Below are 72,089 nucleotides of genomic sequence, written 5' to 3'. Positions count from 1 at the left end.
ATTTAAATGACGTGCGCAAGCTTCAGAAAGTGGTTAAGGGCATGAAAATCACCGATGACGAAGGTGATAAGCATATTGATTGTGACATCTGTACACAGGGCAAAATGTGTCAATTTCGAAACCGTGAGCCAGACCAAAGGGCAAAGGGGTCATTAGAATTTGTGCATTGCGATTTAGCTGGACCTATTGAGCCGGAAAGCCGCGGTGGTTATAAATACGCTTTATCGTTCGTAGACGATTACACGGGTATTATCATGGTGTATTTCTTAAAGCAAAAAAGCGATACTGTTGAGGCAACCGAAAAGTTCCTAGCCGATATTGCTCCTTTTGGTAAAGTCAAACGAATTAGGAGCGACAATGGAACTGAATTTACAAGTCAGTTCTTCAAATCTTTGTTGCGTAAGAATGCCATTAAGCATGAGACTAGTGCTCCTTATTCCCCACACCAAAACGGGACGGTAGAGCGCGCATGGAGAAGTTTATTCAGCATGGCAAGATGCCTATTAATCGAAGCAAAATTACCCAAAATGTTGTGGACATATGCCGTATTAGCATCGGCATATATTAGGAACAGATGTTTTAATGCAAGGTTAGGAAAAACTCCATATGAAGCCCTCACGGGGAAGCAACCAAACCTGAGTAATATGCATGTTTTCGGCACTACTTGTTATGCATATGTACAGAATGCAAAGAAATTAGATGCACGCAGCCAAAAGGGTATATTCCTGGGATACGACAGAGGAAGTCCAGCGTACTTAGTGTTTTACCCGGAAACAAACAAATTAGAAAAGGTCAGATGTGTAAAATTCATGGATAAGCTTGATCAAGTTACCACTGACCAGGAGGAATTTCATGGGAACCAGTTGAAATAGATAAAGAGGAAACCACAGTGCATGAACCGGTAAAGGAAACAGTGGGAGAAAGTAGCAATGAAAACCAAGCAAGGTACCCGACACGAGCTAGGAATAAGCCAAGTTATTTAAGCGAGTATGTTGTAGATGACGTAAGTTACTCTGTAGATTATTGCTACAAGATAGTAAACGTGCCTGAAATTCCAGTGAATTACCAGCAGGCGGTAAAATCGCCCGAGGCTAGTAAATGGCAAAAAGCTATGCATGATGAGCTTAGTGCATTGGAAGATAATAATACATATGAATTAGTCCCAACCCCAAGCGACCGTCAATAGTGGGAGGAAAATGGGTTTATGCAATTAAAACTGATCAAAACGGTGATAAAACTCATAAGGCGCGATATGTAGCTAAAGGTTACTCTCAAGTTGCAGAGATTGATTATCACGAAACCTTCTCACCCACTGCACGCATGAGCTCAATCCGAACGTTGATACAACGCGCTGTTCAAAATGACATGACCATTCATCAAATGGACGTTAGGACTGCATATTTAAATGCGCCAATTGATTGTGAAATTTATATCGAACAACCAGAAGGTTTTGAGAAGCGCGGCGAAAATGGAGAAAATTTAGTGTGCAAATTAAATAAGTCTTTGTATGGGCTAAAACAAAGTGGGAGGAATTGGAACAACATGTTGCATGAATACCTGGAAAATGAGAAATTCGTTCAATCACACGCTGATGCATGTGTATATGTGCGAGAAATCGATGCTAAAAGGTGCATAATAATAATTGTTTGGGTTGATGACACTGACCTAGAGTTGTTGACAAGTGTAAAAGAATCGCTGAGTAACAGGTTTAAGATGAAAGACCTCGGCAAGCTGGCATGGTTCTTAGGGACTCAGTTTAAATGCGACGAAGCATGTATCGAAATGAATCAAACTCGATATATCGAGAAAGTTTTAGTAAAATTTGGGATGGATGAGTGCAAACCCAAACCGACACCATGTATTTTAGGAATCGATAAGCGGTCAACAAATGAAGAGTCATCCGAGCTAGACGACCCACATGAGTATAGAGCAATCGTAGGCAGCTTGATCTATGTAATGACAGGAACCAGACCTGATTTATGTTTCATTGTGACAAAATTATCACAAAAAATGGCTAAGCCAAGTAGGGAGGACCTTGTTATGGCTAAACATGTCTTAAGATACTTAAAGGGTACATCTGAACAAGGTTTAGTGTTTCGAAAGTCAGAGAAACCATTAAAGTTAAATGGGTATTGTGATTCGGATTGGGGTGCATCGGTCGAAGATAGACGCAGTATAACAGGTTATAACTTCCAGTTATGTGAGACCGGCCCCCTTATATCTTGGAAGAGTCGTAAGCAACCAACGGTTGCATTGTCTACATGCGAAGCCGAATACATCGCTTTAGCAAATGCCGTCCAAGAAGCAAAATTTCTTAGACAATTATGTATAGACATGAAGGTAAGTATGAGTGAGGATAGTGTAGTTCTACAGGTAGACAACCAGGGGGCTATCAACCTAGCTAAGAACCCCATACACCATCAAAGGTCAAAGCATATTGACATCAAATACCACTTCATCCGCTCAGAGATACAGGTAGGTATTATAAGTTTGGTGTACGTTCCAACAGAAGACAACGTAGCTGACGTGTTTACCAAACCAACAAGTAAAGGTAAGTTAAATAGGTTCAAGACCGTCATGTTAGGAAAATAAAATTGATTTTAGTTTAAGAGAACATAAGAGCAAGTGGGAGTGTTAAAGTATGTGCTCATATATCCAATTAAACAAAAATAGACTAGTGATGATTAACGTAATAAAGACTAACCATATAGACTAACCAAAAATAAGACCCCAGTAATCGAAAATAGATTCAGATATAAAAACATTTATATAAATAAGTATAGAGAAAACTATGTAACCAAAAAGGGATATTCAGACTGAACAGTCACATACCATACCATAAAAGTATATTCATTCTCTTATGAAAACTGTATTCCATTTATAGTAAAATAACTGTGTAAAGATAGATTAATCCAAATTGCTGTAACCATATAAATACGAGTGATTCTGTAACAAATACATTAGATGAAAAAGCTTCCAAACGTTGTATGTTGTGCTTCTGACTCAAGATAGAGAGATGGCAACATTACGAAACTTAACAAAAAGAGACTAAACTGAGAAAATCGCGTCCGGTTTACATGGGCAACTAAAATTATAATTTAATAGTGACAGTATCCGCGGCTAACGTAACTTGAGTACTTTGAATAATTTCCTTTTGATTAATGTTTAACCTAGTTCATTATATTTTTACTGGCATAAGTCAAAATGTTTATGTTGGGAAAACGTGTTGCTTAGGTAATACAGGGCATGAAAACTTTGCACTATCCTTGGATCCCTAGTTATGTGATATGGTTAAAGGGTTTACTTGTTACAGAGAGTTTTTACCTGGCAACTTAATGAATCGAATTAATTTAGCTGTTTTGTTCAGTGAGACATGTTTTTTAACTGTAACTTTGGAACCAGTTGGCTTATATCAATGATTAGCCGAGTAAAATACTTGTCTTGTTTCACTTTATAAGTTACAGAAGTTTCATGTGTGCCTGAACTCGTCTTAGCTACTTAAGGGGGCTAGATGTGTTTTTTCATACTTTAAGTATTTGTTTTCCAACACAAAACACTATTTTAACTATTGTGTAGCTCTAAATAATGTTCCTATATGCTTAGTTTTTATATAGAACTTAATTCAGGGTGCATTAATATTACTCTAATTCATTTTTATGTGATATGGTTAAGTGGTTTACTTGTTACAGAGAGTTTTCACCTGGCAACTTATAGGGAATCGAATTAATTTAGCTGTTTTGTTCAGTGAGACATGTTTTTTAACTGTAACTATGGAACCAGTTGGCTTATATCAATGATTAGCCCAGCAAAATACTTATCTTGTTTCACTTTATAAGTTTCAGAAGTTTCATGTATGCATGAACTCTTCTTAGCTACTTAAGGGGGCTAGATGTGTTTTTCATACTTTAAGTATTTGTTTTCAAACACAAAACACTACTTTAAACTAATGTGTAGCTGCAGCTAAATAATGTTCCTACATGCTTAGTTTTATATAGAACTTAATTCAGGGTGCATTAATATTACTCTAATTCATTTTTATGTGATATGGTTAAGTGGTTTACTTGTTACAGAGAGTTTTCTCCTGGCAACTTATAGGGAATCGAATTAATTTAGCTGTTTTGTTCAGTGAGACATGTTTTTTAACTGTAACTATGGTACCAGTTGGCTTATATCAATGATTAGCCAGCAAAATACTTGTCTTGTTTCACTTTTTAAGTTACAGAAGTTTCATGTGTGCCAGAACTCTTCTTAGCTACTTAGGAGGGCTAGATGTGTTTTTTCATAGTTTAATTATTTGTTTTCAAACACAAAACACTACTTTAAACTAATGTGTAGCTGCAGCTAAATAATGTTCCTACATGCTTAGTTTTATATAGAACTTAATTCAGGGTGCATTAATGTTACTCTTCTTCATTTTTATGTGATATGGTTAAGGGGTTTACTTGTTACAGAGAGTTATCACCTGGCAACTTAGGAAGTCTAATTAATTTAGCGGTTTCGTTCAGTGAGACATGTTTTTTAACTGTAACTATTGAACCAGTTGGCTTATATCAATCATTAGCCCAGCAAAATACTTGTCTTTTTACACTTTATAAGTTACAGAAGTTTCATGTGTACCTGAACTCTTTTTAGCTACTTAAGGGGGCTAGATGTGTTTTTTCATAGTTTAATTATTTGTTTTCAAACACAAAACACTACTTTAAACTAATGTGTAGCTGCAGCTAAATAATGTTCCTACATGCTTAGTTTTATATAGAACTTAATTCAGGGTGCATTAATATTACTCTTCTTCATTTTTATGTGATATGGTTAAGGGGTTTACTTGTTACAAAGAGTTTTCACCTGGCAACTTAGGGATTCTAATTAATTTAGCTGTTTTGTCCAGTGAGACATGTTTTTTAACTGTAACTATGGAACCAGTTGGCTTATATTAATGATTAGCCCAGCAAAATACTTGTCTTGTTTCACTTTTTAAGCTACAGAAGTTTCATGTGTGCCTGAACTCTTCTTAGCTACTTAAGGGGGCTAGATGTGTTTTTTCATAGTTTCATTACTTGTTTTCAAACACAAATCACTACTTTAAACTAATGTGTAGCTCTAAAAAATGTTGCTACATGCTTAGTTTTATATAGAACTTAATTCAGGGTGCATTAATATTACTCTACTTCATTTTTATGTGATATGGTAAGGGGTTTACTTTTTACAGAGAGTTTTCACCTGGCAACTTAGGAAATCTAGTTAATTAATTGTTTTGTTCAGATAGACATGTTTTTTAACTGTAACTATGGAACTATTTGGCTTATATCAATGATTAGCCCAGCAAAATACTTCTCTTGTATCACTTTATAAGTTACAGAAGTTTCACGTGTGCTTGAAATCTTCTTACCTACTTAAGGGGGCTAGATGTGTTTTTTCATAGTTTAATTATTTTTTTTCAAACTCGAAAGACTACTTAAAACTAATGTGTAGCTCTAAATAATGTTCATACATGCTTAGTTTTATATAGAACTTAATTCAGGGTGCATTAATATTACTCTTCTTCCTTTTTATGTGGTATGGTTAACGGGTTTATATGTTACAGAGAGTTTTCACCTGGCAACTTATGGAATATAATTAATTTAGGTTTTTTGTTCAGTGAGACATGTTTTTTAACTGTAACTATGGAACCAGTTGGCTTATATCAATGATTAGCCGAGCAAAATACTTGTCTTTTTACACTTTATAAGTTACAGAAGTTTCATGTGTGCCTGAACTCTTTTTAGCTACTTAAGGGGGCTAGATGTGTTTTTTCATACTTTAAGTATTTGTTTTCCAACACAAAACACTACTTTAAACTATTGTGTAGCTCTGAATAATGTTCCTATATGCTTAGTTTTATATAGAACTTAATTCAGGGTGCATTAATATTACTCTAATTCATTTTTTTGTGATATGGTTAAGGGGTTTACTTGTTACAGAGGGTTTTCAGCTGGCAACTTATAGGGAATCGAATTAATTTAGCTTCTTTGTTCAGTGAGACATGTTTTTTAACTGTAGCTATGGAACCAGTTAGCTTATATCAATGATTAGCCCAGCAAAATACTAATCCTGTTTCACTTTATAAGTTTCAGAAGTTTGATGTATGCCTGAACTCTTCTTAGCTACGTAAGGGTGTAAAGATCAACCTGGTAGTTGTGACCGTGACGATGATGACCAGAATGATGATAGCAGATGGCAGGCCAAGAGGTCAGGAGCATCAGTCGTTTTTTTATTATAAGCAAGCAAAAAAGGAGTTCTGCAAAGCACAAAGAAGAGCGATTTACGAAGAGGCATTCCGAATGACTTTCAATTCGCCTATCAAGAAAACAAGAGTTGTGTTCAGTCCAGCTTCGTACTTCAAGAGATCATCCATGCCAATATAGAAAAAGGAAGTAAAGTGTACTGCTGGTTTTTGGACTGAACAAAAGCATTTGACTCTGTATGGTTGGATGGTCTGTTCTTCAAGTTATTTAACGTTGGAATGAAAGGAAGATCATGGCGGGTTCTGCGTAAATTGTACCACAGGATGAGGTGTTGTGTTTTTTTTAATGATAAATTCTCCCCCATGTTTCATGTGAAACAAGGTGTGAGGCAAGGAGGTGTGCTGTCGCTATGGCTGTATTTTTGTTCAATAATGATATTCCAGATGTACTAAAATCTACTGGCTATGGTGTGATTGTTAATGATATTTACTGCAATTCTGTATTAGTCGGTGATGATGTGACTTTACTATCACTGCAAGTTGACGGTTTACAACGTATGATCAACGCAATAGAGGACTACAGCAATAAATGGCGATCTCAATTTAATCCTGAAAAGACGACGGTGGTCACTTTTGGTGAAACATCACAAATGAACAACCGTAGAAACGAAAGCAGGAGGTGGTATCTTAATGGTAAAAAAAATAGTGAGAAACATTCGTGGGAACATGTCGGTTTATTACTTAACGGCAACTTTTCCAGTTTGAGAGATCTACCGAAGTGGTTAAGAAAGGCAAAGCAGTGGTTTACGGCTTAATAGGCGCGGACATTGGCCCTGGGGGATTAAATCCTATTTGTAGCGCCACTGTATGGAGAACTTCGGTATTCCTGCTATGTTATATGGCTGCGAAGTTTGGTCAAATCTAAGTAAAACCGAGGTCATGCAGCGGCTCTTGGAACTATTGGAATGTGGACAACTGTCGGTTACGTAAATAAAGCGAAACTTATATTCTTTAGATCACTTTGTCGTGCTTCGCCTAAATCTTTCCAAAAGAAAATATTTATTACAAGGTTGACTTCACATTTGATTGAGGACAAACTTGTAAGTCAAGGATATATTCCAGATATTTTAGAAATTCTCAAAACATACAATTTGTATCAGTTTGTCGAAAATTACCTCGAAAACAGTATATTTCCTAGTAAAAATTCCTGGCGTAATATTGTTGTGGAAGCTATAAACACCCACGAAACAAAAATATGGAAGCAAAAGCTACTGGAAAAACCTGAATTACAAAGACTGAGGAGAACGCACCATGATTTGAAACCTATTATTCACTGGAAGGTAGCGAAGAGAAATCCTCTGCATCGTGTCCCAATTGCAAATTTGGTGAACATACTTTGTGGAAATGTCCCTGACAGTATAATCAGAGGTGTTTTGGACTGTGATGAATTTTATACATGTAAACTTTGCCAGAGAAATCTGGAAGATATTAGCTACCACTTCATTATGGATTGCTCAAAACTGTGTCGCGAGCGAAGTTCAATGTGGGACGATATAACTGACAACCTACCAATCCAAATTGTGTCATATTTGAACAATATGGACGAACAGGATCTCTTTGAGACCCTAATTGGTGGCACCCATCAACTTTTTAATATGGATCAAACAATTTTAGATAGTTTTATGGCAATTGTGGCAAACAGCATTATTAAACTATTTAGTAAAATAACAACATTATCAGAAACGTAAATTAGTTTTACATAATACAGTATATTTGAATATTTTAAAACATTTCTACAATATATTTGAATATTTTAAATCATTTCTACATTTATATCATTATACAGGGTGTATCAAAAAAGATGTCCCAAATGTAAAATTTTCGTTTTTCAGGATATTTTGCAGAATTTGGCAAATTTTTTTGTTCCTAGAGATAGTTAAGACTTATCTGGTATACCTAGGCCAAGTTTGGTTTTTCATAAAACAAAATTATTCCTTTCCACTGATATTGAGAGGGCTTGCGCGCGAAAATGTGAAGCTGAAATTGAGATATTATTTAGCTGTCTAAAAGTAGGAAAGCTTTTTAATAAACTGTCAAAGTTTTAATAAAAATAATGCATACTGCATGGAAGCAACGCGCGACCCCTAAAAGTGACAAATATTTCATTGCCCGCAGTGGATTAAATCCATCGTTGATTTTAGCGTGACCGATTTCATGCAAGGCTGGGCAAATGAATGAACTAAAGCGAGAAACTCAACACAAAAACAAAGCGATTTAATAACAAGAGTTTTATTCGTGATGTTAATCCTCAACATTTCCACCATTTCTTTCTAAGCAAACTGCAGCTCGTCTGGGCACGGTAAACACTGAACGGCGAACCATTTGTCTGTCCTGCCTCAAATTCTTTCGTTCGAAATTCTTTCTTGCAAATCGCCTACGCTACCACCGGCAAATCTAGGCGAATGGACAGACAAATGGTTCGCTGTTCAGTGTTTATTATGCTCTGACGAGCCGCAGTTTGCTTAGAATGAAATGGTGGACACGCTGAGGATTAACATCACGAGTAAATCGCTTTGTTTTTGTGTTCAGTTTCTTGCTTTAATTTATTCATTGCCGTTCGTATTCAACGACAGCGCACTATTTCAGCAAATTAGGGCCGGCGTCCATAACCTTGTTGCAGCATCTCTTGGTTGGCAGCTCAAGATACCATTGACATGGATCTTTCCTTAGTCCAAGTACCAGTGCTAGTTCCCAGGCCACCTGCGACCTTGCCTCGTTCCCGGACCACCTCGTACTACAGCTTGCACCTAACCTTCCAAACTGGTAAGTAAGCTGCGGGGATTAGGGTTAACCTAGATATTAACCAGGTATTACTTACACCTTATTACTTATTTAATCCCACGATATGTCATACTTCGCCTTCGCTTTCGTCTTCTTCGAGTGAAAACATGACAAAACGAGGCCGAAATAACTTACTTAAACAAAAAGCCGGTCTCCTTTTGAGGCCTCTCCTTTTATCACCTAGGGCTAGGGAAAAAGATATAAATCAAAATATAATTTTCCGCGATTCGGATTTCACGGCCAAACATTGCTCTATCGCCTTTGTCTGTTTCGAGTCAAAACAAGACAGAGCGAGGGCGAAATAACTGATTTAAACAAAAAAGCCGGTCTCCTTTTAAAGCCTAATTAAGTGATATTTACATCTTTGCTGCTTTGTTACAGCTTTATTATATTATATTAATAATAGAACTATTTTAAGAATGCAATTTGCTGACAGTTTATGTTGCAATGTTTACAGTGACTTTTGTTTTCCTTTTTGCGAACTTTTACGTTTATGCAAAGTGCGTTGGACATGAAAGCAAAAAAAGCCGTTAAAAGCCGATCTTGGCATATATTGCATCGTAAAGCTGAATAAATTTGAAACCATTTAATGTCATTAAATTCACTTAAGGCTACCTAGTGTTCACGCAGCATCTATTTTGATTTCTTTACCGTGTGTAAAAAAGTTTGCTGTTAGTCAAACTGAATATGAAATCACTGGCAAACGAAACATATTTTCTCGTTAATGGGGAAGTTCCTTCATCAAGATGTTTCTTAAATTGCACAAGGGAGTAGTATTTTTTTTTTTAAATTAATATGCCAATTTCAAACAGAAGTAAATCTTACCTCTCTCATCACCCTGTTTCCCAAAGTTGCATAAACTTCTTTTTGCCGCCATGATTTCGCTTGACTTCTTGCTTTTCGTGTTAAACGTGCGCTAGATCCAGTCCTCGAGTGCATCACACATAGATCAGGTCATAATGAGCGCGTTTCCACGCCCGTGTTATACAGCGCCCTGGTAACATGAAGTAGTGAGGGGTATTCCCGCAAAATATTTTATATTCTCTGGTGGCGACAGAAAGTAACGATGTTTCGTTCTGGGTGCGGAAAGGCGATTTCGAAAGATGGTAAATTTTGTGCAAAATGTGGAATTGGTGAGTTAATTCTCAAAACTCAAACTATTTGGTGTTCGTAACATGATGTAGTCGACGCTATCCCGCCAAATTTCTATCAGTGATCGTGCCAAATAGTTTTTAAATTCGAAGAGATAGAGGGGGGTTTATAATACATGAGTTATGCTTTCTGAAGATTCAGTTTCTGAAGGTGAGGAAGACAGCGAAGAAAGCGTTATTACTTACTACATGTTTGGGGTTATTTAGACATGTTTTGTTCATATTTTGTGTGTGATGCGTTTGTGCATGCTGTAGTTGAGAAATTTTGTTCCAAAACATTTGGACTGTAAAGCAGTCACAGATACAAGACATACAAGATAAAAATATGTTCAACATTTTTGTAAATGTTACACTAAAATGCTTAGGGGCCATTCACAAAGGATGTCCTACCAAATGTGAGATGGATAGAGGTATTATGGGGTGTTCAAGACGCCACATTAACATGGGAAGGAAAGTTAACATGGGAGAGAAAGTTAAGTCAAAAAGATTTTTTTTAAATTCAGACTTCCATATTGCGTCCCCCTCCCTATGTTCTAATATTTCAAATCCCCCTCCCCCCTAGCTCGGCTGGGAAATCCTTTGCAAATGGTCTCTTATTGATCATTCTTTAAATAAGGTATTGTTAGTAAAATTACTTAATTATATGGATGTGTCACATGTCATTTTCTGCAACATGCATTAGCCTTTTATAGAATTCATATGCTTCTTGAGAATCTTGTGGATATGGGAGGCCAAGAGATTCTCTTGCATACTCAAAATACTCTTCATACTCATTCGCCTGAATAATTTGAACTATTTCTTCACGAGCATGACTAATTTCATGTACAGGTACTTGCATAAGAAAAATAAGAAGAACACCTAGGCGTCCATGATGCTCAGGAAAGTAATAAATAGAGTCTGGCTATCCACATACTCTATAATACCTTGATTTTCGTCTGCGATTTGTATTCCAATGTCCCTTTACTGTATCAATATCTTGCTGTAAAACACCAGAGAATGAAAACCACAGGCATTCTTTGCTTAGGTCGTAATATAGATATCTTTCCCCACGTGATTCCAAATCAGTAAAATAATTTCGCCACCACATAGAACGATTATTTGAAAAGTATTACCACCACCCTTCAATGCGCTGGTTTCTGGGAGATGGGACGTAACGATGTGCATTCTGACTATCTCGGAAATAGCACTGTGCTGCGTCAGAATTACCTTTATATACTAACCCAATTAAAAACATGCATGCGCAATCCTATGGCTACGGCAACATGTTTAATCAGCATGCTGAGTGTACCTAAGAATTTTTAGTTGAGCAGTTATGCTCTCGTGTTTTGTTCTTCTAGAGATTTTAAACTCAGAGAATTCTACAGAGAAACTCCTATATATTGTATTACGTGATTAGTTAATTAACTCTAATATATACGAGTTTTCCCTGAGATCAAAACAACGTGGAAGCCAAAAAGTATCACTTTGGATATGTTGCCGACAAAGTTTTGGGTTGTCATGAGGTGTTGTTGCTACACGTTAATCCAAAGGCTTCTATTCTTTTATAACATAGTAGTATGAATATAAATCTCAAATGGCCAACTCTTATATCAAGTCAAAACAGCGACGAAATCTGCGAAACAATCCGAGTGATGTTCAGCTTACTTGACATATTTCTGAGTTCTGACGTTTGAGAACTTGAGCCGTTTTTAAGCTAGAGCATCGTTTAGCGATGCTGCATGTTTGCGCCGTGTAGTACAAGAAGTAATGATATTTTTAGCGCAAAGCATTCCAATAATAGCTAAGAATAATAATATGCATGGCGTTTATGGTTTATACCAGCGTTGTCCGCTAAAGCGTGAATTTGCTTTAAACACGGTAGTTGTCTCGCGTGTTAATTATGTCGGGTCGTGACAGAATTCTGACTAGAACCTCAAATCTTTGTGCTGTACGAGTATGAATGTAAATCTCAAATGGCAATCTTTTTTTAAGTCGAATCAGCGAAGTGATCAGCGAAAAAATCTCGGCGATAAAAAGCGTACTTAACATCGTCGATTTGAGCCGCTTTGTGTACACTTGTTTGACCGGGTGTTGTTTCAGGTAGAAAACAGATAGAAGAGATATTTTTGCTTAGAGTATTCGAATAATTGTTAGCATTGATGATATGACATTCACAGTTCAATAAACGTATGTGGAAAAACGGAAATTTGCAGAAACCGGGTTAGTTGCCTTCGCGAAGGGATTAAATTTATGCCACCGGTGCGTGCATGAAATCAGACGGCTAGACTTTACAGAAGTTGTCTCACTCTGTCTGTCGTCGTCGTGGTTTCGCAAGCTTGAGGAAGGTTAGAACTATAAGGATATTCAGTCTCATAACCTTTCTCTCAAATGGCCATGTTTTAGTTTTTACAAAAACTCGTCGTAAAGCTAGTAAATCGAACTTTTATAAAGCCTGGCGGTCGCCCGTGCCGCTGACCAGTCAACTTTGCGAATTTTACCAGCGAAATTTTACGGAGCTATTGCGAGCAAACTAAATGCAATAAAACTCTCATTTTCGGCCATGTTCTTAACAATATAACAAAGAAAAATGGCCTTCAGTTAAATTTCAGTTTCGATTTTCATTAAAAGCGAAGCGGCCTCATCATCGGTTTGTTTGAAAACTAGCCACTCCAGCTCCGGGTTCGCTCATTGTCCCGCCTTTATATACTAGACAAAATATATTGAAGACGCATTATGCGTCTCTAGTGTGAAAACAGCCATTCATTCGGAACTTGTCGGTCGATTCATTGACTCGAGTCCTGAGTCGATATAGTAAGTATTTATTTGAGCCCTTTGTAAAAGTAATTTCTAAGCCTTGGCCTTCAAAGCCCAAAGGAAATGTAACATATCGGGCCGTCAGATTGCATTCTTTTCTTTGAATCGCCGAAAATCAGTGCCGGTATACTATTGCTAGGAATATCAATCAAGGTAAATCAAGGTGATTCAAATTCATCTTCCTCTTCAGCTCGATATTATTCATATCAGGCTATATATAGTTCATAATCGCATGCGTGGAATATTAACGTAAAATTTCCTGTGTTACTCATTTGTCCATTGCATTAGAGTGGACCAGTGGCAGACAGTCTGACAATTTGCGGAATTAGTCCCGCTGCGCAATTTTAAGTTATTATATTTCTTTATTTGGAAATTTAAGCCTATTTTTTTGCTGAAGTCGATTCAATCGAAGAACACCTTAATATCAGCGAATATAGCGGACTAAATACTATAGGCTGGACACTCAACCATTCTGAACGTTAAAATGAACTTTGAACATACAGTATTTATTGATGCAATTCACCATTAAAATTAATGCAACGGACAATTGGGTATCGTGGGTGGCGAACGTAATAATTACAAACATACTATATCATGGAGCCGGTTGTTCAAAGCTACCTAGCGCTAACCCAGGGTTAAATTGTATTCAAGAGTTTTAGTTTATGTGCAAGTTTGAACCATTGCTCGTTGTAAAATGTTTAGAAAATATGACTTCTATCAGTCCTGAAATTATTTATGAAAAAATTGATTATGAACTTTGCAAACAGGAGGTTAAAAATTAATGTAAAGATTTGCTTTAACCCAGGGATGAGCTAACCGGCTTTTGAACAATGCAACCGGCCCCTGGACAACTAAATTGTCCAAATTGCGTAATTTGGATTCATGTTGTTCATACTTTCAGTGTGGATAAACTTGAAGTTCTGATAAGATAATTATGCATGAATCAGATCTAGGAAGCGAGTTGGTCTCCTATGGTGATTTGTCTATTGCCATTGTCTACAAGGTGATCTGATATGGCGGGAAAGGACTAGGACTAGTTGTCATATAAAAATCCATTTCTCGGTTGAAACAACTTAATATCTCGTGAAATATACTTTATTTCGGTTTTAAATTTATATCACAGCTATAGTTCTTAGAACTAAACATAATCGCAAAATTTTGTATGGTTCCATCAAGAATGATAAAAGATATAATCGATTAAACACTGCAGAATGGATTTCTATTTTCACAAACTTTCTGAGCGCTGATTGGCTGAAATATGAGCGCGAGATCACCTGGTAGTCTATATAAAATATTCATAATATCTGGCGACCAACATAGGGAAATCAGCTAACAGCAAATGCCTCTTCGAAGGTTTGTTTCAACTATACATTGTTCGCTACTGGAATTTTGAAAGTGAGACAACGTATCGATCTTATATAGAAAATAAACTTCAGTTGTATGGATAATTGATAATCACGTATCAGTGTTTACCATGCAGTCTAAGGGCCTCCACAGACTAGGGATTTAGATGTCGACAACTATTTGTGATCGACATGCAACTAAAAGTTATCGACAACTAAATAAGTCTGATAAAAGATTCCACTAACTGGCGTTTGAATACTGATTTAGCAACCGAAATAGTGCAGAGATTAAAAGTGGTCGACAACTAAAACAAAAGTATTCACACACAGGAAAAACACCAAAAAATGAGGCCGTCGAGTATTAGTTGTCGACAACTAATAATCAAGTTAGAGTTTAGTTGCCGACAACTTGCGCGACAGACTACGTTTTGTAGTTGTCGATAACTTTTAGTTGCATGTCGATCACAAATAGTTGTCGACAACTAAATCCTAGTCTGTGGAGGCCCTAACAGCATGAATATAAATAGTTACAAGTTGGAAATTCAAAATATCTGCTTTTGGGAAATATATAACTGCGGTTCCAACAGAACACATTAACCGGGTTTAAAGCTGGAGCCTATAGTTGATAAAATTTTTTATCGCAAAATCAAATGGTTGTATCATAATTATTAAAATAGCGAAGTTATACTCTAGTTTCGGTTTTTTACTCTTGATGTATTTGTTGTTAAAAGGAATTAGTTATTTGTGTTAAATTACCACAACGGATATACTGTATAATATTCAGGAAAATTTCTGTTAAGCTAGCAACTGAATTACTGAAGCAAGTGGGTGAAAACAATTAATACCGCGTAACGACAGGAAATTGCGTCATGCACAAATGTAAGCTAGATATTATGTAATGAGCCCTGATCGAGACAGTTGCTCATTTTGTGCTGGCGTGTGTTGATAGAAAGCATACTTAACAAGATCTGAAGTTATAAAAGGGTAAGTTTTTACATTGTACAAATAACAATTCCTTTTAGAACCGTTACGTATTTACAATGTTTGACAAATGAGGTAAAAACTGGCCAATATTTCTGGAAAGTCAAAGTTCCATGAACTACTTTTATATGGCTTAACTATATTTCGGCCGCCTCAATTTGTCCCTCTTATAAAATCCTTATAGGTTTACTGGTAGGATGAGGTAAAAACTTAAGTTTAGATCTGCTTTCATTAAAACTTTGGGTTGCCCGGTTAATTTGCCATGTGTAATAGCGTCAAGCGACATTCATGCATGGAACAGATTTATCGCGTTAATCTTGAAACTACTAAAAGATGAAAATTTGCAGAAACATAACTGTATAATCTTTCGTGAATCCTGATGCTAATTATAAATCTTTGGCATGCTCTGGCGTTAACTCTGGCGCGCGTGTGCCTGTCTTTTCAATACATAAAACTTCTGAACATAAACACTATAGCTCATATCATATTAACTTAGAAGCGTGGCGAACCCAAAATTAATGTTGTTCGACATTCAGACAGCACATCGTACTTTTAAAAGTATAGAAGACGTTAAAAAATGTATTCAAAGTAATAATTGTTTGTTTCAGGATTCAACTTATTATTGATATGATAACCTTATGGTTTATATTAGCGTGTAATATGTGATTATGTAATGTGTTTACGAATGTAGCTAAATGGTTAATGCTCTGTTAGTACTTGATCGTATTCTTCTTCAATCGTGAAACGACTAAGGGACAAATCGGTGCAAGGTTTTCGTTGGCGTCAGTGATATCTAGACTCTTTGTGATGTTCCGTCTGAAAATTGTTGTTACAATGCATGTTAACGTTTACTTTAATATAATTTCTGCAGATATCAAGCTAGTTTCTCAAATATGCCAGTATTAATTTTAATACGTAAGGCGCACAATTGTCTATAAACAAGTTTCTATAAACCCAAAATGGGTTTTTGGTGATTCGAATAGAGCGTAAAAAGTTACAATAGAAGTTCTAGATGAGATTAGATTTGGGTTGGGATAAAACGCGGATCCGGAATGCGGAATTGCGGATCCGGAATTGCGGAAACGGAATGCAGAATTGCGGAAACGGAATGCAGAATTGCGGAAGCGGAATGCGGAAACGGAATGCGGAAACGGAATGCGGAAACGGAATTGCGGAAACGGAATGCGGCGTCAAACTAATAAAAATGTTATAAGGCAACTGGAATAAATGTTTATAAAAAACCCTTACGAAACACATAGTTTTGGACTGTCTTGTAAGGGAAAATTCTTACTTTATCGTGAATTAGTTTCACATTCTCTGTTTAGCATAACATGACGTTTAATGAGCATATGTTGCGCGAACAGCGCCTGTAAACACACCTTGATAACGACACCCAACCTCCAGATAACGGGCGTTTCGCAAACCATGAACTTTAGTTAATATATTATACCTCACAATAAACTTTTGCAATTACCGGACTCGTTTTATACCATACGACCATGGTATTTTTCAGCGAATACAATGCACCCAACTGTTCCTACCCTGGGTGTTTTTCCCGACAGTCTTGTTCTTCTTTCTTAATTCTTAATATGTATATTTTAAAGTTCAGAACAATTAAATATTTATGAAAAATTTAGTTCGTAGTAATCTGAACCAATTTTTGTATTTTAATCTCCGGGTCTTTGTCCAAAAATTACCCGAGGGATGAAATATTATATAACCAAATATCTCTCGTTTAAGGTGGCTCCCAACAGTTCTATGGTTGTATCGCGGTAATTTTGTCGCGCGCGAAATAGTACACGCAACACGCGTGGCTGATGTTGCATGCAGGGCGGGCTTTTTAAAACTTGTCATTGTGAACTTTTGATAAACACGCGCGGGCCTTCGCGGGATGTCGACTGGTCGCGCGAGGAAATTGAAATCCTGATTTTTGTGACGTCATAAACATAAAAATAAATGTATTTTTTTCGTTTTTCCTTCGGTAAATTCTTTTCAAACTTTACACAGTTTTCTGTAATCTTGAAATGCGTAAAATGTGCAAGTTTTAAGAAAATCGTACGAGCCGAATTTTTTTTAATTAAAAAACAGGATTTTTTGAGCTCGTACGATTTTTGAGCTCGTACGAAAGTGCTCGTACGATTTTTTTTAAATGCTAACATTAGAAAGAATTATGGATAAGAAGATTACTGTGTGGAAAAAATTAGAAAGTTTTACCGAAGAAAATTTGAAAAAATTATCTCAGAGTCTGTAAATTGGCCCTTTTTAAAATCGTCATGTTACCATGGCAACGAGGAAATTTTATGAAATTTTATATATTTCGTAATTTGCGATATCATAGCAGTTATGTGGCCAAGTTTCGTGATCATACTTTGTAAGATGATAAAATAAAGGTCTTTCCAACACAATTGCGCATTACACAATCAAAACTGTAGGGAGCCACCTTAAGGTCTATAACTAATAAATATAACCTCATTTTTTATTATTATTTTACTATAACTTTGTTTAACACAGTGATTACATTGTTACCTTTAATATCAGCGCTAGGTCTTTCTGTGTGTTATTTTGTGAAGACATTTGATTCCATTTAATTAATTAATTGCCTGACTGCTGTAACATACCTGCGCCAGAAAGCGGAATCGGCACTTAAAGGATTCCTACACGTGCAAATTCCCGCACGTGCAAAACATTCCCAGACGAGACGAAACGAAATTGCTAGCGGCACTTTTGGCACAGTTTATTCAACTAACTATGGTGATAATGGCCAAAAAGTTGTTGTGAAAAAACTCAAGGGAGAATCTGCAGAGGCTAAATGCCGCTTCCTGAAAGAGGCTAAAATGATGCAGAGCATTAGCCATAATAATATTCCTGCATTTATTGGTTATTCCGACAACCCACATGGCTTGATAATGGAGTATGTTGGCTTCGACTTTACTCCATTTGGGATCGAGAAAGTTGTAAGCAATCTCGACGATTTCTGCCACTATGTAGACAGCGAATTTGACCTCGGATCATTTGCCGAAATTTTGCCTGTGTGCTTCAAGGATATTGCGACCGACCTCGATTACCTACATGAACGAAACATAGCTCATAGCTCATATTTAGTTATGTTATATATGTTTAGTTCTGTTATACATGTTAAAATTAAATTTAACATTCTAGCATTCCGCAACCCTGCATTCCGTTTCCGCAATTCCGCATTCCGTTTCCGCATTCCGTTTCCGCAATTCCATTTCCGCATTCCGTTTCCGCAATTCCGCATTCCGTTTCCGCATTCCGTTTCCGCAATTCCGCATTCCGTTTCCGCATTCCGTTTCCGCAATTCCGCATTCTGTTTCCGCAATTCCGCATTCCGGATCCGCGTTTTATCCCAACCCGATTAGATTTTGATTTAAACTTCTACTTTTTGAGATACGAAAACAAAGTAGCGCGCACATGGAGACTGGTTTGGAGGAACATGTGGTATTTGCAAATTAGAAATTGTTGCAATTTGAGTGGGCAAGCCAAAATATTGGCTATTAATGCCAGACTTGAGTTCCACCAACAGCCATACCATTTCTTCTTGTTCTGTAGATATGCTATGCAGTTTCAACATCTGCATGGCTGACCAGCAGTTTATATTGTCCCTGATTCTTGAGGATTTTCGATTTCCTGTTGTAGTCTTCAGCTAATTAAAAACAAGATTAACCTGATAAGAGAGATTTTGTTGGCTCATATGCAATCACAGGTGTGATACTGATGATACTATCACACGAGATGCGCCATCCACCGGTTTGAACTGCATACATACACGTCAAATAAATTTTATACATCAATATTAATATATAAAAGTTCACAACAGTATAAAGTTTGACCCAAAAATTATTTATTCGAATGTGTTTCATACGCGCTGATGATGCATATGGTGAAATTAACATAAGGGTTCACATCATTTTATGACTGTTACCTATTGTGATATTTATTAATTAATGAAATAAATATATACATGCATTGACTGAGCAGTGTGTCTTCAATCTGCGGCAACTTTTATAATTTTCTGTTTATGGTATCAACCTCCAAGAGGGCTATATTCATTAGGCTAATTCAGTGGAGCCTATGAGGGATAAATGTTATTATTTACTATGACCAGGCCGAGGGGTCCAGGGATGCAATTAGAAAATACTGAAAACTTTTATAGCCCATTAAGGTACAAGTTGATGACTTGAATGAAAAGTATATTATGCAAATATGATTCTTGGTTGAAACTATATTCCTGCACTTAGTATTAGTCAGCTGCCCAGCATTTTGCCTGAGCTTTCTTTGCATTTTGGATTGTGCATAGATATAAAGTCTTGAAGACAACATCACATACTGAATACTGATTACATACTTCCTGCAATCGAATTCATCAGTTCAGGGTTTAGAAAAGTCAAATTGTTGCCCATAAATTCCTAGTTGTCTTCAAAATATGCGAAGATAGTGCCAAAACATTCAAACATTTGTAAACTTTCATATTGGAATGTATAAATAATAAAAATATTATTACGAAAATAAAATATTAAACCTGTCAGTTCGTGTCAGTATTAAAATCTTTAGTTTAATTCTCCACATTTTTCCATATTTTAATATATATTTGTTCCCGCTCTGGCAAAAACAGCGTGTATAACTTGTATTCATCTTAAAATAAAACTTTATTGTATGTCAGGGCGAAAAATATCAAAAAAACACCAAAAAAACATTTCAAAAACAAAAAAGATTTCACCGCAAAAAAAAATATAAAAACCAGGGGGGAGAACTGTTATTTAAAACCAGGGGGAGAATACTGCTGTAGCGGGCTCAGAATTGAGCCTGGTCAGTGGTAAATACCATGGCCAAAAGGAACCAAGTGGCGTCAGCAGAGCTTCTGCGCACTGCGCAGAAGGCGAAATCTGCCATATTGGTGGCTTCAAAAAGATGGCGGCGAAGTTACCGAAAAATGACGAGCCGGTCCTCCAGGAATTTAATTTAGCTCAGTGTATACCAGGCTCAGCTTTTCAAAATTGGAAACAACAGAAAGTGATAAAAGAAAACGCTACATAATTATAGGCATATTCCGGCTATAGTATAGTTCAAACTGAGTTTGTGACTTTTCAAACATTGGCAGCATTGAAGCTATTGTTATATTATTAGATAAAATTAAGTTGAACTTTAAATAACTAAAGGACAAATCTCCTGTGATATCATTCTAGCTAGACTCTTTATGATGTTCTATCTGAAAATTGTTGCTGCAATGCATGTTTACTTTAATATAATTTCTGCAGAAATCAAGCTACTTTCAGCTGAAATATGGCCGCACTAATTTTGACACGTAAGGCGCATAATCGAGCGTCATGAAAAGTAAGAGGGGGGGGGGGTCAATTTGAAGAAACTCTCCTCGATTGCTTTATATTCCGATTTAATAACAACGATGTAGAAACCATACTACATGGAATAATAGTAACAACTGTAAGAGCGGCTAAGCATGACATACAATGTAAACAAAAGATAGATACTTACTATACATAAGCTGTAGTTTTAAGTGTCTAGTAATATCGTACTAACGATATTTACATGTCCGAAAGAGTTTAACACACAGTGGTTCAACACAATAACTATAAACACAACAAGCACAAGTCTCGCTGACCGAGCTACTTGGTCAGCGGTGAGCTATGGCAAGTACTTCATGATACAACATCCCCCCCAGTCCGTAGATCCTTGTGCGGCCATGGTTCTGCGGACTTAAACTGATATCCACTTGCCAGTTTCAGGTTCATATTGTTTTGGTGGTCGGGTAATACGCCTTGGGCGATCAGGTGGGGGTTGAATTGGTGGTTCTGGTGGTTCAGGGGGCGAGGCAGTCGTACCACGTGTATTGATTTCGTCTGGTCGGTCCGAGCCTGGGTCAGTAAGGGGAGCTGGACTCTCCATGGTTGGTGGGTCACAGTCTGATGGACAACTGCTGGTATCGGACTGTGGTGGGGACTGTAATGAGTGCCGGTGGGGGTAGTCGTGGTGGCTTGGTGCCTGTGGTGACTGATACTGATCTCCTGATCTTGCTGGTGGGGTTACCGCAACGGGTTGATGTTTGATGGGGGAGGTGGATGGGCTATAGGCTCGAAGGAAACGGCGATTTCGTAGGGTTAAGCGTCCGGACCCATCGATCTTGACTCGATACTGATCATGCTCTAGAGTTTCCACCACCGTTCCTGATTTGTCCCACTTCTTCTTGCTGGCTCCTTGTTGGTTTTGAATAAAGACCTTGGCACCCGCTGTTAGTGGCCGGAGTGGTCTGGAATGTTCCGTCAGCGATTCTGTGTGACGGGCGATTCGGACTCTAAGGGCATCCTCCTTAGCTGCCCATGCCTGACGCCATAATGGACGGATATGGGGGTTTGAATACTTCTCCAATTTGTTGACGAAGCAGAGAGTGTCGCGTAGGGGGTGGCCAAATATGATTTGCGCGGGTGATATGTTGCAATCAGGGTCTGGAGTGTTGCGCAATTGCAGCATGGCTCGTAGGAACCGATCATTATCGAGGCTGCCAGTGGGACCAGTGTTCGTGACTAGGAGACGCTTCGCGGTTTTGACAGCTACCTCTGCTCTACCGTTCGATTGGGGGAAATATGCAGAAGAGACTCGATGACGGACGCCCCAACGGTGTAGAAAGTCTTGAGTACTTCCTGCGATAAATTCCGGGCCACCATCACTGGAGAGTTCGTTGGGTACCCCGAATGTAGCGAAGAATGACCGAAGGTGGCGAATCAGGCCATGCGCGCCTGCTAGGTTAGTGCCCGAGGTGGAACTAAGAACCTCTACCCAGCCCGATAGGCGATCTCCAACCACAAGGTAGTGGTGCCCGCCGTAATCAAAGAAATCGGCAAACACTTCCTCAAAGGGTGTTGATGGTGGTGAAGCAGGCAGGGGTGGAGTCGCAGCTTGCGACGGGGCGTTTCTATTGCAGGAGGAGCATTGTTCTCTGACAGTGCGGATGTCATTCGACATTCCTGGCCAATACACGATCTGACGAGCACGCTGTTCCATTGTTGATGCACCTTGGTGCGCTGCATGGAGGTTCTCTAGGACTTTCTTACGTAACGACGGCGGGACTATGACGCGATCTTGGTACACAAGGACTCCCTCCTGCTCGTAGATGGAGTCCCAGATGAGTTTGTACGGGGACAGAGCAGGATCTGCGGGCCCGTTAGGGACAGGTCCCTTTTGGACCCGCTGGAGGAGGCCACTCAGCGTGGTGTCTTTGGCCGTTTCTTGTGCGAGGAGTGACCATGGAACTGTGCTAAGCTCATGCGTCTCGTCACGTATAGACGCCATCAGTGCCGACTCGGTGAGGTCGGAGGTGGTGGGGGATCCGAAGGATAAGCTCTCTATTGCACTGGAAAAGGAGGGGTGTCGCGAGGTTGCGTCGGCGGCATAATTGCATTTTCCGGGCAGGTGCTGGATCTCAAAACGCCATGGTAGGGTGCGTTGTTTGAGTCTAAACAGACGGGAGTTGGTAATTTCGTCTAGTGTCCGATCTCCGAAAATTTTCACGAGTGGTTTGTGGTCCGTAACGATAATAAGATTATCACATCCCTGGGTAAAGTATCGTGTCTGTTCGAGGCCCCAAGCTATGGCAAGAGCTTCCCCTTCGATGGCTGCGTAGCGCTGTTCTGCTGAAGAGAGGAACCGTGAACCAGCAAGGGTGATTTTCCATCCTTGGGGGCAGCAGTCTGGTGATCCACTCGGGCAGCTGCAGTGCTGTTGTAAAAGGAAATAACCGATGCCGCGTTTTGACCAGTCGGGGCGGAGGCATGTACGTCTCTGCATGTCGAATATCTCAACACCGTATCGAATTGCATTAATGATGGCGTCCTTAGATGCTTGGAAGGCAGATTCCAGCTCCGGGGACCAGGAGAATTTACAGCGTGGACTCAAGAAGGGTTTAAATGGAGCCATGGTGTCGCGTAATTGGGCATAATTCGCGACCTGGTTCACTAGCCCGAACCAGCTTCGGATGTCGGTTGTGGAAGTTGGGGTGGGGAATTCTCTGATCGCGTTGAGATATTTTGGGAGAGGTTCGATGGTGCAATCTGATATACGAAAACCCGCAAAGTCAACCTCTCTTTGCGCGAACTGGAATTTGTCTGGGTTTAACACAATGCCAGCCTGCCCGACTCGTGTGAGTAGGTCGATTGTGCGCCACCAGTGCTGAGTTAGATCAGAGTCATAGTGTATCGTGTCGTCGACGCAACGCTCTTTACGTTCGAGACTGGACAGGATGGCGTCAAAGCGGCGGTTGTACCCATCTCCTGAAGAAAGGAAGCCCTGAGGTGCTCTAGTATATCGCCAACGTCCGAATGGTGTAATAAACGTCGTTAGGTGGCGGTCAGATTGTCGTAGAGGGACGCTGTGATATCCATTCCATGCATCTGTGACAGATTTCCAGGTTCCCTTTGGGATACGGCGGGCAAGATGGAATGGTGAATCCGTTGCGAAAGTCTCTCGCTGACAATATTTATTTAGGGGCGACAGGTCAACCGTTCGACGAGGGGAACCATCATGCTTTCTTGTGACTACCATGCGATGGCACCAGGTCACTGGATCGCCGTATGGCACACGTTCGATCACGCCAAGTGCTTCGTCGCGAATCAGGTCTTCGTGTACGTGCTGTTGCCAATGTATGGGCACATTAGCCGGGGTGTGGCATGCTTTCGGCGTGGCACTAGGGTCAACGTGTATTTCAATGGGAGGTCCTTCCATGCAAGGTAGGGCACGATGAGGACATGTGTTAAAGGTCGAAGATGCATATCTGTGTAGCAGCCATTGTTTCATCCGTTCGTTATTTTCTGGCTTGCATGGGAATGGTAGCTCGGATGGTCTTGGTGGCGGAGCTGCGCGTACCGGACAGGAGCACGGTGTTTCTTTGGTTGCATGTGGTGCAGAGCATCCTTCGTTTAATGCACGGATGTCATTAATGGAGTGAGGGTTATGTTCGGTGACTGTGTGACCTGATTCATTGGTGTGGGTGCTGGTAGGATCACTTGGGTTGTCACATGGGTTAGCATTGGTGTTGTCGCTTGGGTTCTCGCTTGGGTTATCAGGGAGCGGGAAGGTAGGAGACAGAACATTTAGGTTGAGCAATGTCTCGTATGATAGGTACATATCTTTGACAGAGCTGCTGACGTAGATCATAGACTTGCACGATGTAGCCTTTCCACTCGGAGGTTTGGTTGTAATTGTGGCAAAGAATGCTCCTTCGACCGAGATGGGGGAGCGGTTGGCTGCAGACAGGCTCATAGTGACAGGTCGTAGATCATCACGAGAGAAGCCGCTGGCCAGGAATTTTTGGAGGGACCACAGGTCGGACTGTGCACCCGTGTCAACGATTGCGGGCATGTCCGCACGGGCGTTTGGGGGTGTTTCTTGTCGCCTTTGATTCCCTTGTGAGGGGTAGCCAACGAAATGGATATTTCGATTCTGGGGTGTTCCCGAAGGCGGGCACGTCGCCACTCACCTTTTGTGAAGATGTGATGATCAAGAGTCGCAGGTCTGGGGTGGAACACTGCCGTGTGGGTGGTTGGGTGCTGATTCGACCGTCTGCCTTGGTGTTTACGGGGGAGGTGTGTAGCGTCGGAATTAATCGTCGCTATTTGGGCTATGGGGTTTTCTTCCATGGCGTTGATGTTGGACTTGTTTCCGGCTTCGTTTCGTTGTTGCCGTTTTTTATTGCGGCGGGTGCGGTAGCAAGAGAGGCACATTTGATGGGGTTTAGTGTTCCAACCGCGTGCCCCTTCTTTGAAAATATGAAACATGGCCTTGCAGTGTGGGCATGGGGCTTGTTTGGTGCGGTCTGTCTGCGCCGGGGTGACGCCCTCAGGAACTGGTACGGTGCGCTGTTGTCTTTGAAAAGAGGACATTGCTGACAAATTTGATGACGACGAGGCGCTGCGTGCCATTTCTTTGTTCTCGATCATTGCAACCACGTCATTCACCGGTTTCTTTAGGATGTCTGCTGTCCCTAGTACTTCTCGACGAATGTCTGGGTCTGATATGCCATTAAGGAGGACGTCCCGTATGGCATGGTCGGTATAATCGACGTTATTTCCACATTCACACGCCGCAGTGAATGCACAGGTCTCAGCTTTTCCACGCACCTTTGCTGCAAATGCTCGGACAGGCTCATCACGTTCCTGACGTAATTGCATTAACTCTGTGCGTAAGACACCTGTTGCGACCGGGATGACGGCAAGGGAACGCATTCCTGCGAGTACCTCTGTTACAGTTTTAGTAACTATAGTTGGGTTCGTTTTCAGGAGGCTGTCGCCCAGGTCGGCTCCTGCACATTGAAAAAGTTGGGAAGGTGCTGATTCGTCATCAATACCCGATCCGTTCCGAAAGACTTCCCACCGCCGAAGAAATATGTTCCACTGCTCGTCAGTAATTCCCACATCAACCCTTGGGCGCTCGAGTTTCGGTCCACGGGGGCTTGGCGCCGGGGTTGTTGAGTGCGGGGGATGCGATGGGTTTTGGTGGGCCAATCCGTGATTGGCTAGCAAGGCGATGGCCAGTTGCTCCGAAACGTCTCCTGTCTGGAATTCGCAGTCCGGGACAGAGCATGTCACAACAACCATATTTGCTTTGTTGATGATCTCCTTTGATTATCCAATATAGACACTGGTGTAAATAGAATAGACTGGCGCCACAATTACTGTGAAGTTCGTTCTGATCCGTCTGATTGTGCGGTATCGCCTTAACAAGATTTCTATTGGTTTCTACATGAAGAAACTCTCCTCGATTGCTTTATATTCCGATTTAATAACAACGATGTAGAAACCATACTACATGGAATAATAGTAACAACTGTAAGAGCGGCTAAGCATGACATACAATGTAAACAAAAGATAGATACTTACTATACATAAGCTGTAGTTTTAAGTGTCTAGTAATATCGTACTAACGATATTTACATGTCCGAAAGAGTTTAACACACAGTGGTTCAACACAATAACTATAAACACAACAAGCACAAGTCTCGCTGACCGAGCTACTTGGTCAGCGGTGAGCTATGGCAAGTACTTCATGATACAACACAATTGTCGGGTTTCTTCCACAACTTTTACAGCGGAACATCACAACAAACGTCCCGTATGCAGATATAAACTATTTGTCAGGATAATAAAAAAAATCTTGAAAGACAAGTGTGAATGGGAATGTATTACCTGCGGAATTTACTATCGTTACAAAAATGGTGAAATTTTTGGTACAAGAGGATAAAATAAATATAATAATTTTTATGTAGCTATACGCATTATATGCATGCATAATACTATAAATAAGCAAGGTCAACATAATTAAAATTCCCCTGGAATTATGTACCTGAGCAAACCAACAAAGAAGCATTAATGGTTACTGCATGTTAACTGGTATAACCCAAATTAGATCGAACGAGCTTACGAGCATAACTATTTTGTTAGATCTATTAAATAATTTATTAACTTATAAATATCGGACTGATCGTTTTATGACCAGCTTTATACAATTGAAATTGCTTTTGGATGCATGTACTTCTAGTCTTCTAGTATATTCCTCTTATGCCCGACTGGCGACTGGTTTCTTTCGAAAGCTATTGTACTTAAGTCATATTTATAACGTAACGTAACGCAACGCGCGCAACGCAACGCGACGCGACGTTATAACGCAACGCAATTAACGCAAGGCAACGCAACGCAAAGCAACGCAACGAGTGTGAATCGAGTTCAAATGGGCATGAAATTGCTCTAAGTGACTCTTATATACGTATTATTCAAGAGCTTTAATAGTGGAACCGGTTGGGCAAAAACCAAATCATTCGTCGTTCGATTTCTTGCATAACCACTCTCGGGTTTAGCTGAAAGCGCTAAAAGCTAGGGGGTTTCATAGCACATCCAGATTTCCTATAGTTATGCGTTCCATTAATGTTTAACAATTTAAGTATTAATTTAACAAATTATAACAAATTATAACTTTTTTCTCCTTTAACTGGGTGTATTTACAGGTGTTTACTTGCGATGGTGTATTTACGTTATATTCATGCATCCTTCTAAGAAGCGCCCGTGCTATATAGAACAGTGTATATAGAACCAGAGCAAGCAGTATTAATACCAACATTCAAATATATTCACTTTGTAAGCTACGGACGACTAGCATAATAGACTAACTTATATGTGAGCGAGGTAGAGTAACACTTAGCTCAATAACTTTTCCATTTTAGGTAACTGAAGAATCTTACTTGCGTTGGCTATATTGTTTACTACAAACATGAATTGCTTGAAGATTGGTGTCTTTGTTTATATACTGATTCAGGTTTCGTTAAATGAGGCTGAGGGTCGAGTAAGTAAACCGCCGCTATGTAAATTTCGAGTTTTATGATTATTCATTTCTTCAGAAATTGATTGTTTCACAGTCAATGAACACCAAAATAATAGCATACCGGGACAAATCTTCAGGCTGGCTACGCTACTGGTGGGTCTGTTGGCTTTTATGATATTCAATTTCAATATATGGCTGATAATGGCGAAGCCATCGGTCCACAGAGCTACATAGAAATTCTTAGAGGACTTGCTCTTGACAAAAAAACTGAAGGAAGAAAGCAAGAAACATGGCGGATTTTTTCGTACTGACGCCAGATATGGTCCAATGGGCAATGATAATGACCACTGAATACCGCGATACAGTGCACTCTTTCGCACTCCGGCTTTTTAGAATAATATTTTTTTGTTTTTCGTGTAAATCGTGTTTACTCAGTGTTTGTTCAAACGAATCATATTCGTAATATTTTTTTAATATACTTTCGGCCTTGAGAAACAATAGACTATAAGCATAATGATGTATCAAGCTGTCACGCCTGCAGGGTATTCTGGTTTTTGTAGTCACGGCGAAAAATTTGAACTTCGAAATTTCCTGCCGTGACTATTAAGACCAGAGTTCCCTACAGGTATCACAGATTGTTACGTCATTATGCATAAGATCTATTGCCTGTTTTTAACTTGTGGATAGAATTAAGCCGAGTTTACACTACGTGCTTTGACGGTTTGACCAGGCCTAGGCCTGGATGTGAAAGTTGTTTATCCGGTCAAGACCAGACCTGGACCTGGTCTAGGCCACAAAATCCAGGCCAATAGGAGAAGGGGGCCTAGACCTGACCTCAGTGGAGCATGAGACAAACTTTCAACTTAATAGTATGATTTGTATAGGATACATATAATAGAAAAAAATGATAGAAAAAATGTCGAGAAATAAAAATTCGTAGCGAAAACAACTTAACTTTGCAACTTGCAAGCAATTTTCTGAGGGATGGAAATTTGACAACTACCAAACTTTTGTATTTATTACAATAGAGATTATAAATAAAACTAGAGTGGGCATCGAGGTGAAACTGGGGAGCGGGCAAATGGGGGGCAAATTCAATCACGCCAAGCGCTGATTGGTTAGATAAATGCCTCCTTAGCACCATGTTAGCAACGGTATTAAAAAAAAATATATTCGTTATTTAGGTCGCTCTGCCGGATTTTGAGAAAAACAGTGTTTTTTGAACTGTTTTACTACCTTACACATCCTGAAATGATAGTTTAGGAAAAAAAACATTTAGACTGAATAAAAAACTTGTTTAAAACGACTTATTTTGGCCTCAGACATCGTGAATTACATCAATGAACATCCGGGACTTGGATTTGCCTCCCATAAGCGCGCTCCCCAATTTCTCCTCGATACCCCTTCTAGTGTTATTTATAATCTCTGTGTTCACAATGTCTGACATGTACTGTCAAACATGCCAAGTGTTTTAAAAAAAGCCGATATACAGGGGGAGTGAATGTTGGAGTGCGCTCATTATTGAGCCGTGTCAGTAGTCACTATCATTGCCCGTTAGGATCATATTTTGCGTTAGCACGAAAAATCCGCCATGTTTCTTGTTTTACTTTTTACCCCAAAACATTATAGGAGCATTAGGAATCTTTGTGTGTGTACAGCTGTAGCTGCTAGCAACTTCAACTTCAGTATTTATGAGCAAAAAAAATTAAGTGCAAGGACCGGTTGTATAAAAAGGTTTATATAATAACGTAAAGAATTCAAGCAATTTCATTGGTCGAGAGCCATGATCTATAAGAGGACAGGCGCACGGAATGACGTCACAGCAATTTTCTTGTTTTTAAATTGCAAACAAATAATTCAATTAATTTTGGATTTTTTCGCCCCGGCGGCTCGTGGCCACTTTTTTTGTTCTTATCACATATGACGTCATACCGTGTATCTATAACTGAACAGACAACGGTTCATTGTAATCTATTTGTTAAATAGTTAACTTTTATAGTTAACTTTTAACTATGAGTTAGTGAAGAATTGGCGAGTCAAAAGTCATGACTCATGTATTTTGGGTTAACTACGATTTAACTACACAAAATCTAATTTGGTACAACAGGCCCATTTGCGTGAGATTAATATTTTTATTCCAGCTCATGCAATGAAATGAAAGCAAAGTAAATTATTTTCCAACTAATGATAAGTTAACAGGCCAGACGTTTGAATAGAGTCTTACTTCGGCAAATTAAAGTTCATAAGCTACAAAACCGCGTAAAACAATTGATCGTACAAAAGCAAGGAACTGTTCCAAATATGCATGGCATCGCTTTTTACTATAAGAGATGTAAAAAATTTTGGAGATACTAAAAACAAAACCTGAACACATCCATTTGATTACATTGACGAGCCTTTGCCACGCACCGTTGTTTCATAACGGCGAATTAAGGTGTCATGACGTAACCATTACCAGAAATTTGGGGCATTTTGTGTCCGCGTTCGTGGGCAGCGTCCGCTTCTTGACCAAAGGAATTGGTGAAAATTTCATAAAATGGCTCGATGGTATAGTTATGCAATTATGATTATGCTTCAAATGTATATGGCCGGATGCTTAACACACTGAAGAATCGTGAAATTTCAAACGCTGTGGGAACCGTGGCGGTAAAAAATACGAAGATATTTATGAGTTATATCGGTAGCTATATCACAACCAAAGACATTTCCAACTCCGAACTTTGCATCGTTCAAAAGGAAAGTGGTGTATTTGACCAGATTGTAGAGCATGTTTACCGATATTACTATGGTTTATACTATAGCCGAATCATTCAAATTGGACTTGTATATAAATCGCACTCAGGAACCTAGAGGATTTGCTAGTGAGTGAATATTTTTTGTTATAGCTCTTCGTTTCTGAGCGATTTACGGAATTCGAACTCCGAACCAAAAAAAACACACATAGATAGGAAGCGTAATTTAAAGTTTTGTAATTAAGCCATATTGTTTCGCATGAAATTTGGCCGCCATGTTTGTTTTTATCCGAACGCAAGACGCCATCTTGTCCCAAATTTCTGGTAATGCGTCGAATAAAGGGGTCAAGTACAGTATAAAGACGGAGCCTTAGAAGACTTTGAACATAGTTGATTTAAAAAAAATACAATAATCTTTTCTCGCTTCTCAGATCAGATTCCAAAGAAATTTCCTTATACAAAATGGAAGCGCTGGTGACAGAATTCAGGCTCAAAATGAACATTATAATTATCATGAAAGTTTAATATAATCATTCGATTTGGTATTCACAGAGATTTTTGCAGATCCAATTCTTACATTAATATATATACTGTATATCTGTATTTATATCTCTGTCTCTCTTGTATTTGCAGATCCTTCAATCCTCCTTAGTCCAGAAATGTTAAGAAAATCAAAAAGGAACGTACCGAGCTGCTCTGCAGTTTTGTGATGGCAAGTACTGGCGTTCTGAGAAAGGAAATTGCTCTCCTCAAATAGGTATCGCTTGAAAATTAAGTATGTCATGCATAGGCCTATCGCAGCATTGGGATTTTTTCTCGTTATTCACTAATTAATAATTCAGCCATGAGATTAAGACTATAGATCATAGAAAATTAAGGCTATTGTAATAATCTCCGCAAATTTTTCAAGGTATGAGTTGTCTTGATATAAAAAAGAGAGGTTTGAGTCGCGGAGATGGAGAATATTTGATTGACCCGGACGGAGATGGGGCTGGTAAACCATTTTATGTGTACTGTGATATGAGCTCGTTCGGTGGAGGATGGACAATGTGTTACACGACGGACAGTCATGTTAATATCAAAACTGAACTTGTCACCACACCTGCCCTTGGCTATCGTGCAGATTGTAATAATATACCGGTAAATTGACTGTACTCGAATAAAACGGTCGAATTGTATCATGTCGAAATTGTCCTATATGACATACCTTTGAAGTAAAATGTGGTCAAATGAGGAGTATTCATAAATTATTGCTTCAATGGCAATTTTCCGAAGCTTGGCGATAGAAATTCATTATTAGCGTACTAATAATTCTGGTTGCTGATTGGTCGAGAGGAGTAAATTTGTTTCATTAATCGAACATCACTAGTACTGGTACTATTAATCACAAATTGTACTCGCCATCGCATGATTACCAATAGCTATACTAATAGGCCAACTTCTGTTTGGATAATGTTTACGCTTCTGCATACAATTCGTCAATTCCTCTGCATTTTACTGCCAAACGTAATATTCTTTACACAGAATATTTTTTTAAATTCATCTTTGTGCACACTTGCGCACGTGATACTGTTCTGCGGTCTGCGGGAGTATAACAGATATGAAAATTTCATATCAAATTTATAAGTAATATATATGAATTTAAATAATAATTAATTTTAGTAATTAAGCAGAACAGTTAATGTAAAAGTAATTTTCTTCTGTTTTCAGTTCACCGAAGTGATATTTGTTGATGAAAAATCCAAACAAAAAGCAGCCTTTAAAAAAAGTGGTTCACCTGTGACATTCACTGGAAATTACGATAAGCAGGCAAATGCTTATGGCTTGTGGACGGCGCAAGGTGTGGCCACAACGCAGTACAAATACCAAATGTTGATATGTGACGCATCGTTCTACAAGGGACTGCACGTCTCCGGGTTCACTAAAAACTGCTACAAACGGTGCCATCAATGGTGCAGTGACTCAACCTCTGCCTACTTCCGCACATCTGCTGTCTCGGACAAAGGTTACAAAGGTGTTGCATTCAACCAGAATGGTCACAAACCGTTGCCAAACCGCCTCATCAGTGCAGGAATTCGTTAACATGATAATTCGACCGGACTAATTGAAATGGAATTGAATTTGAATTTAATAAGCTTAATTACCTGATATAATTTGTAGTGTAAATTTGTGAACTGAGTATTTGAAGAAACTCGGTTGATTATTTTGTGTTTAGAATATTTTTTATACTTTTTGTCTTTGTATTAAATTCGGTAGACTAACAAAAGTAATTTTTGTTAGGTTTTTCTCGAATAAATATTACAGTACATTACGTGAAAACAATTTTGTTTTACAAGTCTGTGTTGTGCATAGCGCTTCGGATAACTAGAGACGTTATTAGACTCGTGTTTACTTTAAACACCAAACAGCTAACAAATTGTTGCGTTTTAACTATATACTCTGCAACGATGTTCAGCTTAAACGTTTTTCATGAATCTCGTGATATCCATGCATTTATCTCGTGATATCAATGCATTTATCTCCGGATATCCATCCATTTATCTCGTGATATCCATGTATTTTCCTCTTGAGATATACATGCATTTATCTCGTGATATGCACGCATTTATCTCGTGATATCCATGTATATATCGTTTTGAGCTCTTTTCAAAACTAATATTGCATGATTATATAGTCCGTAGAAAATCTAATGGCGAATAGTTTATCCCAGATAAAAATGCACTAAAACATTGAAAATTTGTTAAAAAGCCATCGTTACTGTGATGAAATTATGTATACTTTCGAATAACTACAATCTTGTTGCCTTCAACGACAACTTATTAGTGCATTTTTAATTCAAATAATGAAAATATTTTTTTTATTTTTTTAAAATTCAACAGCGGACAGAATCCTAGTCATTGCTGCAATCTGATTGGCTGTAGCATCGGGCGGAATTTTGCGATATCTGATCACGTTCCGGAATCCTTTATTTTATGCTCGAGCGAAACCGTATTAATTTTGTATTTTTTGTTTTTCTAAAGAATTATTCAAAAATTTATTCACTTTTTCATTTTGAAATATATGCATGACCAAATGATTATGACGATAAATTGAAGTGAATTATAGGAAATTAAACAAATGATTGCTTTTGTTTTTGTCGCCATTGCGGAGTCTGACTACACAATGCCAATGATAATACGACCGAACGCCGATTTTTGTAGAAAATAAATCATTAAATACGTTATTGAACGTTTTGGTCGGCCGGGTAGATTGGTAGAAAATATTTTTCTATCCGGACCTCGCAGCCGGGTGAGCTTTTCTTTAAAGACCGATCTCCACTAGGCATTCAAAGTTTTTCGCAGGAAGAGAAGCGAAATTAAAAATGGTAAGCGAAGTAATTGGTAAGCGAAGTAATTGGTAAGCGAAGTAATTGGTAAGCGAATTAATTGGTAAGCGAATTAATGAAGCGAAGTAATTCCTCGCTTGAAAGTGTGATCGTACTTTTTATGAATGTCAGTTCACTCTAATATATTATACATTTATAAATTCCCCCAGTAAAAACGGGCTTTCTTTCGTATGAGAAGTAGTGTCGTTTTGAAGTATGATATTTTAGTGCCTTTTGAAGTATGTAATATTAGAGATAGGAGAGACACGTGAGAACAACGATAGGGCGACGTTTTGAAAGTAGTTTGAAGTTATATTTGTGAGCTTGTAACAAAGTAATAAATAGGAAGTTAATCTAAGGGGAGTGCTTCGTTACATTTTTGGAGGTCCCACCGCGACAGAATTCTGTGTTTATATCGGGAAAATTGGTGTGTTTGTATTGGCGTTTGTTAACTGCGTTTGCAGTACAGTTGGGAAAGTGGTATTAACATGGCTGAAGCGAAGACGTCGAGCAAGCATCAAACCCTTGCAAAACAATGGGCTGAACGCTTAAAAGTGTTGTTTGAAACTTAACAGCGACTGAGCAGAGATATAATTTTCATCAACGTGTACAGCATCCGGGTGAGTTGGTTAATTCTTATGCTTTGGCTTTAAGAGAAATTGGTGCTAACCTATTGTGCTAACCTCTGCATGTCTATAAGCACAACTCCACAAAGCCTCTTCAACTTTAGGCCAGTCTACACTACACTCGATTTATTGGCACGGCACGGCTAAAATTGGTACCCGTACCCTATTTTATTAGTGGTCTGTGTTCAGGCTATACCAAAACAAAGGCCGAGCATAGATAAAATGGGCACAGGTACCCATTTTCGCCGTGCCGTACCAATAAATTGAGTGTAGTGTAAACGGGGCTTTTAACTCCTTTTGTTTAGTACTTTTGCTTTTACAATAATATAATATTTAGGCACTGAGGCCTTACGAAGAATGCTATACGCATTTCTCTGCCCGTGGTTGATTGTGCTCAGACTTTATACACTTGGCTAGGGGAAGAACTAGGATTACAAGTCAATTCCCCTACGCATGCAATACAGTGCGTTGTAGCACTTGCTATCGTGGTTTTCGACACCTTCATTTGTTACGCGTTTGTGGGATAAGATGTGGATAGCCATTTGCTTACTCATGTTTGTAACTGTTTGCTTAAACATGATGCATGCATGTAAATACTTTTATTGAACTCCTTAGTTTAAGAGCAAATTGTTGTGCTCTAGCATATTAACATCAGCATGCATAATTCTGATTATGTATATATTATGTATGTCCTGAATTCCTGTTGAAGTTATGACATATGCACATTGAGTAAGGGTTAGAGCATGATATACAGGGTGTCTCAAAAAAAACCCCGAAAACTATTGAAATCACCCATAACAATGTAATTGTTAGAGTTCGAATGCCTAAGCACTCTGTTGGGATAATATCACAATAAACACTCGTTGCTCGGCGGTCAGCTGTACCATTTTCTTTCAAAGCAATAACAAGGCTAATTTAAATTTAATTATATCATAATGATATTCACAATTTCAAATTTTTCGTATTTAGCATTTTATAAGTTGCATTAAATCCCCACGGGCTAAAATTCGTTTACACGGCCTTCAAATTTTAACAACGAGTGATTTTACTAGTTTTCGTCAGAGACACCGCCAATAACATCTTGCAAGACCCTGGTCGCTCTGTTACGGGACAAGTGCAACCACCGGAAATATTTTCTTTCAATGCAGAGTATGTTGCTTGAAATTGATTGCATGGTTCAGAATAGCGTCTGGTCTTGAGAAGGAAAGCGAAGAAAACCCGATTAATGCCCTCATTTATTCAATGGATAGCGAAGCGGACGATCATACTGAATGAACTTAAAAAGAAACTAGGAGATTTCTTCATCATTAAGAGAAACGTAATCTTTGAGCGAGAAAAGTTCAATTTGCGAAGCCAGTAGGAAGAGGAGACCCTCGACGTATTTATGATAGCTACATGTAGACTTGTTTAATCTTGCGGAACATTGTGATTTCAGCTCTACGCAAAGAACTCTGATCCGTGATTCTATTGTTGTTGGAATCCGAGAGAAAGCCTTGTCGGAAAATTACAGCTCGAAGCATTCAAAGTCAGCATTGGAAAAGCCGCGAACATCGCTCGACAGAAATAGGCCGTCAGAAAGTAGGAGCAAGGCTTCCTTCGAAGCGACGGTAAACGGGCAGCAAATCAACATGTGCATGCGCGTAGAGAAGCTTGCGAAAACAAAAAAAATAATAAAGAGTTAAGCCTCTGTGAGCAAGACAAATGAAACAAAGGCAAGGGAAAATGTGGTAGGTACTTAACCTATGCATCTTAAGAAAAGTTTCCCAGCGAACGACTCAAAATGTCCCAGGTTTGGACCGTTTGGTCACTGGAAAGCGGCGTCAAAAAACGTGCAGCGTATAGTCGGTGAAGTCAAAAATACATGCAGGTGAGATCTTTCCAAATGAGTTTTTGTTAGGCAAAATAGTTGTGGAAGGCATTGAAGCTGAGCCTTGGAAACAAACCTTGCAGTAAATGATTGTAAATTTCGTGATCAATTTAAGCTTGCACGATTGGCCCAATTTATACTACGGATCATTAGGCTAGACGAACTAGTGGGCAAGCAAGATTAATAGTTCATCTGTGTATAAACACGGGTAAACAAACGGATCCTTCATCAACACGAATTATCCGCATAGACGAAAATGAATGGGTGGATAGCCTAAAAGAATAAATTTATTCTTTAGGAAATTTATGTAGTGAAAGGTCTGAGTAAATTAAAATTAAAGATTGTTAGGCAAATCAGCATGAGAATTATTGAATATACTTGGCAAAATCAATAACTGGTGAAGAATACACCTGCATTGGGCTGGTTGCATGTATCGTGCCCATTTAGCTTAAACGGTGGATAAGTTCAAAATAGAAAGCAAGTCTTCCGTTTTATGCAACAAGCGAACATAAATGTTTTTACTAAGTACTGTGTACAACTATACACATTCAGTTTATAATATTCAATTAAGTTGACTCATTCAAGTCCATAGAGGAGAGTTGTAAGAGTGTTATTTAATTTTGACTTATCCACCGTTTAAGCTAAACGGACATATACAAAAAGCCCCGAAGTAAGCGGGTACAAGCAACAAAATGACAGGATATTTAGCTCCGGGTTCGTGGACCCGGGTTCGCGAAAACGGAGCTGGCTCTGGATTCGAGCGAACCCAGAGCTGGTGTGGCTAGTTTTCATAGAAACCCATGTAGCCGCTTCGCTGATGGAAATAAAAAAATTTAAAAAGGCCATTTGCTCGCAATACACGACCACATCATCTTGTTAAACGGCGAAATATTATTAAAGTAGGACCAGAATCTACATGTATTAAATATATTCTTACCCCAATTCAATCTAAACTTAATCGAACAGCATGAAAACAACGGTTTATTTGTTCCTCTTGGAGGACTAGCCGTATCATGGGAGCGAAATCGAATCGCGCATCGGAAAACTAGCCAAAGCTGTACACCACAACTCTTGGGAGAAAAGACTGGGACGTAGATAAATACGGTTACATACACATTTCGAAATACTAGAATTTTTCGCGCCATTTCAGACTTGCGACGACGAAAAATAAAAAAAAAACAACAACAAAACAAAACCGGGGCGAATTTTCAACTCCGTCGCTGGCGCCGGAGTAATAAACTGTCAAGCATTGTGATTGCACGAAATTAAACACAGCGAGCTTGCAAGTTGAGTGGGTGAGATGATGTACGTAAAAAAGCTCGTTTTTACTGGGTGAATTTATAATATATAATATATTAGAGTGAATTGACATTCATAAAAAGTAGGAATTGATCGCACTTTCAAGCGAGGAATTACTTCGCTTACCAATTACTTCGCTTACCAATCTTCACCAGATATACGTTTTTAATTTCGCTTCTCTTCCCGCGAATAACTTTACATGCCTAGTGAAGATCGGTCTTTAAAGAAAAAACTCACCCGGCTGCGAGGTCCGGAAAGAAAAATATTTTCTACCCGGCCGACCAAAACGTTAAATACCGTATTTATTTTTGTACACAAAGCGGCGTTCGGTCGTATTATATATCATTGGCATTGTGTATAGTCAGACTCCGCAATGGCGACAAAAACATAAGCAATCAAAACCTTATTTGTTTAATTTCTTATAATTCACTTCAATTTATCGTCATATTCATTTGGTCATGCATATATTTTAAAATAAAAAGTGAATAAATTTACGATTAACTTTTTAGAAAAACAAAAAAGACAAATTCGGTTTCGCTCGAGCATAAAAGGATTCCGGACCGTGGTCAGATATCGTAAAATTCCGCCCGTTGCTACAGCCAATCAGATTGCAGCAAAGACTAGGATTCCGCACACTGTTGAATTGTAAAAAAATAAAAAAAATTTCATTATTTAAATTAAAAATCCACTAAAAAATCGTTGTTTAAGGCAACAAGATTGTAGTTATTCGAAAGTAAACGAATGACTTCATAATATATAATTATGTAATTTCATCACAAAAACGATGGCTTTGTGGACAAATTTTCAATGTTTTAGACTTTAGTGCATTTTTATCTGAGATAAACTCTTCGCCATTGAAATGTCTATGGACTGATCATGCAAGATTGGTTGTGAAAGCAGCTCAAAACGATAAATGCATGGATATCACGAAATAAATGTATGCATGTCACGAGATAAATGCATGGATATCACGAGATAAATGTATTGATATCACGAGATATATGCATGAATATCACGAGTTTCATAAAAAACGTTCAAGCTGAAAATCGTCGCAGAGTATATAATTAAAACGCAACAATTTGTTAACAGTTTGGCGATTAAAGTAACCGCGAGTCTATAATAAGGTCTCTAGTTATCCCAAGCCCTATCCGCAACTCTTGTAAAACAAAATTGTTTTCACGTAATGAAATGTAATATTTATTCCAGAAAAACCAAAAAAAAATTACTTTTGTTAGTATACTGAATTTAATACAAAGACAAAAAGTATTAGAAATGTTAAAAACACAAAACAAGTAAACCGAGTTTCTTCAAATACTCAGTTCACAAATTTACACTACAAATTATATCAGGTAATTAAGCTTATTAAATTCAAATTTAATTCCATTTCAATTATTCCGCTCGAATTATTTTGTTAACGAATTCCTGCACTGATGAGGCGGTTTGGCAACGGTTTGTGACCATTCTGGTTGAATGCAACACCTTTGTAACTTTGGTGTGAGACAGCAGATGTGCGGAAGTAGGCGGAGGTTGTGTCACTACACCAATTATTGCACTGTTTGTAGCAGTTTTTGGTGAACCCGGAGAAGTGCAGTCCCTTGTAGAACGTTGTGTCACATATCAACATTTGGTATTTGTACTGCGTTGTTGCCACACCTTGCGCCGTCCACAAGCCATAAGCATTTGCCCGCTTATCGTAATTTCCAGTGAATGTCACAGGTGAACCACTTTTTTTAAAGGCTGCTTTTTGTTTGGATTTTTCATCAACAAATATGACTTCAGTGAACTTAAAACAGAAAGAAATTACTTTTACATTAACTGTTCTGAATAAGTACTAAAATTAATATTATTTAAATTCATATATATTACTTATAAATTTGATATGAAATTTTCATATCTGTTATACTCCTGCAGACAAGGATGAATTTTGAATTTTACGTTTGGCAGTAAAATGCAGAGGAATTGACGAATTGTATGCACAATTACAAGCGTAAACATTATCCAAACAGAAGTTGGGCTATTAGTATAGCTATTGGTAATCATGCGATGGCGAGTACAATTCGTGATTAATTATAGTACCAGTGATGTTCGATTAATGAAACAAATTTACTCCTCTCGACCAATCAGCCGCCGGAATTTTTAGTACCGCAAAATGAGGAGGTATTTTAGTTTCAGAAAAATTGCCATTTGAGCAATAATTTATAAAATACTCCTCATTTGACCACATTTTACTTCAAAGGTATGTCATATAGGACAATTTCGACATGATACAATTCCACCGATTTATTCGAGAAAAGTCAATTTACCGGTATATTATTACAATCTGCACGATAGCCAAGAGCAGGTGTGGTGAGAAGTTCAGTTTTAATATTAACATGACTGTCCGTCGTGTAACACATTGTCCATCCTCCACCAAACGAGGTCATATCACAGTATACTTGAAATTGTTTACCAGCGCCATCTCCGTCCGGATCAATCAAATATTTTCCATCTCCGACACTCAAACCTCTCTTTTTTATATCAAGACAACTTGTACCTTGAAAAACAATTGGTACGAAATTATTTTTAGAGTCTTAATTTTTTATGATCTGTATCGTTAATCCCATTACTGTATTATTAATTAGTGAATAGCGGGAAAAAATCGCCATGCTGCGATAGGCATATATATGCATGACATACTTAATTTGGAAGCGATATCTGTTTGAGGAGAGCAATTTCGTTTCTTAGAACGCCAGTACTTGCCATCGCAAACCTGCAGAGCAACTCTGTACGTTCCTTCTTGATTTTCTGAACATCTCTCGACAAAAGAGGATTGAAGGGTCTGCAAATACAAGAGAGACTGAGATATACACAGATAAATATTAATGCAAAAATTGTATGATCTGCAAAAAGCTTTGTAAATACAAAATCGAGACACGAATAATTATAAATTATTATACTTTCATATTCTTTCATATTATAATATTCATTTTGAGCCTGAATTCTGTTCAACAGCGCTTTCATTTTGTATAAGCAAATTTCTTTGGAATGGCGAATTTGATCTGAGGAGCGATATTGGAAAAGTGCCTTGCTTTTGTACGATCGATTTTTATACGCGGTTTTTTAGCTCTAAACCTGAACACATAATATTATTATCAACTTTTATTTGCCGAAGTAAGACTCTATTCTAACGTCTGGCCTGTTAACCCAAAATACATGACTTCTCTCTGGCCAATTCTGCCACTTACTCAAGTTAAAAGTAAACTATACCATTTATACCTTGCATTTAATTTTTTTGTTCATAAATACTGCAGTACAAGTTGCTGGCAGCTACAGCTGTACATGCATGCACAAGACTTAGATAATTATATATGAATATCTGATTATATTATTATAATTATTATTTTGCTAGTACACAAAATGGTTAATTAAAAGTTCATGGCCATGCATGAGATGTATAATATATGCCGCTTTCGTTGATAGAAATATGAGAAACAAATTAAATCCAATGACTTCGCCATATTGAAAATACAGACCCGCGGCGGTTTACTTACCCCACATCTACCCTTCGCCTCATTTAAGGAAACATGAATTAGTATACAAGCAAAGACACCAATCTTCAAGCAATTCATGTTTGTACTGAATAAACAATATAGCCAACGCAAGTAAGATTCCTCAGTCACCTAAAGCTGAAGTGGAAAAGTTGAATTTATTAACAATACCTTATTTTTTCAGATCTATTTCTACTGAAAATATCTGCTAAGCATGCTCTGGTTCTCTCTATATATCCCAATAAGGTACATGAATATTACGTAAATATTCAAAAATTATTGCTAGATTCATAAATTGAATAACGGTAGAAACGTAGAATCGTTCGATGCTGTACCTCCATATCTATACCGCTTGTACGAGAGACGGATGAATGCTTCCAAATGTTTTCCATACACCCAATTACAGGAGAGACAAATATTTTCTTAAATTGTTAAATTAATACTTAATTTTTTTAAAATTAATGGAACGCATGACAATCGGAAATCTGGTTGTGCCATGGGATCCCCTGGCCTTTAGCGCTATTATACCCCAGATGGTTATGCAAGAAATCGAACATTTGGTTTTTACACCACCTGTTCCACTATACTGGCGGAAAAGGGTATGATTAAAGCTCTTGAATACGTAAGAGTGACGTAGAGCAATTTCATGCCTATTTGAACACGATTCATATAAAATTTATTTTGCTTATGTATTGTATTATATGCTTGCATATTAAGTGTACAGCTATACATAAGAATTATTATAATTTATCCTCCCTCTTGTACCAAAGATTTTACCATTTTTGTAATTCTGGTAAATTCCGCAGGTCATACATTCCCACTTGTCTTTCATTATTTTTTTTATCATCCTGCCGAAAAGTATAGTTACGTACGGGACTTTTGTTCTGATGTTCAGCTGTAAAAGTTGCAGGTGGAAGAAACCCGACACTTGGCCCGCGTCTTACTTTTCATGACGCTCAATTATGCGCCATACGAATCAAAATTAATACTGCTATATTTGAGCTGAAACTAGCTTGATTTCTGCAGAAATTATATGAAAGTAAACATGCATTGCAAGAACAATGAAAAATTTTCAGATAGATCATCACAAAGAGTCTAGATATCATTCACGCCAACGAAAACCTTGCGCCGACTTGTCCCTTAGTTGTTTCACGATTGAAGAAGAATACGATCAAGCACTAACAGAGTAATGAGAGTATGAAACATTTAGCTACATTCGTAAACACATTACACATAGCATCAAATGTGGTATAATAACTGTCTAAAAAAGACAAAACACTTATCGACGTTTTGACCTGTGAAAACACGTGATAAAATTGGGCCAATAGAAAACAAAAAATCAAAATAAATTGGAACACATTACAGTGGCAAAGAGACGCCTGGTTGTGGGTCTAAGAATAGCCCGCAATGAGGCAAGCCTGATCAGCAACGAAAACGTATTACAACCAGCTTTGATGTAAACAAAGAAATGCGAGTCATATTACTCTGGGTGAAGTAGCTTAAATGAAAGAGAGTCTTTTATTCATGCCAGCGGGATGGAGAGTGCCAAGACTGTGAATGAGTCGCATTTCTTGTCGTTAACGGCTATCGTTATTACCGGAAATGGGACAGAGGGCTCTAATTTTCATGTCCGTGACACAGTGATTACCAGAGGTAAAGTGTCTGGCAACAGGCTTGGTGATAGCCTGCATGGCAGGCGGTTCTTGAAATCGGGCAAGGCGACGACGACGAAAGACTTCCTGCCAGGTTTGGCTAAGTTTTTTTGTTAACCCGCCCCCTTTTCAGTCCCAGCGCAATTAGCCAATCACAAACAGTTAATATTATAATAACAAAACGGCATGGTAGAAAACGCGGGTAGCGGACTACGGACTACGGATTACGGACTACGGATTACGGACTACGGATTACGGACTACGGATTACGGACTACGGACTACGGACTACGGATTACGGACTACGGATTACGGATTACGGACTACGGACTACGGATTACGGACTACGGATTACGGACTACGGATTACGGATTACGGACTACGGACTATGGACACAATCTTTAAAAAAATGCGAAGATGTTGCCTTCACTCAATAAAACATTTTGGCATTTTTTATATATTTTTTCAGGCTTTAGGTAAACAAAAGATTTTAGCAAAATTTCAGCATAGGTAACCAGACAATTTGATAACATATATGGCGCTATTTTGTGAAAATTAATGACGTTAGTAATAACTAAGATCCGTAGTGACTATGTCACGCAGCTAGGAATTTTATGTTTTTTGTGCGCTTTTATAGGCAATTGCTTTCTCGGAGGTGCAAACTGTTATGCAAATTATTGATTTGGAGCGGTTTATTTGGGACTTCCTCGAGATAAGACACGATCGTTTTATGTATCAAACCACGTTTTAAACGATTTCAATTTGCACAGAGTCTTTATTCATTACTCTATGAAAGGCTATACAGCAACATTCAAATATGCAGTCGCCCATAAATATTTGCATGTAAACGTGAACGAGAATAAACGCAACACAATGTTCATGTAAATAAAATAAAAAAACGGCGAAAGCACATTCAACAAATTCCATATAGTTTTGCTATAATCCCATATCCCAGCTAGCACAATCACGTTGTATGAACGTTGTATTAGCGTTCGTCGAACGTTTGGATAACGTTATTTATTAACGTTGGGATAACGTTTTTTTGTGAACTCGTAGGAACGTAGTATTAACGTTAGGATTAACGTTATAGCGCGACTTGTCGAAGCCGTCTTGTCAATTTGCTAGAAATGTTTTAATCAATGTCAATGACATAAAATCTACATGTATTCACAGGCTGGCGAACAATGGCTCAGATGACTCTAAGTTATCTGTATTCGCAATCTCGCAAACGAAGTTGCAGGAATTTTCAAATACCCAGAAACAATTCACGTTGTCTCAACCTTGATATCCAACGTTATCTTAATGTTGGCCGAACGTTGGCGCCAAACGTTGGCTGAACGTTGCATTAACGTCGGACATTAGGTTATATGAACATTGAGTTGAACGTTGTATGAACGTTGTATTAACGTCGCGCTGTAACGTTAATCCTAACGTTGATACCACGTTCCTACGATTTCACAAAAAAACGTTTACCCAACATTAATAAATAACGTTATCCAAACGTTCGACGAACGCTAATACAACGTTCATACAACGTGATTGTGCTAGCTGGGATATGGGATTATAGCAAAACTATATGGAATTTGTTGAATGTGCTTTCCGCCGTTTTTTATTTTATTTACATGAACATTGTGTTGCGTTTATTCTCGTTCACGTTTACATGCAAATATTTATGGGCGACTGCATATTTGAATGTTGCTGTATAGCCTTTCATAGAGTAATGAATAAAGACTCTGTGCAAATTGAAATCGTTTAAAACGTGGTTTGATACATAAAACGATCGTGTCTTATCTCGAGGAAGTCCCAAATAAACCGCTCCAAATCAATAATTTGCATAACAGTTTGCACCTCCGAGAAAGCAATTGCCTATAAAAGCGCACAAAAAACATAAAATTCCTAGCTGCGTGACATAGTCACTACGGATCTTAGTTATTACTAACGTCATTAATTTTCACAAAATAGCACCATATATGTTATCAAATTGTCTGCATGGTTTCCTATGCTGAAATTTTGCTAAAATCTTTTGTTTACCTAAAGCCTGAAAAAATATATAAAAAATGCCAAAATGTTTTATTGAGTGAAGGCAACATCTTCGCATTTTTTTAAAGATTGTGTCCATAGTCCGTAGTCCGTAATCCGTAATCCGTAGTCCGTAATCCGTAGTCCGTAATCCGTAATCCGTAATCCGTAGTCCGTAGTCCGTAGTCCGTAATCCGTAGTCCGTAATCCGTAGTCCGTAATCCGTAGTCCGTAGTCCGTAATCCGTAGTCCGTAATCCGTAGTCCCTAATCCGTAGTCCGTAATCCGTAGTCCGTAATCCGTAGTCCGTAATCCGTAGTCCGTAATCCGTAGTCCGTAATCCGTAGTCCGTAATCCGTAGTCCGTAATCCGTAGTCCGTAATCCGTAGTCCGTAGTCCGCTACCCGCGTTTTCTACCATGCCGATATATTATTTTTCGGCTGTAAGTTTGTTTATGAATTGAAGTCTGGTTTTTCGATATATTAATATAATTATTTAAGATTTCAAAAGAACCACCAAAGAACGTTTAAACCTGGACAAGAGGTAAAAGAGCCAGCGCTGAAAATATAAATGAATAAATGCATGCACTGTCGTTGTTTGTGTATGAGGCGACAGAATAGATATGTCTGACTCTGTCTTGCATATATTATATCGTCGGAAAATTTGTATACATCATATATTATTTATATATTTATAAATACACAGTATATGAGTGTATCAGTAATTCTTTTTCCCCAGTCAATTTGCCTGGCATTGAAAATAGTATAAATTATGAGAATCCTAAGCCTCAATAGTTGATAGAAATTCTCAATGTAGATAGGTATGCACTATCTGCGATCGTATAAATATATTGCGGTAGAGACTTGGCGACTTCTGAAACATTTCCATCGAAAGCATTTCGGTTATTTGAAGAATTTGATCTCCTATACAGTAATACAGCTTGAAGATAAAAAATAACGAGAACGCTACTACGCTCAGCTTTCATATTTATATTTGCCACGTAAAGTATAGGTAGAACGGCTAAAACAGGCTTCCCAAGCAGTAAATTTTTAACGCTATCTCTTGCTCGTGTTTGATAATCAGTTCGCGTTTCGACTTTAGAGAATTATTTAGTTTTATAAGAGCAGAGCGAACGCAATCGTCAATAAATTCCGCCAAGACCAGATGCCGAACGTTACAAATTTAGAATAATGTTATGTACTCTTGCATGAGAGTCGATCATCAATTCCCGTCCGTCAATGCACAGAGTTTCTAAAATACATAGCGAAACACGAAGTTAGGGATCGCCTGCCATGCGGGCTACCTTGGTGATAACACCAAGCCTGTTGCCAGACTCTTTACCTCTGGTAATCACTGTGTCACGGACATGAAAATTAGAGCCTCTCTCCCATTTCCGGTAATAACGATAGCCGTAAACGACAAGAAATGCGACTAATCCACAGTCTTGGCACTTTGCATCCCTCTGGCATAAATGAAAGACTCCCTTTCATTTTAGTTACTTCACCCAGAGTAATATGACTACCATTTCTTTGTTTACATCAAAGCTGGTTGTAATATGTTTTCGTTGCTGATCAGGCTTCCCTCGTTGCGGGCTATTCTTAAGGTAATGTTACACGGAACAATTTTCAACATCATCTCGCAACGCAATAATGTTGCGAGAAAAATTGACGCGTGTAACATGGTGCTTGTGGACAATTTTCAACAGCAAAATTGTTGCGGAACAATGTTGAAAGTTTATGAGCGGACGTCAAATCCATGCAACATTGTTGCTCGGAATTTTGTTTAATTTACCCAGAGACCTTTGTTTGAGCTTTGAAAGTGGCGGGAAATATAAACAAAATGGCGGAAAGCGAAGAGAGTCAAGATACAACAAATATTTGCGATCATGTTTCACCTCAGAAATCTGCTGCTGGCGGGCTTTTCGATAGTGATAAATTACGTTTAATAATGTTTTTTAATAATAATCCCACATTATGGGATAACAAGCCTGGGAAAGATGGGAAAAAAGAAAAAGAGGAAGCTACAACTCGTTTAGTTGAAACATTTGAGTACAAGTATACAGCGACCGAACTATTCGCAATGTGGAAGAGCCTGAGATCGTCATTTTTAAGGCAACAATGTTGCATGAAAATTTTTCTCGTTTGACATGTGCTAATTTCTTCGCAACATTATTGCGTTGCGAGATGATGTTGAAAATTGTTCCGTGTAACATTACCTTTAGACCCACAATCAGCCGTTTCTTTCGCAATGTTATGTATTCCAATTTGTTTTGATTTTTTATTTTCTATTGGCCCAATTTTATCACGTGTTTTTGCCCCCATACAAAACATGTATTCTCCCCTATTTATTTTCATACTAACTTTCCTGACGAAGGCTCTCAGGTCGAAACGTCGACGTGTTAATTTTGTCTTTTTTAGACAGTTGTTATACCACATTTAATGCTAAGTTGTTTGCTAAGTTGTTTGAAGACGCTGCCATATTGCTCCCTCCCATATACATTTTTGAGCTTCTATACTTATTAAAGTACGATGTGCTATCTGAATGTCGAACAACATTTGGTGCACGCTTGTAAATTAATATGATATGAACTGTAGTGTTTATGTTCAGAAGCTTTATTTATTCAAAAGGCTACCACACGCGCCGGAGTAATCATCCTACCAGTAAACCTATAGGGACAAATTGGGGCGGCAGAAATATAGTTAAGCCATATAAAAGTAGTTCATGGAACTTTGACTTTGCAGAGATTTCTCCAGTTTTTACCCCATTTGTCAAACATCATAAATACGTAAGGACTCTAGAAGGAATTGTTTAAATTTATTAGTACATTGTAAGAACTTACCCTTTTATAACTTCAGATTTTGACAAATATTCTTTCTATCAACACACGCCAGCACAAAATGAGCAATTGTCTCGATCAGGCCTGACTATATATAGCTTACATTTGTGCATGACGCAATTTCCTGTCTTGACCTTTATCTATTCAGTATATTTCCAGGTATTGTTTTCACTCTCTTCCTTCAGTTGCTAGGAATTTTTCTGAATAATATATATTCGTTGTGGTATTTTAACACAAATAGCTATAATTCGTTTTAACAACAAATACATTAAGAGTTATAAACAGAATTTGAGCTGGAGCATAATTTCGCTATTTTAATTATTTTGAAACAACCATTTGATTTTGCGATAAAAAATTTTATCGACTGTCGGCTCCAGCTTTAAACCCGGTTCAGTTGTAAATGCAGTTATATATATTTCACAATAATATTTCGAATTTCCAAACTTGTAGCTATTTATGTTCGTGCTGTCAGACTCGTAATCTCTGAAACATGATTATCAATTATCCATACAACTTTAGTTTATTTTCTATATAAGATCAATACGTTGTCTCACTTTCAAAGTTCCAGTAGGGAACAATGTATAGTTGAAACAAACCTTCGAACAGGCTATGCTGTCAGCTGATTTCCCTACGGTGGTCGCTAGATGTTATATGAATGAATATTTATGCAGACAATAGCTATATAGACACATCACCATACGAGAGCAACTCGCTTGCTAGATCAAATTCATGCATAATTATTTTATCAGAACTTCAAACAATTTATCAAAGACCTTTATTAAAAATGTTATCATATGAACAATCAGTTGAATTCAGGAATTAACATGCAATTACAATTGGAATACATTTTTGAGCTTCTATACTTTTTAAAATACGATGTGCTGTCTGAATGTCGAACAACATTTCGGTTCGCCACGATTCTAAAATAAAATGATATGAACTAGCTTTATATATTGAAAAGACTAGCACACGTGGAGTTAACGCCAGAACAGGCGTTTTAAATTATCAACCCGTGGTCTATTACCAAGGCAAAAATTTAGCATCACGATTCACGAAAGATTATACAATTACGTTTCTGCAAATTTTCATGTTTTAGTAGATTCAAGATAAACGCGATAAATCTGTCCCACGCATGCATGCCACTTGACGCTATTACACATGGCAAATTATAAAACCGAGCAACCCGAAGTTTTAATGAAAGCAGATCTAAACTTAAGCTTCAACCTCATTCCATGCATTCCAGTAAATCTATAAGGATTTCATAACAGGGGCAAATTGGGGCGGCAGAAGTAATAGTTAAGCCATGTAAAAATAGTTCATGAAACTTTGACCGGCTTTGCAGAGATTTCTCCAGTTTTTACCTCAAACATTTTAAATACGTAACGATTCTAGAAGGAATTGTTTAAATTTATTTGTACAATGTAAAACTTTTCCCTTTATAACTTCACATTTTGACTAATATGCTTTCTATCAATACACGCCAGTACAATATGAGGAACTTTCTCGATCAAGGCTCACTATATAATATCTAGCTTACATGCACTTGTGCATGACGCATTTCTGTCGTCACCCGGAACTCTATCGACTCAGTATACAGTATTTCAAGGTTTGTTTTCACTCACTTGCTTCAGTTGCCTTCTTAAACAGAAATTTTCCTGAATATTATACAGTATATTCGTTGTGGTATTTTAACACAAATAGCTAATTCCTTTTAACAACAAATACATCAAGAGTACAAATACCGAACTCAGCTTGAGCATAACTTCGCTATTTTAATAATTTAGAAACAACCATTTGATTATGCTATAAAAAAATTTATTGACCATAGGTTCCAGGTTTAAACCCGGTTATGTGTTCAGTTGTAACTGCATTTATATATTTCCCTAAAGCAGATATTTTGAATTTCCAAACTTGTAGCTATTTATGTTCGTGCTGTTAGACTCGTAAACACGGAAACATGATTATCAATTATCCATACAACTGTAGTTTATTTTCTATATAAGATCAATACGTTGTTTTACTGTCAAAGTTCCAGTAGCGAACAATGTATAGCTGACAACCTTCCAAGATGCATTGCTGTCAGCTGATTTCTCTATGTTGTCGCCAGATATTATCACAATCTATGCAGACAATGGCTATAGATTGCTAGGTCAGATTCATGCATACTTATCTTATCAGAACTTCAAACAATTTATGAAAAAATGTCTATAACTGATCGTTTCAGAGACAGTTTCTCATGATGTAATCTCATGGTTGCTTATACTGTGGATGGTGAGACCTCACATTCAGGTTAACAAGTCAAACAATGTTGCTCTTCTTAACTGTCTCTTAACTGTCTCTTAACCGTTAGAGACATGTGTTTGATAACTGATGTAGAAATGAAGTGGTCAACACTGCATGTAGTCGCCAGAGGGAGCCGACTTCTGCAATAAATAGAATGAATCTCCTGATGAAAGCCTTTATTCCACATTTGATGCGAAATTATTTGAAGACGCTGCCAAGATGCTTCCCGCATCTTTAATTGGAACCCATCACCAATAGAATGACAAGTATTCATTGAATTTTTAGATAAACGTTTTATCCATTATTTATCGGTTTATCAATCAAAATTACGTAATTTGGACAATTTAGTTGTCGGTGATGGAATTACGTTAATCTATAATTACTACGTTCGCCACCCACGTTACCCAATTTTCCCTTGCATTTAGTGATGAAATGATGAATTACATCAATGAATACGCTATGTTCGAAGTTTATTTTAACGTTCAGAATGTTTGAGTGGCCAGCCTAGCGATTTAGTCCGCTATTCGCTGATATTATTAAGGTGTTTTTCGACTGAATCAACTTCAGCAAAAACAATAAATTTCCTAATAAAAGATATAATGACTTAAAATTGCGCAGCGGGACTAATTCCGTAAATTGTCAGACTGTCTCCGCCACCTCTAATCGCAATTGACAAATGAGTAATGCAGGAAATTTTACGATAATATTCCACGCATGCGATTATGAGCTATATATAGCCTGATATGAATAATATCGAGCTGAAGAGGAAGATGAATTTGAATCACCTTGATTTACAATTGAATTGCAAATTGAAGAATTGCAATTGCTTTGAAGGCCCAACTAACTTAGCACGCTGTTTAGAAATAACATTAAACAAAGGGCTAAAATATATACTTACTATATCGAGCAAGGACTCGACTCATGATTCGACTTAGAAGTCAATGAATCGATCGAGTATCGACAAGTTCTTTCAGGTGTTATTTTAACACCAAAAACAGTGTTAAAATAATCGAGGTTACAAATAAACACCATTTCAGGAGTTAAATTCTAATCCCCATTTGAAATAAAAATGCACACTTTGATGAAATAGACACATTGTGTCATTTATTTACATGCTTATGTACTTGTCTATAATTTACATGCGAATATCAATATGTGTGTCTGACAATGATCATGCAATGTAGGTAGTCTATTATATTGTATAATTATGAATAGTTAAAAGAGTTTATTATTGTGATTTTATTATCCATGCATGGTATGATATTATATCCTAGGTAGGCAACTTTAATCACAATATCGAGATGTACACATGAAAACAATCCGAAAATACGCCAGTTAATACCTAAAACTAATCTAAAATAACAAGTGAAATGAAATCTGAAATATTTTTACTATATACTGCCTATGTTTTAACTTTGAAAACAAGTTATAGAAGCGAGAAAAATGTGAATATGTTTTTTGATATTTTACTCATTTTTTGGATTGGCCGTTGCTGGATCCGCGCTGTAGACGTTTGAGAACGTTTGAAAAATGACGAATTTGTAACCTAATGCATTGGCTGTTTTTTGTTCTCGCTGTTCTGACAGCCAATGAAGATACGAATTCGGTAAAACATGGACTGGACTGGATTAGTAAAAGGAGGACTGGACTCATTAGTAAAAGGTGGACTGGACTCGTTAGTAAAAGGTGGACTGGACTCGTTAGTAAAAGGTGGACTACACTCGTTATATAGTAAAAGGTGGGTTAGACTCATTAGAAAAGGTGGACTGGACTCGTTAGTAAAAGGTGGACTACACTCGTTATATAGTAAAAGGTGGGTTAGACTCGTTAGTAAAAGGTGGACTGGACTCGTTAGTAAAAGGTGGACTGCACTCGTTATATAGTAAAAGGTGGGTTAGACTCATTAGAAAAGGTGGACTGGACTCGTTAGTAAAAGGTGGACTACACTCGTTATATAGTAAAAGGTGGGTTAGACTCATTAGAAAAGGTGGACTGTACTCGTTAGTAAAAGGTGGACTACACTCGTTATATAGTAAAAGGTGGGTTGGACTCGTTAGTAAAAGGTGGACTACACTCGTTATATAGTAAAAGGTGGGTTGGACTCGTTAGAAAAGGTGGACTGGACTCGTTAGTAAAAGGTGGACTACACTCGTTATATAGTAAAAGGTGGGTTAGACTCATTAGAAAAGGTGGACTGGACTCGTTAGTAAAAGGTGGACTACACTCGTTATATAGTGAAAGGTGGGTTGGACTCGTTAGAAAAGGTGGACTGGACTCGTTAGTAAAAGGTGGACTTTACCGGAAGCACGGAAACACCGTTCCGGAAATGAATACGCAAACCATATTCAGGGGAGAGGTTAACACTAAAGAGTATCAAAACACTATTTATATACGCATTCAATATTTTATGATTTTGTACCATTTTACACAAAACAAAGACTTTATTTTGGTTATTTTGCCGTCAATCCATATAATGATTATTCTTAACTTAGCGGTAAGCAACTCTTCTAAGGCCCTGTTCATATGACCCCGCTTACCGGGACGTCTCGCTTACCTATGATCTCGTCGTGTGTTACTTTTACTAGTAAAACTTACAACGCGTTCATATGGGAAAACGAATTGTCCCGCTAGCCGGGATCTCGCCTTTGAGAGGCGAGATCATAGGTAGACGGGATAAATCGATTCCCATATGAACGCGCTATCCCGCTTGGCGGGATGAAATCTAAACACTATAAATACTCGATTTAACGCTAATTTGCACGATTTTTAGCAAATTTTACGTTTGGGTTAGTACAAATTATCAAAAATATTGCTTAACTAATGTCCTACGATGCAAAACAATCATTAAAGGCAAAAAAAATCGCGTTAGCGATCGTTTTATTCTGTATCGATGAAAATTATTTCCACAAAGTTACCATGGAAACGAAGAATTTTTATCTCGGCAAGCGGGATGAAAACACCATATGAACACATGGAACTTTTCATCTCGCTAGGTGAGACATCTCAGTAAGCGGGATCATATGAACAGGGCCTAACATCAATTTATATCGAAAGTCCCCAGTAGAGAGTTTTGATATAAATTGATGTTAGAAGAGTTGCTTACCGTTAAGTTAAGAACATTCATTATATGGATATTTAGACCGTTAGCAAAATTGTATCCTCTGGAGATCAAGGCTAGCAGCACTAAGGTTGAAAACGTAATAGTCCATCCGATTCCCGTGCGTGAACAGAGACTCAAAAGAAAGGAGAGGGTGAATTAAGAAGACGTGTTATCAATCAAATTAAAGATGACTTATTGGATACTGAAAAATAATTATATTGTAATAGGAATAAAACTGCATTTTACAATGGCGACATATAGTTTGCATGACCTGCATGGCCTTGGGCTATATTATTGTGGAACTATGTTAACCACAATTTTCATAGTCCATTATTCACGACGAAGCTCAGCACAAAATAATTATATAAATCGGATATAAGCTAGATCAGCATCTCTCGGTCAAACGGGTTTTGGCACCGACTGACCTAGTCCCATAAAGGGGTTTTTGAACCGACTTTAGGGCTAATTCACCAAGAGATTGGGGGGAGTGCCGCACCCCATGAAGCGCGCCCCTGACTCAATAATCCTTAAAACAACTGAGACGAGCGGATAACAAACGAGATTTTTCCCCGTTGAAAGTCACAAATATGGCAAACATATTATTATGTGTATGAAACACCGCAGCTGTCATGTGCATTTAATTTGGCCATTGTCAATTATTAAGGCCCGTTTCAGACGTTGAACTTTTTATGAGCCGAATCGAATGCAAATATTTAATGAAAGACTGGCTCATTAACGCTAGGTTCGGCTTATGAAAAGTTCGACGTCTGAAAGACGTCTTATAAGGTATAAAACAACGATATTGCTCAAAAATGTCCTAAAATTGAAAGTAAGCTATATACACTTATATATACTAGCTTTTTCTCGTTCAGGTCACGTGTTATATCACAGTTAATAGAACATACATGGTTTGGAGACTAAAAAGTACAATGCAATTCATTAACTATGTTATTGTCCACGTTTATGAAAAATGGTTCCTTTCTCGTCACGTTTCTATTGTATTTTAGCCAAACGTACCCATGGCATTCGTCTAGCAAAGCTCCTAACCTTGACTTAAAAAATATGTTAATTATAAGATTGCTATTGGTTTATCTGCATGTTTAGAATACAATAGACGCGTAGTTGTATGTGATGAATTTGGCGACGGTCAAAAATTAACGTAACAACCTCTTGTGTAAACAATTATAATTCCGCTTTCATTTTTTTATTATGTATTTCTTTGCGATTGACAAAATTATAGGTACTATTTTACCGTCTTTTGAATATTTAAGGCAAAACGGGCGCTCTGTCCCGTTTCCATGTCTTAGGTTTTGTAGGTTGTCGATAGTGTTTAAGAAAAAGGTCATAACAAATTAATTTAAGTAATCATTGCAGCGACAAAAAGCGCGTACATGTTGTGTAATTAAATAGCTGTTTACACAGAAGCTCGATGTATTTGACGTTTCCGTACATGGAGTTGACTCATTGGAGCATACAGCAGACGAAACACTTTAGCTCATTAACATAAGGTTCGATCGGCACATAAAAAGTTCGAAGTCTGAAACAGCTCAATGTACAATATTCCGGGAAAAAATCCATTATTGAAAGAAAACTATATACAGTATTAGCTTTTTGCTTTTAGGTGACGTGTTTTATGCATGGTTGTAAGCCACGAATTTGCCGACGGTTAAAGATTAATGACCTCTTGTGTAAACAATTCTAATTCTATTTTCCATTTTTTACATGCATGTGTTTCTTCGCGATGGACAAAATTATAGGTTATAATATTACAGTCTTTTAAATACTAAAGACAAAACGGAAGCTGTGTCATTTTCCTTGTCTTAACTTTGTGTCTTTATCGGTTTCAAATCGCTTTGAGAAATAGATCGTAGCAAATGAACTCCACTTATCCCAGTGACAAAAAGCACCTGCTATGCAATTAAAGCACTGTTATAAATGCCTGTTGCAATTGACTGCCGTACAGTTGACTCATTTGAGCCAGGCGGATCACGTCGCATTTATATTTTCCCTGCAAAATGTTAATTTTAATCGTATCGTGTGCGGTAAATTTCACAACGGTCAATTCACAACCAGCGAAAGATGAAAAACCATGTACATTGAGAAATTTCAAGAGGATTAACTCTTAATTTTAGGCTAATTAACCACTACCCGAATGAGCAACTCTCGCCCCAAATGGGTTTTGGGACCGACTGAACTAGTTCATAGAGAGTTTTTCGAACCGACTTTAAGACTAATTTATTAAAGAGCTTGCGGGGGGGGGGGTTGCCAAACCCCTTAAACCGCGCACTCCCCTGTCTCAATAATCCTTAGAACAAATCAAACGAACGGCGAACGAACGAGATTTTTCAACTAACGAAAAAGCGTTAACTTATGTTTTCCCGTTTAAAGTCACCAATATAGCAAACATATTATTATGTGTTTGAAACACCGCATATAACTTGGCCATTTTCAATTATTACCTTATTAAGGCCCGTTTCAAACGTTTTTATGTGCCGAATGGAATGCAAATATTTAATGAAAGACTTTAGCTCATTAACATTAGCTTCGGCACATGAAATGTTCGACGTTTGAAAACGTCTTATAATGTATAAAACTACGATATTGCACGTATTGCTAAAAAATATCCAGTAATAATTGCAGCGATAAAAGCAAATGCATGCATGTTGTGTAATTGAATGGCTGTATAAAATCATATAGATGCTCGGTGTATTTGACGTTTGCCGCTTACATTGAGTTGACTCATTGGAGCATACAGTAGACGAAACACTTTAGCTCGTTAACATAAGGTTCGATCGGCACATAAAAAGTTCGACGATTATTGAAAGAAAACTATATACAGTATTAGCTTTTCGACTTCTAGGTCACGTCTTATATGCATAGTGTATGCCACGAATTTGCCGACGGTCAAAAATTAACGACCTCTTGTGTAAACAATTCTAATTCGATTTTCGATTTTTATCATGCGTTTCTTCCCGGCGGACAAAATTATAGGTTATAATATTACAGTCTTTTAAATACTCAAGACAAAATAAAAGCTGTGTCATTTTTCTTGTCTTAACTTTGTCGGTTTCAGATCGCGTTTGAGAAAAAGTTCATAGCCGGCAAATAAACTCCAGTTATTGCAGTTACAAAAAGCACCTGCTATGTAATTAAAGCACTGTTATATAAATGCCTGGTGCAATTGACTGCCGTACAGTTGACTCATTTGAGCCAGGCGGATCACGTCGCATTTATATTTTTCCTGCAAAATGTTAATTTTATTCGTATCGTGTGCGGTAATTTTGACAACGGTTAGTTCACAACACGCGATAGATGAAAAACCATGTACATTGAGAAATTTCAAGAGGATCAGTGAAGGTAGGCTCTTTAACATTCTTCGTTCGTTTTTTCTAAGTTGATTCGCGACTCGCGACCTTTTCAGTGGAATATTAAATTTTAGACTACACATCTTCCCTAATCAAGCTTCTTCCTCGTAAAGGTGGTCCTAAATACATCCAGGCTTTAATTGATGGATATTTTTATAATTATTGATAAATTTAAATACAGAGTTGCATCCACATCGAGAAAATATCTGGGGTATCTTATGCTCTCTGAGTCACTTTTGTAGTGTTTGTATTTGAAATAAAATATAGTATTATAAGACATATATTATCACGAAGCGTGATGATTTTAGTGCGGGTACGAATATCGACCCAGCGAGTGGAAAAAGCTTACATACATACAATGGCGAAAAACTCAATCCTTCGTAAACGTAATTTTAGCCGCACTTATTTCTAGGGAGAGGTCTATTACGGCATAAATTGTTCGAATCTGAATGCTCGTGTTTTGATGGCAAGGTCCTTTTGTTTACATTCACGTACATAGATTATGCTGAGAATTCGGGCTCTGGGCTCACGACACGCCACCTCGGCTATAATGCGGAGCAAGAAAATTTTTGAAATTGAATTGCTCTAGCTCCTCGAAAATGAGCACTTGAGGGTCTTATCATCTGAACTGTTTTCTTGAAAATTTTAATTACAGCGGATATATGCGTTACTACCAACCATATGCAATTGAGGTTATAGTATATTAATTGATTTTAGCAACAATTTTCATAGTGCATTATTCAAGACTAAACAAAATAATACTGAATATAAATCGCATTAACCGGATGAGCACCTCTCGTCCCATATGGGTTTTGGGACCGATTGAACTAGCCCATAGAGAGTTTTTCGAACCAATTTAAGACTAATTTATTAAAGAGCTTGGGGGGGGGTGCCACACCCCTAAAGCACGCACTCCCCTGTCTCAATAATCCTTAGAACAAATCAAACGAACGGCAAACGAACGAGATTTTTCAACTAACGAAATAGCGTTAACTTATGTCTCCCGTTCAAAGTTACAAATATAGCAAACATATTATTATGTGTATGAAACACCGCAGCTGTCATATGCATTTAATTTGGTCATTGTCAATTATTACCTTATTACGGCCCGTTTCAGACGTTGAAATTTTTATGAGCCGAATCGAATGTAAACATTTAATGAAATACTTTAGCTCATTAACATTAGCTTCGGCACATGAAAATTTCGACCGCTGAAAGACGTCTTATCATATATAAAACTACGATATTGCACGTGTTGCTAAAAAATATCCTAAAATTGAAAGTAAACAATATACACAATTAGGTTTTTTTCTACTTCAGGTTATATACGCGTTATATATGCATGGTTGCATGTACGCGATGAATTTGCCGACAGCCAAAAATTAACATAGCAACCTCTTGTGTAAACACTAATAATTCTGTTTTCCATTTTTAATGTTTTTTATCATGCATTTCTTGGCGATTGACAAAATAATAGGTTAATACTTTACAGTCTTTATACATATTCAACACAACCTTTTATCCTTGTCCTTGTTTTAGGTTTGTAGGTTGCAGATTGCGCTTAAGAAAAATATCATCACAAATTAACTAATTTAACTTCAGTAATGATTGCAACGATGAAAGCAAATGCATGCATGTTGTGTAATTGAATGACTGTATAAAATCATAAAGATGCTTGGTGTATTTGACGTTTGCCGTACATAGAGTGTGATTCATTGGAGCATACAGCAGACGAAGCACTTTAGCTCATTAACATAAGGTTCGATCGGCGCATAAAAGTTCGACGTTTGAAACAGCTCAATGTACAATATTCCGGAAACAAATTCCATTATTGAAAGAAAACTATATATACGTGTTATATTTCGTGTAAACTATATATACGTGTTATATATACGTGTTCACGTGTTATATGCATGGTTGTATGCTATATATGAATTTGCCGACGGTCAAAAATTAACGACCTCTTGTGTAAACAATTCTAATTTTATTTTTCATTTTTTATCAGGAGTTTCTTCGCGATGGACAAAATTATCCGTTGTAATATTATACAGTCTTTTAAATACTCAAGACAAAATGGAAGCTGTGTCATTTTCCTTGTCTTAACTTTGTCGGTTTCAGATCGCGTTTAAGAAAAAGATCATAGCCGGCAAATAAACTCCAGTTATTGCAGTGACAAAAAGCACCTGCTATGCAATTAGAGGCTGTTTTCCACTTACGCGTTTTTCATACGCACGTACACGCACGTTAAAGTCTAAATCCTTATACATGTTACCTTTGAAAAAACTAAGTGAATAGATCGAAGTAACTTAGTTTTCTGCATATTTTAGTATGCATTAGTTGACCTAGATGTTAAATAATAAAAATTTGAAAGCATTTAAAATTTTCCGTACGTGTACGTGCGTATAAAAAACGCGTAAGTGGAAAGTAACCTTAAAGCACTGTTATAGATGCCTGGTGCAATTGACTGCCCTACAATTGACTGCCCTAAAGTTGACTCATTTGAGCCAGGCGGATCCCGTTGCGTTTATATTTTTCCTGACAAAATGTTAATTTTAATCGTATACTACGTACCAACCATGCATGCATATTATTTTAAATGAAAACACTGTCTAAAGGTCGCATGTCCACGTGCGCCGTACGTGATTAAAATTGTTATTTCCCATGAAATAACGCGGAATATTATATCTCAACTGTAAATCATCCAATCAGAAAGCTCGATTTGTACCACGTGATCAGTAAATTAATCATGGAGTTCCATCGAATTTTTTCACATTATGCTATAAAAGTCGAATACCCCGCTGCAGTGGGGTATTCGACTTCGAATACCCCGCTGCAGCGGGGTATTCGAGTTTGCGTGTACCACGCGTGGATGCCTCGCACACGACTCGAGGTTGTCAACAATTTCAAAATGGAGGCAAAAGAAGCCATTTCACCCACACGTTGTTTCGATATAATATATAATTTATAGACCTTCCGCTCGGGGAATTCGACGAAATATTACCCCCTCGGGAAGATATATCCCTCGGGCGAAGCCCTCGGGATATATCTTCCCTTGGGGGTAATATTTCGTCGAATTCCCCGAGCGGAAGGTCTATAAATGATAAATATCTCAACATCAGAATCGGGCGGGCAACATGAAAATTTCGTCACTCGCACGCGTGATTCGCTCTCCACCAATAAAACGCTATGAATACCAAATTTTGGCAACTGGTATAATTTATAATAAGAGTAACTTTAATGATTTATATGTTTTCTTGCAGGAAACCAAGCACTGCGTCCATCCGATCTTATCTCAAATCATACCATCCATCTTTTGGGAGAGTGCCACATTCACTGTATTAGTCAAGACAATTGCTATGGTTACAACTACAGAGTGAGACCAAGCAACCTTTATACAGCAAACTGTCAGTTGAGCAATAGCACTGTAAAAATGAACAAAACAAAAATGAAGAATGGGCCATGGGTTTTTTACGAAGACGTTTTGGTAAGAACCGAATTACACAATTGCATCGTTTCATAGTACAAAATAAAGCACAAAGAGTCTCACTCATCCCGCACCCAAACTATAACTCATTTCACATTGCCCTGCAACAAAGGTTGAAGCAATATTTGATTTACTATGATCTTTTTCTTTCCGATATAGGTCACAGAAGGTAAAAAAAAATAAATATACGCATCATGGATTTGCTTTTGAAAGTAATCCTAGTTGTTAAATAGTCCCTTTTTGAGCTTTTTTCTTATTCATCGCTTATCTCATTGTTCATCAGATATGAGTTTTTTATATTTTTATGTAACTACATTCCAAGTAGATTTCCAAGCAAAAATTTCGTTTTTTGCCACTGAAAATATTTCTGTGCTACGGAATCATATTGGCAAAATGAACAATAGAAATAGCTACTGCTTCCAAAAAGTTTTAACACAGGTCTCAATACAAAGTAAAATCCTATGGCCCATTTTTTAAAAAATAAAATGCTTATCAATCAACATAAAGTTCAACGTTTGATTTCACCACCCTAAGACACTTTATGATCGGAGGTGATCGATTTTCATCGACATTAATTTTCTGTTACAAACAATACGAATAGGTGCATATAACAAATATTATTTCAGATGTTGATGAGTGTGCAAAAGGAACACACCAATGTAGTCAAAAAGCAAATTGCAGCAACACACCAGGTTCATATAACTGCCAGTGTCAAATTGGTTACGAAGAAAATGGAAAGAAATGCAATGGTAAAATTATTTTAAATTCTGCATTGCTGACACATCTCCACACGCGTTAAAATTGTCTAGGTTCCTATAAATTGTGATGGTTGTAGATATGACATATTTTACCCGAGGGGGAAGCTAAAAATATTTAACCAAGAAGGAGGTCGAAAACATTTTCTGACCCCTGTTTCGGGGTAGTTATATCCGGTTCAATTTTCCTGGACAAAATTGTCCGTAGTTGTTGACAGCACAAAACAGGCATCATGATAACTATGATATCATGTTGTTCTGAACCGTTGCAAGAGACCACTGTCAAGCCCTGTTGTAGTCATTGCATGGGCTGGGAATTGTGGTGCTGGGCTTCACAGCGCGCAAACAACATGATGATTTTCCCAAGGCTGCATATACTGACCACTCCCCTTCGCCGCGCGTATTCATATCGCCTCTAGTTTTTGCCGCCTCCGACAACTTATATAAGTCACACTGTTTTATTTCCTCTACGCATACCTAATTACCTTTGTCGGATTAACAAAATGCGCCCCCAACTATAATAAGCCTCCAGGGGTGGGCCGCCCCCTCCCTCTCCCTTGGTACGCCACTGTAAAGGATCAAAGCTATTGCTGATTAGCACGTTGTACTTTGGAGTGGCCGTTGTCCTTGTGTTTTAAAACCGATAATTTTTGCCAGGTCTGTTGATGCATCTCATTAAATTAGTTATAACTCCACTTTGATTTCCCCAAAAAAGAAGCCTGATATCGATATCAATGAACTTTGCAGACATCGATGAATGTGCAGATAGTCCATGTGGCCAAAATGCAAACTGTACAAACACGAATGGTTCATACATTTGTGAATGTCGAACTGGATATGAAGGAAATGGAACAAATTGCACAGGTATAAGATCAGGAGTTTATTGTTGACAGACTTTATAGCATTTTGCACCTAAATTACGTTTGGCGGATTAACAAAATGCGCCCCCAACTAATAATAGGATTATTCTCATGCAGGACTAATAATTCTCTTTCTACTTCTCTTTCTCCAAAAATGTCCAGTAATAATCAGAATATCTTTGCTTGAGATTTATCAAGAATAAAAATATATTTGTAAGGAATGTGTATTTTAGATATTGACGAATGTCAAAAAGGAACACACAAATGCAACCAAAGTGAAATTTGCTCAAACACACCAGGTTCATACAACTGTGAAAACAGAAACCTGAAGGACTCAGGTAAATAATTTTTTGTCATTAATTATAGTATTAGTATATATAGTATAATTACTAAGATAATTATTAAAAATTTACATTTATAATTACACTAAAACAGTTTTCAGCGATATTCACCTCACTTTCAGCGAATACTTTTGTTAAATAATAGTTTGACATGGCATTGCATGTCTAGTTCTAATCGCGTACCCTCCAAACACTAAAAGTCTAAAATGAATAAAATCAACTAAAAGTTAATGGATATCGATTCTCAGGAGTCAAATAAGAAATAGGATTTGTACATTGATATAAAATGCGATAGTAACGTTAGTAACAATACGCCATCATTATAGTGTATTGGATATGTGTTACATGTAACACGTTCCAGAGTAAAGTGTGATATTCTGTTTAGTGCATTTCTTAACAAAATGCCACATTAAAGCCAAATACAGCAAGAAAAAAAACATTTTGTTGTTGAATTTGGGCAGAACGTGTAAAATTTACAAAACAAGAATGTTTGCATTGCTAACTTGGGACGTTTTATCAATTTTTCTCTAAGTTCTAAATATTGAAGGTTTTGCTATTTTTTTTAATTTCCACAAAAAAATACAATGCTAGCTGTTAGTGGTCAATTTGATGTAAAATCACCCCAAATTGCATAAACTGTACCAATTGTCTATTGATAAATTATAAAAAATCTCATCATTTAGCAGGCCATATAATAATACATGATAAAAACAGTTAATGAAACACATTTTATTTAAATACGTGGCAGATACATTAATCATCTTGCTATTTTGAGGTATTTTGCTACTAAAATGAAGATTGATTCAGCACAGTGTGGTATTTCGCAAATTTGCCACAATTATAATGGAAAATTGATTTACAGCATGTCCAATATCACAAAGCAAACCTTTTCTGGTTTCGAGATCTCGAAAGCCTTGCCTGGTTTCGAGATCTCGAAGCCTTTGCCTGGTTTGAGATCTCGAAGCCTTGTCTGGTTTTGAGATCTCGAAGCCTTTGCCTGGTTTCGAGATCTCGAAGCCTTTTGGTTTCGAGATCTCGAAGCCTTTGCCTGGTTTCGAGATCTCGAAGCCTTGCCTGATTTAGAGAAAATATACAATATAATATAATAATACAATATAATAATTACAATATACAATATTAACTGTTAGGAAATTGTTCAATTAATCATATAATTAATTAATTAAATAAATTACATTAATAAAATACATTCTTGAGCTTAACATAGAAGCTGGTACAGCAATGAACAGCAACTCTACCATACACTTTCAAAAAACATATTAAGATCACTACTGTCAGGTACATACTGTATTTGCTAGGTTTACCTGATTTATTTAGCCCTCTGCTGGATTAATCTCACTTTAATAGCAGACCTGTCAAGAACTAGGCATTTTACACAAAGTTCTTGGCAAGCTAAGGCACATGATCCTGAACCTCCGCAGGCATCAACTACATATAGAGTTTTGTCCTGTACAAAAAGGTTTAGCAATTTTACATACAATTTAACTGGCTTTTGCCTTTGGTGGGTGATTCCAGTGTCTTACTCATCTGCAGACTGCGTGAATAGGTCATCTCCTTTGATTGGTTGACATGTTTTTGTCACAATGAGAGGGTGTGTTGACTTTGTCAAGGAACAGCTCTCTGCAAGAAACAACACAAATTATGAATGCTCACAGTATGAGGTTGTATGGCATTCAAGGTCTGATGGCATGGAGCACCTTACTGATATGCTAGCATTTTGGGTTATACTGGAGAAAGCATGTGATGCATAAAACTTCATAACTTTCTCTTTATACAACCATTCTTCTTTCTTTGTGATTTCATAAGTATGAAAATTAAAAAAATCACTGCACAAGGGAATGATGCACATATATAACAGTTTTAATATTACACATACCTTGTAGTACTACAGGATTGCAATGATAATACGCAATGTCCCATTCAATGCCCATGGACTCTAGGACTGTCACAAGAACTGACATGTTAGGAGTCTCTCCCGGGAAGATGACAAATCTTGTCTGTTCGACGTTATGCCTGAAGTTGATGGTTCTCATCATCCTTAGAAACTGCTCTAAATCTTTTGATGCCATGACTAGAATGTATAAAAATAAAATAAAAATACATGACTAAAATAACAACATGTATGGTCTGTTGGGGTAGAAGTTGAGGTCAGGCTGAGTGTACCACAGCAAACATCATGCAACAATATGAAATACTGTAACACTGACCATGTTTCCAGATTGTGTGCATGTTACATGTACATAACGGACCTTTACTGTACTATATTCAATCAGGCATGAACTCTCAAACTAAAAAGCACGCAAATACCAATATATCAAGTACAATCACGATTTCATTGGGAAGGCAATTTTCATATCCACAAAATGCTGTTCATCTTAAACAACAAACGATGTGGATGCCAAATATAGTGCAAAAATTTGGAGATTTCGTTGAGATTTCGAGCTATCCGGCTTGCTCGGTAAATACCCGTGACTCAGGTTCACAAACTCCACAGGTGCTTAGGCATATGGAAATTTTCGATTCCCGTGAAAATGCGGAATTATCTGGGAAAATATCGACGAGAAGCGACACTAAAGGTTGCAAGAAAAATATTACGTACCTCTTTCTCATTTTAGAAATCAAGGTTGAGCCAAGAGACTTTGGTCAAAATCACGCGCGCCAATGTTGTGTTCAAGCGGGTTCAAGTCATCGGGTCTTCTTCCCAAGACTTGAATGCACTTATCACTCCCCCATATTCAGTCCCAGCCAGTTGAAAATTCGTCTTGTAATACAACACGAATCCAATTTACATAATATGTAAATTTAGACGCTAAAGCAAGAGAGTTTCCATGCCATTCACAAATAAATACAGCAGTTGAAAAAATACAACCGCTCGTTGCTCGTTGGAGCCATGGAATCTTTCGCGGCACCATTTTAACAAAATCCACTGTTAAAAAGTCCATTTTTAACAGCAGAAGTAATGTTCGTGAGCTAATAAGGAGCTTTCCATACTTTAAACTTTTCGATCACTGCCGAAAGAAATTCAGATCTCAATAAAACTTTCGCTTTGTGAATTTCGTTAAAAATTCGAATTCGAACAAACATGCTGCTATGTGCCAGCGATTTTTTGCACAGCGACAGCAAATTTCCCAGCTGTTAGAAATAGCATGAAGCATCACAATAATATTGACCGCTGCTATAGATTTTTAACAAGACTGAGGACTCGTATTTACAAAAGTTGACAATATTTTGATCGGAAATATTGAATATAAATAAAAAGAAAATGTTCAAAATACATCCAAATAAGTCAACGAAAAAGGTGTCCTTGATATAAAAAGGTCCCTTTGAATCAACCTACAAGTTGCAGATGAAAATGGCGATGGCTAGTCTTTGCTAGGATCGCAATTCGGCATCGACATGTCTTCCGAAGCAAAAATATATTCTGTTGGAGCCCAAATGGCAAAATAAAAGCGTATTAACGGCTGAAAACCTTGGTATGTGTTGATTTTAATGTTTTGTTGCTCCTCCAAGTTTATGGGGCAATATTTAATTACGTTTTGAGAAGTTAACGATACTTTTGAGGATGATTAACTTTAACTACGTTTTAACTATGAATAACGCTAACCACGTTTTATACAACCGGCCTAACTACGTGATTAAAGTTAACGACATTTTAACGTGTTAACGACATTGGCCACATTTGGGTATCTTGGGCCCTTGGCCCTTGGATTATTTTATTATTGTATTAACAATTGTGAATAGTTTGTCAGATAAGGTTAAGCAAGTGAAAATATTGTTATTTTGACATCAACATCACGCAAGTGTATAACAAACAAACTCTAATTGAATTTTTAAATATATCATTTTATAGGATTTGGAGATCCCAGAAGGTGCCCCTGATCTTGTCCATCTTCACCAGATAATGTGGACTTAGACAGATTGAAGAAGGATATCCCGAAATTTCTAAACAACTCCAGAGTCATTTCTACTGAACAAAAGGAGTGGTGGGACACCTTCTTTGCAGATGCTTTGGAAACATACCAAGTCTCCCGGAGAAGCGTTCCTTGTGCTGCTAGACGAAGTAAAGATCTTAAAGGCTTGTTCTTCAAACACAATGGCAACACCACATGCTTTGTCATCCTTGACCGTGCTTGTAGCACCCATGTCAGATGCCACAGAAAAGGCAGCTGAGCTTGTCAATGCTCAGTTTAATGAGATTCCAGAGGTATAGTATTAAGGCTATGTACAGTTAAAACACACCAACCTCAGTGAGGGTAGCTGGCCAATGTGCATGCAATCAGAGTTGATGACAATGGAGAGTAGTGTCCAATACACTACAGCAGATCAACTAGGTACTGTAAAGTCTCATATTTACTAATTTCTCAAATTCTTTTTAAGGTTTACACTGGCCCTTATGTGAGACCAAAAACAGTCTCAGAAGTTGATAACCTGTGGCAGTTTGTGACAGTTGGGGTATTTGTGGCAGTAAACCTTGAAAATTATGAAAAGGTACCCGTCATTGGCAAAGTTGTTGAAAAAGATGAAGATAATGTCAAGGTGCACTACTGGAAAGGTTCTTGGAACAAGAAATGGACTCCTTGGTTGTACAATAATTTGCCTTGGATTGATGAGCTGCCAAAGGACTGTATATATTTAGCATCATTTGAACTTGATGAAAACGATAAACTGCAGAAGGATACTAAGCGAAGTATTAGAGAATTTTTCAACAAAGACAAAACTAATTAAAAATTTTAAAGTGATAATGCAAAGACTCAGGTGTGTATATTAAATGTATATATGTGAGTCACCAACCGGGCAAGCTGAAAAATTAGCTTGACCACGGTGGGAACGAACCCGCGACCTTGGTTTGCTAGTCCAATGCTCTTCCAACTGAGCTACAAGGTCAAGACGGTTCGAGTGGTTGATATTTCGGAACTATTGGTGACTCAGAGTAGCAACATCACATATATACATTTAAAAATTTTAAGCTGTAATTAATGGCTTGCAATATTTATATATACAAAATTAATTTAATCTTAACATACCAATGTTTTGGTAACTGTACCAGTAACCATAGTCATTCCTTAGAGCACTTGAAACCAGCCAATGCTTTAATATCTCAAGTCCTTGTCTGGTTTCGAGATCTCGAAGCCTTTGCCTGGTTTCGAGATCTCGAAGCCTTTGCCTGGTTTCGAGATCTCGAAGCCTTGCCTGATTTTGAGATCTTGACTTTTGCAAAATGATCAGTTTTTGGCTATTTATATTCTTCTTCTATATACATAGATAATAATTTTAATAAAAAAGATGAATATAGCAATAAACAATATTTTTGTTGCTAATATTTGAATATTTACTTGATATCAGCCAAACCTCTTTCTTTTCTTGCAGATTTTTTGCAAAAATGGCTTTTTTAGCATGTTAAATGCTGTTGCAAACCGTTTCTTGAGAAATACTCATTTATTTGGCAAAAAATGAGCCAATTTTAAGTAAACAGAATATCACACTTTACTCTAGAACGTGTTATGTGTATTACATGTGTATTACTGCGTAATTTCGCCGCGTTATGTAAATTTGAAGTCGTAGAATTCCAGAACATCGCGGAATGTGTGGATCTCACGCAGATCGTCGGACTTTGTCAAATCTTTACGAAAGTATGCATGCATGGCCTTCACACGGGATAATATCCAGCCAAGAAACGCAAACCCACGTAACGGAATTACGTCACAAGCATGCCTGCTTGTTTCGATGCTATATGTTTATTTTAGTTGCACCCAACTGGCGATTTCAATATACTGTCCATGGGCGGTGGTTGTACGAAGCCCGGATAGCGCTATATCCACCGGGGATAATGATTTTTCAAATAAATTATTGTAAAAAAGCAATAACACTACATATTTAACACCGCGGTAATTAATGAGGGGAATCCCTTTTTAAAAATAATTCAATCCAGTCTATTCCGAACAACGGAATGTTCCAGAACGATAGCGCTATTCAGCTTTCGTAGAACCGGGCTCAGGTCAGATATCTGAACCAGAATTTCACAGCAGTATGATAATTCATTGACATAAGGACCATGCAGCACGAGGGCTCGTATTTGTTTTAACTACCAGTTATGGCTGCTTTGAACGTTGAAAATACGTGCATGTATAGGCCTTGAATGTTTTGCACGCCGACGATCAACTTCAATATATTTCCCAACATTTTGTTTAATGCAAACAGGGAATGTTTCGATCATCAAAGTAATATGATGGCGTGATACGGTTAATAAAAGTTTTGCATACACTGAAGTGTACATTTTTGGTACCTGAAAAAGACAAACTTTATCGTTTATACCAGATATACGAGACCTTGTGATTATGCTTAGATTTCAGAAGACTGAACTTTAGTGAAAATTCTGGCAAAGCTGTGAAAATTCAGTCTTTGAGCAGGGTAGTCGCCATTTCTAGGGCCTTCGCTATATAGGAACTTTATTAGGGAAGGGGTGCATATTCATACAATCGTCTTATTCTCAACTGATTTATACTGTATATTATTATTTTTATTTATTTATTTATTTATTTTTACTGGTTAAACGAACATAATTATTAAAACTGGTGCTAAATTGTACTTTGCATTTAATACAGTAAGTTCATTTCGTTAGTGTTCGTCATCTAAATTCAATTTGAAGAAAGTGCAGTACTATACTTAAAATCCTTGCGTTAACATTTGCGTTTAAGAAATATTGAAAAATGAACCTGGTGACTTCGATCGAAAATTGCGTGAATGGTTGCCAACAAAAAAGGACTGGAATGTTTGTTGGCGTGCTTCGAGAGATGGATGGGCAGCGGGAACATTTCATTTTCGATGCGATGGAAAATCACCGACGTTGACGATTGTTAAAGTTGTCAAAGATAATAAGGCATTTATATTTGGTGGATATGCGACAGTTTCATGGGCTGGTCCCAGTAAGACCTTATGATTATTACATCAACTATTTTACCATTGTTAATATTATTATTATCCTCTATAATTATACTGCGTTTCTTTCAGCAATATTCCATAGGCGTGGGGGTGGCAGGGAAGGGTTATGGGAGGGGGTTGCAGCTCACCCCCTCAAATTAGGCAGAATTGGCTGTAAATAGAGCGATTCAGAGGAGTTTGTCACGTGAGGTATCGATCATTGAGATCGCTCTGTTTTCCATGGCTGTTATAGCTAATAAGCTATAACATATATTCAGCTATATGCATGTTCAATCGGTATGTGGTATTATTATAATAAGTTTATAGCTGAAGAGTACTAGTTATTACAATGGCGTTCCACAAAAATTTTTGGATTGATTTTAAAATTTGTTTCGCGCCTGTGAGTAACAAACTTATATTTTGCTGTATGGGTTTTTTCACTCTTTTTGACATGAAATATGTGAAAACTTGTTGTGTAATAAAGAATAGTGACAGGATTGCTGATCGGATGATAAGGAGGATACAGGAGGTGGGTGGTTTGATTGACTGTTAAGTACTGAGGGTCATTGTTTGGTTTTCCATATGGTGTGAATTTGCCGTTGTTCAAATTAAGGGTGATGTCAACGACAAATTCACAATTTGAACAACGGCAAATTCACACCATACAGAAAACCAAACAATAACCCTCAGTATATTAACAGTCAATCAAACCACCCACCGTCTATCATTAAGCAAATTCCTAAATCAATCAACCAACATGTATCCTCCTTATCATCCGATTAGTGGGAGATTATAACTGTGATTGGACCAAGTTATTGACTAATAATGCAACCTCTCAGACGATAAAGCTGAAAGACATTCCTGATTCTTTTCAATTTGACCAACAGCTTCGAAAACCCACTCGAGTAACTGAATCATCGAGCACGTTGATTGACCTTGCATTTACTAACAAACCAGAAATTGTTAAGATGTCACGTGTCGAACATCTGGGAATAAGCGACCATAGTCTCATTTATATTTGTCGGAAATTGTCTATTCAAATAAAAGAGCCGTCAAAAATAATTAGCACAAGACATTACAAACACTACGATAAAAATATCTTTCTTTCTGATTTGATAGACATATTGCAATTTTTCGCTAACGATTCTAATCCTATATGGAATGATTTAAAGCTAGATTTCTGTTGACTGCCGATATTCATGCCCCTCAAATTAAACGAAAAATACGAAGCGAGTATGTTCCATGGATTACTGAGGATATTAAAAACGGCGCTTTGCACCAGCTCGGGGTTATATCCTAAAACAATTTCATTCCGACAATTTCATTCTGATTCTTTAGTCAACCAGTGTCACGATGCAAGGCGGGAATGGCGATCAAAGTAGAAAAATATGACTAAAAAAATTTGAAACTTAGGCTAATTTCGGTATTCAGTGACCAGCCCTAAAAGCAACCATTCGGATTCGGAAGTTGGCATAAATTATATGCCATGTTGGACACCATCGCCATTTTTCCATGAAACAATTAATCCTGTCCTAAATGAAATGCATAAAAAGTTTCAAACTCCTCTACACGCCTTAGACTAACTAGCTGTCTATTGAGGAATAGATAACAAGTAGAGCAGCCAATTAAATTACAGCCGATTTGCGGTGGTGCACTGACTCATTCTGATAAATTATTTCTGATGGGCGCATGTACATACAGTGGCGTCGCCGGCATCGATAAGTGGGGTGGACATATTCATATATTCATGTTCACAGACCGTTAAAACAATCAATTTGAAAAGAAATGAAAAATGCAAAACACGAATATATGAATAAGTCCCCCCCACTTATCAAGCTGGCGACGCCACTGTGTACATAGCATTTGACTTTATTTTACTAAAACTATTACAGTTGTATATGCATCTTTCGCATAATCGTATTTAATTAGAGTTTACTGCGTATTTTACAGATAGATATACATCTGCTCCAGGCTCCTTTTTGTTTTCTCTTCGTAATAATGACGATCTTCCTCCATTCAAGTCTTTGTTAAAGAATCAGAATCATGTGGAAGCAATTTACATACATGGCCAAAACGGGCCAACATTTGGTAACGGCCATGATCTCTATATTTCAAGCAGCGCAAAAAAGAAAGCATATTGCTACGCCGATCTGGGCCACATTTACCATCTTCCGCCTGGTTACACATACGGCCAAGCCAACACGAGCTCCCTCCTTGCAGGAAGCTATCATTTCATCGTATCTGAGGTGGAAGTCCTGTATTGAATCAGATTTTATTAATTTTTTCGCTTCGGAGTTAAATTGTGATGTAAGTATATGTATATATCTTCCGTTGCCTGAATTGTTTGGTATTTGATTGGTATATCTGGCAGTCAATAATTAGCATGAAACGGCAAAATATGCTGAACACCCGTGCGGCATTATAATTATTGCTCGACAAACAGATACCGAGAAAACGACAATTTAAAAATAGAAAATGTCGGCTTTTCTCGGCTGAGCGCAAAAACAAACTAGCGTTAAGCAGTAGTTTTCGCTGTTGTGTTTCCTGCAGGCTACAGAAGCGGCGGAACATATTTTATTTGAAGGAAGGATGCTAAAAAAGGTCATTTTGTCTGGTCGGCCATGAAATTATTATAAATGTGCATGCTAACCATGCCAACCAGGGGCCAGGGGCCGGTTGTTCGAAAGGCGTTTAGCTTGTATAAAGCCCGATTAGCTTAAACGGTAGATAAGTTCAAAATAGAAAGCAAGGCTGCCGTTTTATTCAACAAGTGAACAAAATATTTTTGACCTTAATACAAAGCTACTGTTATTCAAGTTCACTCATTCAAGAGAGTTGTAAGAGTGTTATTTAATTTTGACGTATCCACCGTTTAAGCTAAACGGGCTTGATACAACCGGCCCCAGAATTATAAATACGTGTATACAGTCCATCTATAGTCTATAAACTTCCGGTTTGACGATGAGAGAACATTTAATCACTGGAGTAATAAAAATATTCCGTATTTATAACGTTAATGAAAGCTGTAAGATCAAACATGATGCAGACAGACTACATCAATGAATACCGATGCAAAAATCATGGTCAAAACCAAAACCAATTACTGTTTCAGGCCCGCGGGTGAGAAAAAAAGAAACGAGAAAATATCCTACTAATACTTAGGAAGTGAAAACTTTCACGATTGTTATCGAAGTTCACACTTGTTATCGAAGTCCTAAATTGGGATTACGTTGGCCTTTTAAACGGAGTTCTTCCCCCATCTTTTAGTTAGCTTTTAAAACAAGGGACATTATACTGCATTATATAGATAATTCATTTTATTATTTTCTATTTTATTAGGGGACGGAAGATTTAAGTCGACCATAGCGATAGACGA

The 72,089-nt window shown here is 37.6% G+C and overlaps 3 protein-coding genes across 4 annotated transcripts; 2 read left to right on the top strand and 1 right to left on the bottom strand.

Moving 5' to 3' along the window:
* The first annotated feature begins 31,351 nt into the window (after window positions 1-31,351).
* Window positions 31,352-32,591, top strand: LOC114542258. Its single transcript, XM_028561935.1, has 2 exons — window positions 31,352-31,540; window positions 32,111-32,591. The coding sequence occupies exons 1-2, from the start codon at window positions 31,421-31,423 to the stop codon at window positions 32,480-32,482; spliced, it is 492 nt and encodes a 163-aa protein (XP_028417736.1). The 5' UTR covers window positions 31,352-31,420; the 3' UTR covers window positions 32,483-32,591.
* Window positions 32,592-38,778: 6,187 nt separating this feature from the next.
* LOC114541752 lies at window positions 38,779-47,651 on the bottom strand. 2 transcript variants are annotated; one of them, XM_028561565.1, is made up of 6 exons: window positions 47,593-47,645; window positions 41,419-41,505; window positions 41,087-41,221; window positions 40,233-40,374; window positions 39,860-40,089; window positions 38,779-39,339 (listed from the first exon to the last, which is right to left on the bottom strand). In XM_028561565.1, the coding sequence occupies exons 3-6, from the start codon at window positions 41,162-41,164 to the stop codon at window positions 38,968-38,970; spliced, it is 822 nt and encodes a 273-aa protein (XP_028417366.1). In that variant the 5' UTR covers window positions 41,165-41,221; window positions 41,419-41,505; window positions 47,593-47,645; the 3' UTR covers window positions 38,779-38,967. The 2 variants fall into 2 exon arrangements, with proteins under 2 accessions (XP_028417366.1, XP_028417361.1); XM_028561560.1 differs by lacking the exon at window positions 41,419-41,505 and having other exon boundaries at window positions 47,593-47,651.
* LOC114539088 (latent-transforming growth factor beta-binding protein 1-like) lies at window positions 46,593-68,732 on the top strand. Its single transcript, XM_028559868.1, has 7 exons — window positions 46,593-46,807; window positions 59,710-59,821; window positions 59,981-59,990; window positions 60,448-60,570; window positions 61,324-61,440; window positions 61,670-61,774; window positions 68,491-68,732. The coding sequence occupies exons 1-7, from the start codon at window positions 46,593-46,595 to the stop codon at window positions 68,730-68,732; spliced, it is 924 nt and encodes a 307-aa protein (XP_028415669.1).
* The last annotated feature ends 3,357 nt before the right edge of the window (window positions 68,733-72,089 follow it).

Source organism: Dendronephthya gigantea, unplaced genomic scaffold (assembly GCF_004324835.1).
Source record: "Dendronephthya gigantea isolate DGI-Jeju-01 unplaced genomic scaffold, DenGig_1.0 000003F, whole genome shotgun sequence".
In the NCBI taxonomy this organism is placed as follows: Eukaryota; Metazoa; Cnidaria; class Anthozoa; order Malacalcyonacea; family Nephtheidae; genus Dendronephthya; species Dendronephthya gigantea.
This window is presented reverse-complemented; position numbering and strand designations above follow the sequence as displayed.

Coding starts and splice junctions, on each gene's coding strand:
- LOC114541752 (XM_028561560.1), bottom strand. CDS start 41,164: ATGAATTGCTTGAAGATTGGTGTCTTTGCTTGTATACTAATTCATGTT. Junction 40,090..40,232: donor AGATATCGCTTCCAAATTAA/GTATGTCATGCA, acceptor TTGTTTTTCAAG/GTACAAGTTGTCTTGATATA. Junction 39,340..39,859: donor CAGATTGTAATAATATACCG/GTAAATTGACTT, acceptor TTCTGTTTTAAG/TTCACTGAAGTCATATTTGT.
- LOC114542258 (XM_028561935.1), top strand. CDS start 31,421: ATGAGCTCGTTCGGTGGAGGATGGACAATGTGTTACACGACGGACAGT. Junction 31,541..32,110: donor CAGATTGTAATAATATACCG/GTAAATTGACTG, acceptor TTCTGTTTTCAG/TTCACCGAAGTGATATTTGT.
- LOC114539088 (XM_028559868.1), top strand. CDS start 46,593: ATGGCGGAAAGCGAAGAGAGTCAAGATACAACAAATATTTGCGATCAT. Junction 60,571..61,323: donor AAATGGAAAGAAATGCAATG/GTAAAATTATTT, acceptor TGAACTTTGCAG/ACATCGATGAATGTGCAGAT. Junction 61,441..61,669: donor AAATGGAACAAATTGCACAG/GTATAAGATCAG, acceptor TGTGTATTTTAG/ATATTGACGAATGTCAAAAA.